Source organism: Coffea arabica, chromosome 2e (genome assembly GCF_036785885.1).
Source record: "Coffea arabica cultivar ET-39 chromosome 2e, Coffea Arabica ET-39 HiFi, whole genome shotgun sequence".
NCBI classification, from domain to species: Eukaryota; Viridiplantae; Streptophyta; class Magnoliopsida; order Gentianales; family Rubiaceae; genus Coffea; species Coffea arabica.
This window is the reverse complement of record NC_092313.1, coordinates 48733611-48794303: the sequence shown is the minus strand read 5'-3', so window position 1 is coordinate 48794303 and position 60693 is coordinate 48733611. Positions and strand designations below refer to the sequence as shown.

At 41.2% G+C, this 60693-nt stretch overlaps 2 long non-coding RNA genes across 2 annotated transcripts; both read right to left on the bottom strand.

The window, feature by feature from the left end:
- Positions 1-4474: 4474 nt before the first annotated feature.
- Positions 4475-7392, bottom strand: LOC140037300 (uncharacterized). The gene is made up of 3 exons (XR_011841224.1): positions 6808-7392; positions 5387-5447; positions 4475-4657 (listed from the first exon to the last, which is right to left on the bottom strand). It is a non-coding gene; the product is annotated as an uncharacterized lncRNA (long non-coding RNA).
- Positions 7393-9688: 2296 nt separating this feature from the next.
- LOC140037299 (uncharacterized) lies at positions 9689-12606 on the bottom strand. Its single transcript, XR_011841223.1, has 3 exons — positions 12022-12606; positions 10601-10661; positions 9689-9871 (listed from the first exon to the last, which is right to left on the bottom strand). It is a non-coding gene; the product is annotated as an uncharacterized lncRNA (long non-coding RNA).
- Positions 12607-60693: the final 48087 nt, after the last annotated feature.

The window sequence follows — 60693 nt, the reverse complement described above, 5'->3', positions numbered from 1 at the left end:
GTGATTTGTCAAAGATTTCAGCACCATTGCCGCACCACTGACCGCCGTGACCAAGAAGAATGACAAGTTCCATTGGGGGGAAGCCCAAGAACAAGCATTTCTTACCCTCAAGGACAAACTCACACATGCACCTGTTCTTGCATTACCTAACTTTAACAAAGCTTTTGAAATTGAATGTGATGCTTCTGGTGTAGGTATTGGCACTATCCTCATGCAAGACAAGAGGCCTTGTGTATTCTTCAGTGAGAAGCTGGGAGGTACTGCCCTGAACTACCCCATGTATGACAAAGAACTTTACGCACTTGTAAGAGCATTGGAGACCTGGCAACACTACCTCCGCCCAAGGGAGTTCGTGATACACACTGATCACGAATCCTTGAAATTTCTCAAGGGCCAACCAAAGTTAAGCAAGCACCATGCCAAATGGGTAAGTTTTATCGACACCTTCTCCTATGTCATTAAGTATAAAACTGGCAAAACGAATGCGGTAGCTGATGCTTTATCTCGTAGACATACTTTACTTGCTATTCTTGATGCCAAGTTGTTAGGGTTTGAGATGCTCAAGGAGATATATGCCCATGACCATGACTTTGGGAAAGTCTATGCATCTTGTATAAAGAATCCACATGGAAAGTATTTCTTGGAGCTTGGATTTTTATTTTATGTGGATAAATTCTGTGTCCCTAACTCTTCCATTCGTGATCTTTTGATTCGAGAGGCACATAGTGGTGGTCTCATGGGATACTTTGGCATTGTTAAGACTCTAGCCATGTTACAAGAGCACTTTTACTGACCTCACATGCGTCGAGATGTTGAACGCATGGTTGGTAGATGTGTCACTTGTCATAAGGCGAAGTCCAAAACAAATCCATACGGCCTATATACCCCATTGCCTATTCCGCACTATCCTTGGGTAGACTTGTCTATGGACTTTGTCTTAGGACTCCCTAGGTCCCCAAGGGGTAATGATTCCATCTTTGTCGTAGTTGATAGATTCTCTAAAATGGCACATTTTATTCCCTGTCACAAAACTGACGATGCATCTCACATTGCTAATTTGTTCTTTAAAGAAATTGTCCGTCTGCATGGCATGCCTAAGACCATTGTTAGTGATAGAGATGTAAAGTTTTTGAGTTACTTTTGAAAGATTGTTATTCTCCACTTTTGTGGTCTAAACTTGGCACTAGATTGTTATTCTCCACCACCAGTCATCCACAAAGCGATGGACAAACGGAAGTTGTCAATCGCACACTTGGTACTCTACTTCGGGCTCTAATTAAGAAGAATCTTAAATCTTGGGAAGAGTGTTTGCCTCACGTTGAATTTGCTTACAATCGAACTGTTCATAGTGCAACACACTACTCACCGTTTGAGATCATCTATGGTTTTAACCCCCTGACCCCCCTGGATTTGGTACCCTTACCATTCTCTGAGCGCACAAGCTTAGATGGGAAAAAGAAAGCTGATTTTGTGCGTAGGTTACATGAAGTCGTTCGAGCAAACATTGAGAGCGTACTCAGTAATACATCCAGCAAGCAAACAAGCACTGTCGTAAGATGATTTTTGAGCCTGGAGACTGGGTTTGGCTATACTTGAGAAAAGAGAGATTCCCCAAGCAGCGTCAAAGCAAGTTATCCCCAAGAGGTGATGGACTCTTTCGAGTGCTCCAACGAGTCAATGACAACGCTTACAAACTGGAACTACCTGGGGAATACAATGTTAGCGCGATCTTCAATGTCGCGGATTTGAGCTCGTTTCTTGACGAGGAGGATTCAGATTTGAAGACAAATCCTTTTCAAGAGGAGGGGACTGATGTGTGCACGGGTCAGGGCCCACGCAATGACCCGGTTCGAGTTCCATTAGGCCCAGTCATACGTGCACGAGCCAAGCTCTTCAAAGAATCCCTCCAAGGCCTTGTCCGAATTGTCCAAGACCAACATGGAGTCCATAGAGATATTGAAGGCTTAGAGGGAGACAATTGAGTTATCTACACCATGATCCAAGCCCATGAAGAGATAAGTGGACCTCCAAGAGAGTTGGCCGAGTAGGGCATTAGGCCTTGGTGTCTAATTGAGTTGGATTAGTTAGTTAGTAGAGCATGGGCAGGCCCGTCTTGACCCCAAGATGGCCGAATTTCCCTTCCTTGTTTTCCTTAGGGTTTTAGTAACCCTTAGCCTATAAATACGTTTGCTTTGTAAGGTTTTAGGTAGATGTTTTACGAATAAGATCACTTAGTTTTTTTGACTTTCTTCCTTGTGAGAATTTCAAGCTTTACTTGCTTCTGGTAAGGGTTCTTGAGCAATCTTGTGAAGGTCCTGGATTGTTCTACCGACTTATCCACTTGAGTAATCACCTCAATTGGAGTCGTCGTTCCATCGTCTTCAACCAATTCGTGTCGTCCGTGTTGGTTCTAGGACCCGCAATACAAGCGATGGACAACCTCGCTAGATCCTTGGGCAAATGTGCTACGTGTCTTGAAACAAGTTGATCGAGGACCGTATCATAGTGTCCCTTTTAGGCCTCTCGACTCTCTCTTCATCCTCACTTGCCGAATAATCCTCATAATTTACCTCTTTTGTACCATGGTGGTTTTGGTTGTGAGATCTAGATCGAGAGCCCCTCGTGAAGCTCTTGGAGAGTTCATCAAATCGGTTGTGCATTTCCTCCATTTGTTGCACACTAATCCGCTTTAGTTCGGATTTCATAGCATTGAACATCAACGTGTAGTTGGCAGTTTGGTTAGTTTGCTCCATGTCTTTTGTTTTGCCCTGCAACGTTAGTGACCAAGAAAATAATACAAATAGAACCTCACTTCACTCCCTAAATGTTTCACTCACACTCGTGTTTTCACTCCAAAGCACTCGAAAGACCTTACCAAACTTCCTTACCTTGCCGGTTCGAGTAGTTTGAGAAATGCCGCACAAGGTCCTCAATTTGTTCACCAAACTTCCCACAAGAGTAACTAAGAGCAAGACACAATTTTGGAAGCAATGTGGATGCGATAGAGGGTAGTTTGGACTGTTTCCTAGGGCAGACAGATTAGGAAAGTGTACGAAAATGGAAAAGGAAACAAGCAACCCCTAGTTTCCTAATTTGAGTGGACTTATCCAAGTGGAATTAGGAGAGTTATATCCACTTAGTTTCCTAATTGAATTTGGAAACAAGTTAGTTGTTGGAAACCTTTTAGAAAACCTTTTCTTCTTGTAACAACTTTTAGGAATTTCCAATTTCTACTCCAAGAAGGATTGCACAAAACAGTTTCGGTTCCAACTCCCAAAAGAACAATTCGGTTGGAAACCCTTTGTACGGTTGGAAGGTAGGCTATTAAAGACCCACCCACATTAGCCTTAACTTGCAAGCACAAGTTCAAGCTCGGATTTTCTGTTCAAACACACCCAAGGCAGTTTCGGATGTTTGTTCAAGACAATAGCAACTAGATGGAATCTCAACAACGTGACGCAACAACCCTCCTCAGGCTCCCCCGTAATGGGTTACCCAAGATATTCCCAAGAAAGAAGCAAAGACTCCAAGAAAGCCTTTCACCAATGCTCGAGAGTACAAGAAATTGTTCGCTAGACAGACGAAACAAATTTCCAAGAATCAAGAGGTTCAAGAACTTCAAGAAGTAGTGGACCGAAACTTTTGAATTTTTTTTTTCCTTTTTGCAGTCTTGGATACAAGATGTAATCCGTGATTGATTTGGCAATAAACTTTGGACTTTCTTTCTTGTTTTTCATTTCTATTTTTTTTTTACTTATACGAACAACACAACACAAGCTTGGCCGATTGGATTATTTTCCAGATTTGGTTCGGCCAATTCACACACACAAGGAATCTTCAAGAACTTCAAGATCCTTCAAGAACTTTCAAGGAAGTTATCAAGAACTTCAAGAATTTCAACATTGTGGTCAAGAAATTCAAGAAATTCAAGATTCTTGTAGGTTCTCTCAAGATTCACAAATACCAACAAGTTTCACCACAGTTTAGATTTGAAAAACCAAGTAAACAAGTTGGATAACTCAAAACAATGATGCCAGAAATTATGGACAGCAATAGACAAGCCAACGATGGAACACAAGAGAGATTTTCAAGGCACTATGGACGGAACTAGAAGACGCACTAGGACAGATTTGTGGACACAATTATGGGGAGATTCAAGACAACGAACCAACACAAAAACAGATAGAATATTGAGGACTCGCGACAGGGTACAAACACGGACAGAAATTCGGCGCAACAAGGGAATAAACTCGAACAGATTTGACACATAAGAAAATCCAACTATGGCCCGATTGCAAGACACAATGATTGAACACAAAACGGACAGAAATTGATGACGCCTGTGACGACCCCACCTCCCCCTAAGGCGTACCAAAGGGTTCGGCGGACCGCCTGCCCAGCTCTCGCCAGGACTCACTCACTATCTCAATCGAGTCATGTACACACATCCATGAACCATAAATAACATTCACAATTCAAGCTTATAATTTACATTGATAGGAATCAAGGTACAAAGTCTTAATACATCAAACTAGTTCAAAACGTATACAATCCCAGTACAACATGTTCCATCCGAGAAATAGCGCGAGTACAAGTCAAAAAAATCAAACAACTAGTCTATGCTAGACTTTACATATCTCACACCTCGCTCGTACCCCTGAAAGGAAAACAAATGGAGTGGAATGAGCTAAAAGCCCAGTGAGGTTCCAAATAGCAAATTGACCATTATTTATAAGTACGAGTTTTCGATATAGCAAAGTAACGAGTATAAAGAGTTCATAAATGTGAACAGTAACATGTCAAGTAGCAATCTTAAAATGAGCGAATGTAGAGATTTTTCAAAAGAAACAATAATCCAAAAAACAATAATCACTCCAAAGTATAAGGATACGGATGACTCTCAGGAGCCAAATTCCCATGGCATTACCAGAAGCTTGATCCCGTAGTAGTTGACACTCCGTCAACTTTCAAGTAAGTAACCAATCCAGTAGAACACCACTTACACGACTCTCCGTCCACCGTTCAAACCCCCAGCTGGGCCCAAAATCCTCAATAAACACGGGTGGTAATACTCGAGTATACCGATTAGTCGAGGAGATATCACTCCACTCGACAAAGCAAGAGACCCAGGGCTCGTTACCCAATCGACCAAGCCCCTGCCGGCCCGACTAGAGTAACTCGCCACAGGGTATCTGGAATTCCAGGAAGTGCGCGCATCATAACAAGTATGTCAAGTCAATTGCAACAATAAACAAGTGTATATCATGTAAGGGCAAGTGCGATAAAGTACACTCTTGCCCTAACAATTCACGCATGTGACATGTAATCATATTGGCACGTATCAAGCACAAGTATCAAGTTCAATTCAGTATTTGAAAGCACTCACCAAAAGATATAGTGCTTTTACTGGTCACTTTCAGGTTATACTCCGAGTTCGGAGTCCAAATCTGCGATAAAACTCAATTTGAGAACTTTGAAACATGACTAGAGTTCGAAACTTAGACGTTTCGTTCAATAAGAATCAAGAAATTGAAATTCACTTGGACAGTAGTCATGAAACACTTGCTCGCTTTTTAAACGATAAAGCTTTGTAACATTTATACTTGAAGTTGTCAGGTGAGTCGAGAGTACAAGGAAAACGTACTTCGAGCAATCATTATTTCATTTCCCAAGGGTACAAGTTCGGCCAAGTCCTTACTTATATACCTCGGAACACGCAGACTCAAGTACCCTAGATGGTTCAAGCAGTAATCACTCTTAACCCATACTCGAGTTGCAAGTAGTTCTCTAGTCTTCGAGCGTAAATTTGGGCAGCATGCCCTTTGTGTTTACCTAATTTTCCAGCCATTTAGGCTTCATTATTTTTCTTCAACACCACCCAACATCATACATATCAGCAATTTATGTCAAGAGCCATTCCATAGGCTCACAATATCATAATAGTAAGATTCACATCAATAGCAAGTGCAGAAATTCCATATAGCCAAAAGACAGATTTGACGTATAAAAGCGGAAATAACTTATCTGAGGTTACGCTTATCGGATTAAGACGAAACCTATGGCGTTTCGAAGCTAAGACTCAGGGCTACAATGTTCATGAATATCACTAAGTCCAGTTTCTAATGTAACTTGGTCAAATTCTCGAATTACTAAACCAGAAACCAATTCGTCGGCTGTTTAAATGCAGAACACTATAATGGTCATAACTCAGTCCACACAAGTCCGAATCAGGTCTTCTTTGAGGCATTTTAAAGCTACTTCAGAACACTACAACTTTCATGTTTCGGCCCAGAGCTAAATCAGAATGGATCCTGGTCAAAAATCGTGATAAACTGGACTGAACTGAAGAAACGGACTGCTGGGAAATACTTAGAACAGTAGGGGTATTTTGGACTTTTCACGTCCTGCGTTGCTCCGATTGAGCTGAAATTTTGTAGGCACCTATAAAATTCCATTCTCTACAACTTTTATTCTTTGATCTAAGGCCAAAACAGCCTCTAACATATAGATAAAAATTCGGACAGAATGTTAGAACCATTTTCCAGATTTTGGAAATTTTGAGTTTCTAGTGAATCTTTCCTTAATTTCTTGGTCCAATCACTACCACAACACCATATGAAACCTCAATTGCATCATATAAACATCATACAACCATTTGGGCAGAATTTCCATAAGCCCTAGTGCATCAAATAAATTGGGGAAAACTACTAAAACATGCTCATCATCCATAATCTCACCATAAAATCAAGTTACTAGGCTTAATTTAACAAGATTAGAAGTAAAACTTGGAGAGATAAACTCTCTTACCTTGAATAGAGATCACAAAGAGTAGCCCAAGCTTCCTCCTTCCAAAGCTTACCACAAATCACCACCTAGTCACTTAGGAACAAGTTTAATCGGTTTACTTTGTTTATTTTCTCACTAAATTGTTGGATTTGAAGATGAAATGAAGAAATTTCCCTTGGTGTTTTCTTCCCTCTCCCTCTCGGCTCTTAGGCAGAAATATGAAGAGAAATGAGGCTAAGTTTATCTTATAATAAAGCCAAAAGATTAGAACTAATGATGTCCACAAATTGCCCAACACTTGGCCTAATCTTGGCCACTCATTTTTCTCTTTCTTTCCCTTGCTTATAAGCCACCAATTTCGGTTCCCTTAGCTGTAATATAAGAAGATATTTTGCTCAATTATCAATGAGCTTGTAGGGTAAGAAAGTGGTGGTCAAGTGGTGCGTTCAACCGGTAATGCGCGGGACCCGCCGGATCGCGCCGTTTTTCTTAAAAACTCACGTACTAGATTTTTCACTTCCCATTCACTAACCTTATATCATTGCCACTAGTCACATATTATTTCTCACTTAAAAGTCACTTTTAATCCCCAAATTAATTCTTACTCTGTACCGAAAATTCATCCGGCGAAAAATCGCGAAAACCCAAATTTTGCTCCAAACTTAAAACCGAAGCGTAAAACCCTATTTTCTAGGTCTATCTACACTTAATGTGAAATATTTGGGTAGTGGCCTTTGCTAAATAATAATTTTTCAAATAAAAGGGTATTTTTGAAGAAAAACACAAGGAATTTGCGAGTCCTCACATTCTCTCCCCCTTAAAAGAATTTCGACCTCGAAATTCATACATGCACTTCGAATAACGTAGGGTACTTTCCTTATATATTCATTTCCGGCTCTCAGGTCTCACTATAGCCAAAACTTAAAGAAACAATAGAAATCACGAATCGTACCTTCTACTATCTCTGTTGGTTCAGGTACTGCCTGTTGGTTCAAGGCATACGCTCTAGCTGGCACTCTTGGCTTAGTCCCTCCTACACTTGCTTGTTCAGGGTTTAGGCGTGATCTACGGGGACAGGTTGCAAGCTGGTGTTCGGTGCTACCACACCATAAACATTTTCCTGCTTTTCGCCAACAATCACTCTCCACATGATTGGCCTTCCCACAGTACCCACAAGATACTTGAGGGGTTGAGGTCTGACCTCCTTGTGAGGCACCTCTTACTTGGCCCCAGCCACGCGAAGCTCCTTTTGGAGTACTTTCCTTAGATATCCCTGAAACTTTCTCACTACCATCTCCTCGGCCTATCTTAGAAGGTGGCATATCTAAATCACCTTGTTCTTGCCTTTGACTCCAACCAGGCGCACCTCTCTTTTTTGCATGAAAAGCTCTCACTTGTGCCCTAGCAGTCTCTATCCTTAGGGCCTTCTCTAGAACCTCCGTGAAGGTATTAATTTGGACTGCCGCTAAGGCTTCTTGTAACTCCACATTCAGTCCTTGTATGAACCTCCGTACTTTTCTTTGCTCCGTGGCTATTAGTTCAGGAGCAAATTTAGATAACTTTGTAAACTGAGTCTCATACTCAGTTACACTCATCAGCCCCTGACGGAGTTTGATGAAATCGTCCTCTCGCTTTTCCTGGACGATGGGTGGAAGGTATTTTTCATTAAAATCTCGCACAAAGTTTAGCCAAGTCTAGGCAGTTCCTTCTCTCTCCCATTTGGCCCTTACTACGTTCCACCAGGCCCTAGCTGGCCCCACGAACTGAAATACAGCAAATTGGACTTGTCTCTCCTCAGTATAGTTTAGGGCAGCAAAGATATTTATCATGGCCTCCAGCCACTTCTCAGCCTCATACGGGTCTGGTCCTCCTAAGAATTTGGGTGGAGAGAACTTCTGGAATCTCTCCAAGGCTCTATCTTGCCCTGAATCAGGGTCTCTAGGTTGATTTACAGAACCTTGACCCTGTTGCTCCACCAACCGAGTCAAAATATTAGTCATCTGTTGGATGGCAGTGGCCACCTGATCTCCCCCGATAGTATGGGGTTCTGGTTGCTGCTCAACCGCTGCCTCTCTCTCCTCTCTCGGTTCAGGCACCGGTTCCTGTACTGGTTCACCTTCACGGCCTCGCCTAGCACCGCGTTCTCGGTTAGTTTTCTTGGTCCGACTTCTTTTATCCTCCATGTTTCGCAGCTAACCAACTATAGCAATATAACCAACTAATTAATGATAGAAGATAACCACTAAGTAACTATATAAATATAAACAACATAAAACAGAATATTGCAAATCATAAACCCCTCTAAATCATAAAACAAGGCAATACAACACATTCGATCAAAACAAGTCACATAACTTATAGAGCATTAACCCTAGGTATCGCTCAGGCACTACACTTAATCAAGGCTCGAAACACGGGAATAAGAAGGATCCCAAATCCCATAAATATCTTCAATGTTTTTCAAGTCCAGACTATTCGTATTCCCTGTGCCTTTGCTTTCACCATCCAAACTTATCCGAATATTACACGAGATCTCAACTGAGCGTAAAGATGTCACTCTTTGGTATTCGGGGACAAGAATCCGAAAATATGATAATTCACCACTCAAGCTGGCCAGGCTCAAGAGCAAATCACCCTATTAGAGATTCCTACCCAACATACATATCTAAGGTCCCCAACAATAGACAATTGTTCCATACTTAACAAGTCAATCCCCACAGTCCGAGAACCCTCTCCCGGCACGAGCTCAATAGGAGCTCTGATACCATCTGTGACGACCCCACCTCCCCCTAAGGCGTACCAAAGGGTTCGGCGGACCGCCTGCCCAGCTCTCGCCAGGACTCACTCACTATCTCAATCGAGTCATGTACACACATCCATGAACCATAAATAACATTCACAATTCAAGCTTATAATTTACATTGATAGGAATCAAGGTACAAAGTCTTAATACATCAAACTAGTTCAAAACGTATACAATCCCAGTACAACATGTTCCATCCGAGAAATAGCGCGAGTACAAGTCAAAAAAATCAAACAACTAGTCTATGCTAGACTTTACATATCTCACACCTCGCTCGTACCCCTGAAAGGAAAACAAATGGAGTGGAATGAGCTAAAAGCCCAGTGAGGTTCCAAATAGCAAATTGACCATTATTTATAAGTACGAGTTTTCGATATAGCAAAGTAACGAGTATAAAGAGTTCATAAATGTGAACAGTAACATGTCAAGTAGCAATCTTAAAATGAGCGAATGTAGAGATTTTTCAAAAGAAACAATAATCCAAAAAACAATAATCACTCCAAAGTATAAGGATACGCATGACTCTCAGGAGCCAAATTCCCATGGCATTACCAGAAGCTTGATCCCGTAGTAGTTGACACTCCGTCAACTTTCAAGTAAGTAACCAATCCAGTAGAACACCACTTACACGACTCTCCGTCCACCGTTCAAACCCCCAGCTGGGCCCAAAATCCTCAATAAACACGGGTGGTAATACTCGAGTATACCGATTAGTCGAGGAGATATCACTCCACTCGACAAAGCAAGAGACCCAGGGCTCGTTACCCAATCGACCAAGCCCCTGCCGGCCCGACTAGAGTAACTCGCCACAGGGTATCTGGAATTCCAGGAAGTGCGCGCATCATAACAAGTATGTCAAGTCAATTGCAACAATAAACAAGTGTATATCATGTAAGGGCAAGTGCGATAAAGTACACTCTTGCCCTAACAATTCACGCATGTGACATGTAATCATATTGGCACGTATCAAGCACAAGTATCAAGTTCAATTCAGTATTTGAAAGCACTCACCAAAAGATATAGTGCTTTTACTGGTCACTTTCAGGTTATACTCCGAGTTCGGAGTCCAAATCTGCGATAAAACTCAATTTGAGAACTTTGAAACATGACTAGAGTTCGAAACTTAGACGTTTCGTTCAATAAGAATCAAGAAATTGAAATTCACTTGGACAGTAGTCATGAAACACTTGCTCGCTTTTTAAACGATAAAGCTTTGTAACATTTATACTTGAAGTTGTCAGGTGAGTCGAGAGTACAAGGAAAACGTACTTCGAGCAATCATTATTTCATTTCCCAAGGGTACAAGTTCGGCCAAGTCCTTACTTATATACCTCGGAACACGCAGACTCAAGTACCCTAGATGGTTCAAGCAGTAATCACTCTTAACCCATACTCGAGTTGCAAGTAGTTCTCTAGTCTTCGAGCGTAAATTTGGGCAGCATGCCCTTTGTGTTTACCTAATTTTCCAGCCATTTAGGCTTCATTATTTTTCTTCAACACCACCCAACATCATACATATCAGCAATTTATGTCAAGAGCCATTCCATAGGCTCACAATATCATAATAGTAAGATTCACATCAATAGCAAGTGCAGAAATTCCATATAGCCAAAAGACAGATTTGACGTATAAAAGCGGAAATAACTTATCTGAGGTTACGCTTATCGGATTAAGACGAAACCTATGGCGTTTCGAAGCTAAGACTCAGGGCTACAATGTTCATGAATATCACTAAGTCCAGTTTCTAATGTAACTTGGTCAAATTCTCGAATTACTAAACCAGAAACCAATTCGTCGGCTGTTTAAATGCAGAACACTATAATGGTCATAACTCAGTCCACACAAGTCCGAATCAGGTCTTCTTTGAGGCATTTTAAAGCTACTTCAGAACACTACAACTTTCATGTTTCGGTCCAGAGCTAAATCAGAATGGATCCTGGTCAAAAATCGTGATAAACTGGACTGAACTGAAGAAACGGACTGCTGGGAAATACTTAGAACAGTAGGGGTATTTTGGACTTTTCACGTCCTGCGTTGCTCCGATTGAGCTGAAATTTTGTAGGCACCTATAAAATTCCATTCTCTACAACTTTTATTCTTTGATCTAAGGCCAAAACAGCCTCTAACATATAGATAAAAATTCGGACAGAATGTTAGAACCATTTTCCAGATTTTGGAAATTTTGAGTTTCTAGTGAATCTTTCCTTAATTTCTTGGTCCAATCACTACCACAACACCATATGAAACCTCAATTGCATCATATAAACATCATACAACCATTTGGGCAGAATTTCCATAAGCCCTAGTGCATCAAATAAATTGGGGAAAACTACTAAAACATGCTCATCATCCATAATCTCACCATAAAATCAAGTTACTAGGCTTAATTTAACAAGATTAGAAGTAAAACTTGGAGAGATAAACTCTCTTACCTTGAATAGAGATCACAAAGAGTAGCCCAAGCTTCCTCCTTCCAAAGCTTACCACAAATCACCACCTAGTCACTTAGGAACAAGTTTAATCGGTTTACTTTGTTTATTTTCTCACTAAATTGTTGGATTTGAAGATGAAATGAAGAAATTTCCCTTGGTGTTTTCTTCCCTCTCCCTCTCGGCTCTTAGGCAGAAATATGAAGAGAAATGAGGCTAAGTTTATCTTATAATAAAGCCAAAAGATTAGAACTAATGATGTCCACAAATTGCCCAACACTTGGCCTAATCTTGGCCACTCATTTTTCTCTTTCTTTCCCTTGCTTATAAGCCACCAATTTCGGTTCCCTTAGCTGTAATATAAGAAGATATTTTGCTCAATTATCAATGAGCTTGTAGGGTAAGAAAGTGGTGGTCAAGTGGTGCGTTCAACCGGTAATGCGCGGGACCCGCCGGATCGCGCCGTTTTTCTTAAAAACTCACGTACTAGATTTTTCACTTCCCATTCACTAACCTTATATCATTGCCACTAGTCACATATTATTTCTCACTTAAAAGTCACTTTTAATCCCCAAATTAATTCTTACTCTGTACCGAAAATTCATCCGGCGAAAAATCGCGAAAACCCAAATTTTGCTCCAAACTTAAAACCGAAGCGTAAAACCCTATTTTCTAGGTCTATCTACACTTAATGTGAAATATTTGGGTAGTGGCCTTTGCTAAATAATAATTTTTCAAATAAAAGGGTATTTTTGAAGAAAAACACAAGGAATTTGCGAGTCCTCACAACGCCAATGGCGAAACAACTTCAGACAGATTTGTGAACAACGAAGAAACAACTAGCAATGCAACAAATAAACAAGACAGCGAAAAACTAGGAACCCTAAAACGAACTAGACAAGAACAAGTAAGAGGATATAACGACTTGATACCTCAACCAGCTCTGAAGCCAACTGATACGTTCCCCGGTCAACTCGTTCCGAGACACGTGGCACGATTGCCCAAGGACCTAGAAGGATACTCAACCATTTGGATTGCGGAACCTAGAGCCAAGAGAGACGACTCAACTCGATTCAAAGCGGTAGAACAGCGACTCCAATTGAGGTGATTACTCAAGTAGATAGGCCGGATGAACAACCAAGGACGTCACGCGTGATTGCTCAAATAACCCTTGCCAAGCAAGTAGGAATGTACTCTTGAAATTGTAAGAGAACAAACTGAAATTTTATTATCAAAAGTGTTTAACCTTTGCTGGTACAAAAAGTGCCTTTTTATAGGCTAGAAACCTTAGGAGCCTAATCCTTTGTGGCCAAGGATTGGCGGCCCATCAACCTAAACTAGAAAAGGAGCTCGATCCACTCTTGAACATAGGTGGGCCGATTGTTTGCAACTTTCGAGCCTTCAATGTTCCAATGGAAGCCTTGAGTCAAGGCCGCCATACATGCACACATCAGTCCCCTCCATTTGAGAAGGATTTGTCCTCAAATCTGGATGGAAATGAATGATACCAGCAAGAGTTGGGAGTATGAAACCTCAAATCTAATGCCACCACATATTGGCCCTCTTATATTGAATGATACTTGCATACGTCATGATTATTATAATGCGGTGCACATGTCTCTTGGTCAGTTTGAAAATGCTCACAGCCAGCCAAGAAAAACTCATGGCTTTACTCCAATGACTCCTCGAAGATAACACATATAGCTTCGGTTCCATGATGCAATGTAGAATGTATGGTTCATTGGCAGCAAGGTTACATCTTTTTGGATCCTCCAAAATGCAACTGATATAATGAAGAACACTTTGAACACGTTCAACTGCATTAGACTGATCATCACTTGGAACACTTGTTGCAAAATGGTAAGAAGGCATAGGACATGATTCAAGTAACTCCATTACTCCTCCCAACAAGCAAAACAGGCTCATAGGTGAAGTTAAATACCATTGGATCGTAAAGGGATACAACACTTAAGAGGCAAACTTCATGAAGATTCTGATAATCACCAATGGAGTTAAGGATGGAACATGCCATGATCAACTCATTCTCTCCTTGCTTAACCTGCGACAAAGCAACTACTCTCGAAGGCAATGCCCTATCGTGTTCATCAACATTCAAAAGTACATGTTTGCAAATCATGAGTAATACAGGCTGATCAGAATTCACACATTTCCTAACTTCCTTAGCCTTGATTATCATGTTTTGCTTCCTAGTGCTTGATTTAATCAGTGCATGACCCTTGGCCGAATGCTCATTTGTGGAAGTGGAGCAATTTCCAGATTCGGCCGTCTTTTGTTTCCTCTTGTGTCGGTCTAAGTCACATTCTCGTTGCAATTTAAGTTGGTCCTCATATACTTGTGCGGGTGTGAGGGGTGTTAGGACCATGCGTTTATGTAAGGATCGAAGACAACCTAAGAGGGGGAGTGAATTAGGTTTTCTAAAACCAGCTAAGATATAGGTCACTCTTTTTCAAGCCTACCCTTCTTTTCTCAAAGACCACTCAATGGATCAGTTTACAAGAAAGCACAGGTGTTCGTGAGATGAAGAGGTGAACAGTTTATATAGTAAAGCTATAAACGAAAGTAGAGAAACAAACCAGGCTTCAAACTCCACTTGAGTTTGAACAACACTTTATATAACAAGCTACTTCAAGTTGAACAATCTTGCAACCAATTTCTTGTGTACAAGGGAAGGATCACTTCCTTCTTGCCCCAAACCTCACTTGGTCAAGCAAGGACGTTTTACAAACACTCGGATAACCCTCACAATGCTACACTATTGAAGAAGCTGTGTCACACTTGAAAAGCTACAAGAAAATTGCACAAGCTAAGAATACAAATGTTCCTTTGGAGTATTCTAACACTTGAATCACTCACGATTTGATGTAGACTTGATATGCAAAGTTGTTCTGAGGTGGTTGACTTTGTTCTTTTTATAGGAGATCAAAAAATTCTTCAATTAATGCTGTCAACGGATAGAGGGCATCTGAAGAGTCAACTAGCCGTTGGTGCTGTCAGACGTCCGATAGTCAGTTTTTATGCGTCCGAGCGAGGTCAGTGAGTTCGAGAAATTTTCTTGAACCACTTAAGACGTCCGATCCCCTCTCACCATGCGTCCGAGGGTAAGATACAGACTTGGAGGTTCCTCTTCAATTTCTTTGGACGGCCGATGCGTCCAATATGTTGCGTCCGAAATGCAGCAACGCTTGTCGGACGTCCGATGCTCAGGTGTTGAGCATCCGATCGTGATCAGTAATCGCAGAAGCCCTGACTTGTCTTCTTCGGACGTCCGAGTCTGAGTTCTTCATACGTCCGAAGTTACTCAATGGATGTCGGACGTCCGATACTCTCCTTTTGTGCGTCCGACATCTTCCTCAGCACTTTTCACCTTTTTGATTTTCTTTTTGCTCTAAGTTCTCAAACCTGTTTAGTGCCATTTCTGAAACGAGTCTCTGCAAAAAGTATTAGTAACATCCGTTTGTTTTGTAATCATCAAAAGATATGAGTTGAGATAAACAATCTCCTCCTTTTTGATTATGACAAAACACTTGGATAGAGCAAAAAAAAAAGTAGAAATACGAGCTGGGATTACAGCTCCCCCTAACGAAGTGCATTAGTATACAAAAAGAAACGCAACTCCCCCTAACTAATTTCTTTACACCATCAGTGCTAATCCATTTCTCCCTCTTTTTGTCATCACAAAAACAGGTATGCCATGTCTGATCAATTTTGATACCAGCAACATCAGATAACATCAGCACGATCCATCAGAAACATTAGCAACAAAAAAAATTTGACAACAAAGATTTTTCAATCAGATAATATCAGCAAAATCCATTCATGCTCAGCACAATCCGAAATCATCAGAAACACATCCATTCACATCAGATAACATCAGAAACACTCAGTCATAGCATCCATAAACAGTAGAAAATATCCAGTTGTACAGACCAGAAGTACAATTCTTAGTACATAGCATACGAAAAGTTTTACAGTGCAAAAGATGAACTATAGTCCTAAAAATAAAGTGCAGTGACCTAGCAGTGCCTAGATAGTGATTTTAGATGATCCAGGCCTCTTCCTGGCCAGACGAAACTGTTCAGGATACACTTCTTCCTCAGTTTCTTCATCGTCTTCTTCATATGCCTCCTCAGTAGCTGGAGCCTTGCCTTTATCCTTGGGTTTAGAGCTGGAAGCTGGTGTGGCCTCAGTACCTGTAGTTGGCCCTGTGGGCTCAGGTCTTGGCTCTTTCTGATGAGTATTTTCATTATTTTCAGGTATTGGAGGCACAAGAATGTTCCTTTTTTCAATGAAAGAAGATTGTTGGGCAGGGGTCATGGTCATCATGAGACCATCTTCAATAAGCATAACATGCTGTTTGAGGTCTTCAAGCAAGGAGACGACCTCAGAATTGGAAGAGAGGGACTTGCTGGCAGACTTTCTAGGATGAATGGTGAAAGGAGAGATATAGTCTGACTGATCACGAGGAGTCCTAGGAGTGACAGGGGTTTCATGAAAGTTTTTCCTTCTAGACTCAGCCACAGTCTCCTTATAGCACCAATGGCCATCAAAAAATCTTAAGTTCTTTCTTTCAAAATAAGCTTTTGAGAAAACTGTTGAAGCACTGTCTTTGGGTGATTTTCCAGAAAAAGGTATTTCAAAATGGGCAAAGATAGGGGTCAGAAATTTGCCATAAGAGAGCTTTCTACAACTGGTTCAAGATCAAGTTTACGAAATTCATAGGGAAGGATGAGCCTTTGGGTGATGAACCCTTTTTGAGAGACCAAGTCAAATCTGTCTCTGGCTTCATCATCAATGAATTTTGGAAGGGGAGTGGGTTCGATTACGGGCTGAGATACTGGATCCTTCCCAGAACGTTTCCTTTTCGAGGTTTGTGTGGCAGATGACCCAACATTTTGAGCCTCAGTCCTTGTCCTTGGAGATTTCCTGGTGGAGGGTTCAAGTGTTTGCTGATTCTCAGCAATGTTTCCTTCATTCTGCTGACCATCAGAGGGATTAGCAGGTTGCCTTTTCTTGGATTGGGGAGTGCTCTTCCTTTTTGCAGTTCTTTTTCTTTTACCAGATGACCTTGTGACAGTTTCATCATTCCTGGGTAGCCCATTCTGGTTCCTCATTTCCACCAACTGTGTTTCCTTCAGAGTTCTGCTCTTCCATCTGCTCATCAGATGGTTCAGCAGTTGGAGAAACCCTTTTTCTTTGGGCAGTTTGCTTCACTTTACCACCACGGGTCACAATTTTCTTTTTAGGTGCCTTGGTAGACGGTTCCCCAATTTCAATGTCCTCATCTCTGAGTCTAAAAGACCATCCGGCACTAGTAGAACTTCCTCTGATTCTAACCATGATGCAATGTGGATGTGTTTTTGATGCAGAACGTGGTGTATAGAGGAAGAATGCAGTATGAGCAAACGAGAATGCACTGAAATGCCGCAAGGAGAGAGTTATGAGAAGTTAAGGTATTCGCATGGGAATTGGGAACTATGGGGTAGTTGGGGTTAGGAGTGATTTTTATGGATGGTTAACGAGCAATAGAGGTGTAATGGTGTTGGTTGAGTCAATTTCTTGGAACTTGATTTGAGGAGAGAGGAATTTGAATTTTAAATATGAGAGGAAACTGAAAGGTTGTGTCCGACACCGTGGAGGAAAATGAACTGAGTAAGATGGGTAACTGCCTTATAAGGCTCAATTTTTGAGTGTCGGACGTCCGAACGAAGTGAAGCGTCCGACACAACTGTCCGAACCAGTGCTTTTCTGAAACAGGACGAAGAACACTGTCGGACGTCCCTTCCAATTCATCGGACGTCCGATAAAGATTGACCAGAAACGAAACTTAGAATATTTTTTCTGAAACGCCCAGTTTTGTTCTCAAGAACACAAATTGATCCAGTGGAAGAGCTTTTGTGAGGATATCAGCGATTTGATCTTTAGAACAAACAAACTGAACACAGATTACCCCCTTGGAGACAAGATCGCGAATGAAATGATGCTTTATATCTATGTGCTTAGTCCTAGAGTGTTGAATGGGATTTTTTGTCAGATTAATTGCACTAGTGTTGTCACAGTACATAGGTACACATTCATATACTAAACCAAGATCATTCAATATGTTTTTCATCCATAACAATTGAGCACAACAAGCACCAGCAGCAACATATTCAGTTTCAGTAGTGGACAATGAGATAGCATTTTGTTTTTTACTAAACCAAGATACTAAGCAATTTCCAAGAAAGTTGCATATATCAGTAGTACTTTTTCTATCTATTTTACAACCACCGAAGTCAGCATCAGAAAATCCACATAAAGGAAGTTCATGACATTTTGGATACCACAAGCCAAAGTTTAAGGTTCCTTTAAGATATCTAAGAATTCTTTTTACCGCATTCAAGTGTGATTCCTTTGGACAGGATTGAAATCGAGCACATAAGCATACAACAAACATGATATCAGGCCTACTGGCAGTTAAATAAAGTAAACTTCCAATCATACCTCTATACTTCTTTTCCTCAACTTTTGTACCTTCTTCATCTTTGTCAAGTTTGGTAGATGTGCACATAGGTGTTCCAACAGGCTTTGAGTTCTCCATTCCGAATCTTTTCAGCAGCTCCTTGGTGTATTTTGTTTGATTTATAAACGTTTCATCTCGGGTTTGAACCACTTGGAGTCCAAGAAAGAAGTTTAATTCTCCCATCATGCTCATTTCAAATTCTCTTTGCATAATGTTGGAAAAGTCCTTGCACAAGCTCTCATTAGTAGCACCAAATATGACATCATCCACATATATTTGCACAATTAAAAGATCTCGTGAGCTTTGTTTTGTGACAAGTGTAGTATCTACAATGCCCCTTTTAAAACCATTTTCAATCAAAAACCCACTCAAACGTTCATACCATGCTCTAAGAGCTTGTTTTAATCCGTATAAAGCTTTTGAGAGTTTAAAAACATGATCTGGATAAGATTCATTTTCAAAATCAGGAGGTTGGTCAACATAGATTTCTTGATCTATAAAACCATTTAAGAAGGCACTTTTAACATCCATTTGAAATAATTTAAAATTCTTGAAACATGCAAATGCTAGAAACATTCTAATGGACTCCAGCCTAGCTACAGGCGCAAAGGACTCATCAAAGTCTATTCCCTCTTCTTGAGTGTATCCCTTAGCCACCAACCTGGCCTTATTTCTAACAACCTCCCCCTTATTATTCATTTTGTTTCTAAAAACTCACTTTGTGCCAATGATGGGATGGTCTTGTGGTCTAGCAACCAGGGTCCAAACCTTGTTTCTTTCAAATTGGTTTAACTCTTCTTCCATAGCTAAAATCCAGTGCTCATCATTCAATGCATCAACAACATTTTTAGGTTCAAAGTGTGATACTAAAGCAAGATTATCTACTAGGTGTCTAGAGGAACGAGTTCTGACCTTTTCAGATGGATCACCAATTATGAGCTCCCTGGGATGGTTCTGGACAAATTTCCAGGTTCTTGGAAGATCATTAGGAGTAGTAGTATCTCTGTCATTTACTTCTCCAGCTGGACTGTCTTGAGTATCAGCATTCTTTAAATCAATTTCTGGTGAAGCAGAGCCATGATCATTAATTGCTAACTTCTTTAATTCTTCTTGTACACCTGTATCATCATCTTCACCACAACTCATGGAAATGTCACCATTAGATTCATCAAAAGTAATGTGTATCGCCTCCTCTATAACCAGTGTTCTACGATTATAGACTCTGAAGCCTCTTTTGTTTTCACAATATCCCAAGAAAATTCCCTCATCAGATTTCTTGTCAAACTTCCCAAGATGTTCCTTGATGTTCAAAATGAATATTTACAACCAAAGACTTTAAAGTAACCAACAACAGGCTTTTTGTCAAACATGAGCTCATAGGAAGTTTTGTTCAAAATTGGTCTTAAGAGAACTCTGTTCATGGTATAACAGGCTGTGTTTATGGCTTCAGCCCAAAAATACTTTGATAAATTGCACTCACTAAGCATGGTTCTAGCAGCCTCTTGGAGAGTTCTATTTTTTCTTTCTACAACTCCATTTTGTTGGGGGACTCTAGCAATAGAGAATTCATGTGTAATGCCATTGTTATCACAAAAATCTGGAAAGTCACAAAAACGAAATTCAGTGCCATTATCACTTCTAATTTTGATAATTTTCAAGCCAATCAAATTCTGAACTTTAGCAAACAGTGATACGAAATTCTTGAAAGCATCATCTTTATGTGCAAGAAACATCACCCATGTATATCTGGAATAATCATCAACAACAACAAAACAAAATCTTTTACCACCAAGGCTTGTAGTTTGTGTAGGACCAAACAGATCAAGGTGTAAAAGTTCTAGTGGCTTTGAAGTGGAAACACATTTCTTAGGTTTAAAAGATACCTTGACTTGTTTTCCAAATTGACAAGCATCACATATCCGGTCCTTTTCAAATCTGATTTTTGGGAGACCTCTAACAAGATCCTTTTTAGAAATTTCTTTTAGCAAATCCATATTGAAGTGACACAGCCTTCTATGCCACAACCATGGGTCCTCATTTGCTACTTTGAGACATTTGAGATAGGAGGAATCAAATTTTTCAAGAACAACTACATAGATATCATTAACTCTTTTTCCTTTGAAAATAATGTTGAACTTTGAGTCAAATATGAGACATTCAAGCTTCTTGAACAATACAAACAGATTCCTATCACACAATTGACAAACACTTAATAAATTGTAGCTCAGATTGTCAACAAGAAGGACATTGTGGATAAAGGTTTGACCATTCTTACCAACATCACCAATACCAATAGTTTTGGCTTTGTTATCATCTCCAAACGTTACCTTTCCACTCGCTTTTGGCTTGAGTTTAATGAATTGTGATGCATCACCAGTCATATGTCTTGAACATCCACTATCAATGAACCATTTTGATTCTTTAGCAATGTTATCCAGGTTCACCTACACACAAACCCACAAGATAATACTTGGTACCCTTTACATGTTGGGTCCTTGAGAGTCAGCATTATGTCTAACCATCCACATGCATCTCATGCCATTTCTCATATTTTTCTTGACATAACAATTGCTATTCATGTGACCAAATTGACAGCAGAAACTGCACATAGTTGATAAATCACTCGAGTGAACAGGTTTTATAAATCTGACTTGCCTTCTCCTATAGACAGTGAACTCATTTGTTCGATAATTTAACCTATTCTGATGAATATCAAAGTGAGATCTTGTGCTACTTCTTTGAAAGAGGCTTTGTTTCTGATGTTGGAGTAACTGATCAAGATCATTCATTCTTCTTTTCAAGCAGTTTTGTTCCTTTTTGAGAATGTCACAGAGGTTTGTCCTTTTGTCAAGTTCAGTATGTAAATCAAATTCAATCTTTTTCAGATTATCATTTTCATTTTTCAAATGTTTGTTTTGTCGAAAAAGGTTTGCATTGTCTTGAATCAAAAAATTAATTTTCTGTTTTAGTTCTTTGTTTCTGATATAAGATTCTTTCAAATTGTTGTGCATCTTTTCCAAAAATGAATTAACATCATCATCAGATTCATTGCCACTATCAGTTTGGGAACTACAAGCAGTTACCTCATCATCACCAATGGCCATGAAAGCCACTTGAGCAGATTCCTCTTCTTCCTCAACTTCACATTCTGAGTTGCAATCATTCCAGGTGATCTGGAAATTGTTGAACTTTGATTTTCGTTCAACCTTGTTCTCCTTCTTTTTCTTCATTGGACACTCATTTACATAGTGTCCTGGTTGGCCACATTCGAAACACTTATCAGTCTGCTTCTTGTTGAACTCCAGTTTCCCTTTGTTTCTGAAGTCATTAGACTGATTTGGGAAGGAATTGCTGGATCCACCTTTTCTGAATCTTCTCTTGTTGAGTATTCTTTTAAAGCCTCGTGTGATGAGTGCAATATCACTGTCATCACCTTCCAAATCATTTCCATCCTGTGAGGCTGTTTCATCTTCGTATTGTGAAGCTTTCAGAGCAATACTCTTTCTTACCTGGGTGTCTTCTTCATCCTGCATCTTAGATTTAAGTTTCAGTTCGTAAGAAGTTAGAGAGTTAATCAGAGATTCAATGGGTAAAGTGTTCAGATCCTTGGCTTCCTCAATGGCAGTCACTTTGCTTTCCCAGTCCTTTTGTGACAGCCCCACCTTCCCCTAAGGCGAACCAAAGGGTTCGGCGGGCCGCCTGCCCAGCTCTCGCCAGGACTAACAGTTCAGTTTAGAGCGATCTAATACGTTCCGGATCTTACAAACGCGCGTAAACAAGTCAAAATGTCAAAGTAAAAAAATAAAACCGGAGTCGGCCGTGAATAGTAACCGACCCGTCGAAACCCCAACCAATCATCAAGCAAATATTTACATGTTGAAATTTAGCAGATACAAGCCAAAGTGGCATACAAAAGTATTCAAAAGTGGATACATGTCTGGTTTGCCAAATCAAAAGAGAAACGGTCCCAAAAATACATTTAGGGTTTCAATAAATGAGCTATACAAAAGATATGTCCAACTAGCTCAATTCGGCAACCAACTATCAATTGCAGTTATTTTCCTGTAAGGAAAACAAAAGGAATAGGGTGAGCTTACGCCCAGTGAGATAATACCACTCAATCAGCAAAGTTCACATAAGCATAAAGCTTTTCATTTCAATTCATCAAAAGTAAGCAAAGGCACACATTAATGGTGGAGATAAAAAGGATACGGGCGGCTCTCAAGAGCCCTTTTCCTCGTTTGCATTCTTGATCGAACCTCATTGACTCTCCGTCAATGTTTAAAGTAACCAACCGTAGACTCCACTTTACTTCCATTCCTTCCACCCAACATACCCCTACCGGGCCCGAACTCCAAACACTTACACTGTGGTATTACTCGAGTATACCGGAATCGAGAGTCTCTCATACTACAAGATTCCATATAACAGTCCCCAAGGTTCATTGATTGGCACGACCAAGCCCTCGCCGTCTCGATTCAATCAACTACCAATGGGGTTGAGCTCAATGGTAACAATCATGGTCGTTGGATACTCGTCCAAACGACACCAAGTCATGTACTTTCATTTCATGTAACATTCCATGTAACATTCCAATAACATGAGAAATAAGTGAGAGTAATAAAGTACACCCTCACTTCAATCAATATCGATGGTGCAATAATATTTAACTCATCAAGTCAAGTATCAAAGCCATATAGTAACACACAAGTGAGTAGTACACTCACCACGCTTGCAAATGATATTTCATGCACCTCCGTCAAAGGAGCGTCGTGAACCACCGTCACGCCCTAAAATATGCAAACAAGTACAATGAGACTCGATAACGAGTCATAAACCAATGCCAAATATTCTCAAAATAGGGTTCCATAAGCACACACAAGCAATAGAGGAAACCAGAAAAATCCGGAAATGGAGTAAGTGTTAATCCGGAAAAAAATAGTTTTTGACATCATTTTGCGGTTTTGGTACCAATGGCACTACGATTATCGGATGAAGGTACAAGACCCACCGTTTCGAAGCTAAGAGATAGGGATACAATATTACAGAAGGTAACTCAGCCCAGTTTTGAGTGTAACGAGGTCAAAAATGCAATCTACTACACCAGAACCGCAAAAACCGATTCATAGAACGTATTCTAGTACAAACATCATAAATCAGCCTACCTAAGTCCAAATCCATAAATTCTAAAGCCATATGAAAGATAATAAACAGGGATACATTTCATCAGAAGACCTCAACAACAAATTCGGAAGCATTCCTAACCAAAATAACCAATTACAGAAGCAATTCCCAAATTCGGGTAAAACCAGGGCAGCAAGGGTAATTCCATCTTTTCTCAAGCTACACTACTACGATTGACCTGAAATTCTGTAGGAACCTTTAAAATTTCATTCCCTACAACTTTCATGTTTTAACCCAAGGCTAATTCATCCTCTAACTATGAGCTACAAAACCGGCCAGAATGTAGAACGTTAAAACCCTAACTTTTCAATTTTCTTTCCAAAATAGAAATTGCTTGCAATTAACCACTTTTTCCACCTTCTAGCTTCCTTAAATACCATTTCCAATCATCATACATGACCACATAATCATATTCATATGAAAACATAAAAATTCCTAATAATTACAAAACTTCACAAATTCAACCAAAAATCAAGATATAATCCATAAAAGTGCATCTCATACTACCACCAATCATGAATTAAACATCCTTAGAGGGAGGAGAGGGGTCCTTCACAACTTACCTTAACAACACAAGAGAGAGAGCAACTAGTCACCTTATCTTGCCAAACAACTCCACAAAACACCTCACTATCACTCACTTAAGGTTTTCTATGGAGCAAAAACAAGATTCAATGGTTGATTGGGTAGATTGGAGCAAGATTGAAGCAAAACTTGGAGAGCTTTTCTTTCTTTCTTCCTTGTAGAGAGGTTCGGCCACAAGCTTGGAAAGAATGGAAGATTTTTGGTCAATTTTTGGGTTTATTTAGTAAATGGTAAAAGGATGAATAGTAAGTCAAATGTAGGAATGAATCTCTAAGTGACACATGTCACTTTCATTAATTACTTGCCTAACTTATTTTCTCTCTCTCACACCAACCACTTGGTAACCTCTAAATATCTCATAACAATCGATAAATTAAACCCAGTATCCAAATCTTAGCCTAGTTGTCCGAATTTTACCGAACTTTTCCGCACTAGTGGGTCCCACGTCCGATATACATTCTTATTTTCTAAAAATCTAACCGATACTAGAAAAATCATCTAAAAACTATATTTACTCATAAAAATTATTTTCATAATTTTTGAATAAATAAAATGTGGAAAAACGTGTAATTAATATTAGCAATTAAGAAAAGTACGGGTTCTCACACCTTTGATAGAGCATTCAGGATTTTTCTGTTCTTCTCACCTAGAGAGTACTCCTTCTCAACCACCTCTAAATCCTTGATCAGATCATTAAATCTACAATACATTTTATCAGTGTTTTCATGAGGCTCCATCTTAAAAGATTCATACTTAGTAACCAGAATGGATTTCTTTTGCTCTCTCACATTCTCGCTTCCCTCATGGATCTCTCTAAGTTAATCCCAAATTTCTTTTGCAGATCTGCAGCCTTTGACTCTAATGGACTCATTTGAATCTAATGCACTGTATAAAACATTCATAGCCTTGGCATTTACAGTGCGATGAGTTCTATCTTCAGCAATCAACTCACTTCTTATTTTTTGTCTCGGCCTATGAGTAGTTTCATCAACAATAGTCGCGTCATGTGGACCTTCACTAATAATAAACCACAACTCAATATCAATGGATTGTAAGAATATAATCATCCTTTCCTTCTAGCTCACATAGTTTGATCCATTCAACATTGGAGGTCTAGTGACAGATTGTCCCTCAAAAAACATGGCATTGTTGGTTGTCATATTTACTCCCAAGCCGATTGAGCTTAATCTCTAGGAAACCAATCTCTGATACCAATTGTAAGGATCGAAGACAACCTAAGAGGGGGAGTGAATTAGGTTTTCTAAAACCAGCTAAGATATAGGTCACTCTTTTTCAAGCCTACCCTTCTTTTCTCAAAGACCACTCAATGGATCAGTTTACAAGAAAGCACAGGTGTTCGTGAGATGAAGAGGTGAACAGTTTATATAGTAAAGCTATAAACGAAAGAAGAGAAACAAACCAGGCTTCAAACTCCACTTGAGTTTGAACAACACTTTATATAACAAGCTACTTCAAGTTGAACAATCTTGCAACCAATTTCTTGTGTACAAGGGAAGGATCACTTCCTTCTTGCCCCAAACCTCACTTGGTCAAGCAAGGAAGTTTTACAAACACTCGGATAACCCTCACAATGCTACACTATTGAAGAAGCTGTGTCACACTTGAAAAGCTACAAGAAAATTGCACAAGCTAAGAATACAAATGTTCGTTTGGAGTATTCTAACACTTGAATCACCCACGATTTGATGTAGACTTGATGTGCAAAGTTGTTCTGAGGTGGTTGACTTTGTTCTTTTTATAGGAGACCAAAAAATTCTTCAATTAATACTGTCAACGGATAGAGGGCATCTGAAGAGTCAACTAGCCGTTGGTGCTGTCGGAAGTCCGATAGTCAGTTTTTATGCGTCCGAGCGAGGTCAGTAAGTTCGAGAAATTTTCTTGCACTACTTAGGACGTCTGATCCCCTCTCACCATGCGTCCGAGGGTAAGATGCAGACTTGGAGGTTCCTCTTCAATTCCTTCGGACGGCCGATGCGTCCAATGTGTTGCGTCCGAAATGCAGCAATGCTTGTCGGACGTCCGATGCTCAGGTGTTGAGCGTCCGATCGTGATCAGTAATCGCACAAGCCCTGACTTGTCTTCTTCGGACGTTCGAGTCTGAGTTCTTCATACGTCCAAAGTTACTCAATGGATGTCGGACGTCCGATACTCTCCTTTTGTGCGTCCGACATCTTCCTCAGCACTTTTCACCTTTTTGATCTTCTTTTTGCTCTAAGTCCTCAGACCTGTTTAGTGCCATTTCTGAAACGAGTTTCTACAAAAAGTATTGGTAACATCCGTTTGTTTTGTAATCATCAAAAGATATGAGTTGAGATAAATAGTTTACCATTGTGCAAGAGAGTGTGACGCCCCCGCTTCTCCCAAGGGCGAACCCTAGGGTATCGGGCGGACGCCTGCCTAGCTCGCGCCAGGACTCGAAATTTCAAAACAATAAAAACTAGATAAACCAAAAGCGTACTATTCACAATATAGCCAACTCCAAAAGAGTTCTATTTACATCCCCAAAAGTAGCTAGTCAAACCACTATATTACATTATGATAACAACCAGCAGAAAGTCGACCCTAAGGAGGGTCCTTAAACAAACCAAAAACAACCATCTTAATTGTCCAACTATTACAAGCAAACCTAACTATACTAGTGAATGTGCCAAGGAGTTCCCCATGTCGTCCCCTGCTAAGAAAAACAAAGGAAACGGGGTAAGCTATGTGTTTAGTAAGTAAACAGGGGTAAAATCATAAATTGCACATTTAGATAAACAACTATTTCACAAAATGTCAGGTCAAGTGCAAAAGTAACAACACAAATGAAGGATAAAGGTTGGCTCCAAAGCCAAGTCGTTTGCCATGCGTGACCTCTTGCCGACACTCCGTCGACTACATATAAGGGTCCGTAGAACTCCACTTGTACTCCCACAGTACACCTTATCACCCTCACTGGCCAGTCACCTCACAAACTTGCTCGAGCGAACGAAACGAAATTGAACTTGCCTCGCAAGCTCGGTTCACAAACTTGGTTCACAGAACCACAAACTTGGTTCACAACTTGAACCTACAAACTTGGTGACCTCAGACTAGGTTGGACTGGCTTCGACCAAGCCCCGGCTGGCTCGAATAGTCCATCTAGGTCGGAAGATCGACCCCAACTCACAAACGTCACCCCAAGCTACAAGCTCAAGGGGTTCAACCCCAAAATAATTCATTTAAACATGTCATGTATAAATATGCATGTAAATTAGGGTTTAGGTCGAGTGCGATGAAATACACCCTCGCCTAGGTACTCTTTCATTCACCTTAGACACATAAGCAAGTCATATATACAAAACGGCCCGAATACTTACTCAAAGAACCAAGATAGCAAAAGTATGAAAATTGCGTCGCGAATGATAGCTAGTAGTAGGCCCCACCGGCTCCGCCAAACTCACTGTGACGGCCCCACCTCCCCCTAAGGCGAACCAGAGGGTTCGGCGGGCCGCCTGCCCAGCTTTCGCGGGGACTCAGTCGTTCACTACAATCCTCAATTGAATTTCAAGATAAAACTTCAAATATTACATCAAATTCTCAAAAAATTACATGTCACAAATGCAGCGGAAACAATTCCTAACTATACATAAAATGATTCCAAATCAAAACTGTACAAAACATAGGCCATCCAATCACGTGCACAAGTACTATAAGTCCTTCCTTCGCCTTGAGCCCTGTGGAGGGGAATAAAATATTTTTGGGGTGAGCTAGAAGCTCAGCGAGTAACCAGCAAAATCATTAAGCAAATATATTTCACAATGTTGCATTTCGATGATTTCGATGATGTCATGATTCAGAGATCAAATGTCCGTTTAGTGCTCTCGTGAGCCAGTGAAATCATTGCACTAGAACACCCAACGCTCAAATAGATCATAACACACGAACAGAGAGAGGAAGCCCCTTTTTGAGCTCCAGATAACCATGAACATGAACCACAAACAGAATGGAGACGTTGGTGTCCAGCACAAGACTTTTCCAGAACTCATCGAAGCCAAAATCATATCATGAATTCACATGCAAGCACGCATGAGATGCAATCGAATAAATAATGCAAGAAACATTTCACAAATAACTTTGGAAATAGTTTAGGGTCACTCACCTCCATGGCTCAGAAACCATCCATCATATTGCATTACTTCACTCAAGTCCAAGCCCTAAAGCACAAACGCAAAGCAATCAATCCCATTCAAAATTCGGACAGCATTTCCCCTGAATTTGCTAACTTTTCCAGCCATCATGGCTTCATTATTTCCTCATTCCAACCCAAGGGTACACACACAACAAAAGTTCATCCAATAGCCATTCAGCAAGCTCCAAGTAGTACAAAGACAAGTCAAGCTAGGGAAAAGTCCGGAAATGAAAGTTAAACTCAAAACCAGAAAAACAGTTTTGACGTCATTTTGCGGCAATGGTGCCAAAAGCACTACGAAGGTCGGATGAAGGTGCAAGACCCACCGTTTCGAAGCTAAGAACCAGGGATACAACAATGTAGAAGGTCACTCAGTCCAAATCCCAGCACAACTAAGTCATATATGCCAAATACCAAACCAGAACCGTGATTGCAGGTTTACAAATTACACTATGCTGTAATCAGTACAACTCAGTCTAAACAGGTCCAAATGCAGAAATTCCAAAGGCATATGGTAGCTAGGACATCAAGTTACATTTCATCAGAAGACCTAAACACCCAAATCCAAAACAATTCCAGTCAAAACAACCCATTTCAGACGCAGTTCTTACATCCTGATGAACCCAGAATAGCAACAGTAAATTCGGCTTATCTCATTTGACACTACTCCAATTGACCTGAAATTTTACAGGCACCCTTAAAACATCAATACCTACAACTTTCATGTTTTGAGCCAAGGCCAATTCGGCTTCTATCTAGGACCAAAAATTCGGACAGAATGTTCATCACAAAACCCTCACTTTTTCAATTTTTGGTCCAAAACAGAAATTGGTTGCAATTAATCACTTTTTCCACCTCCTAGAGTCATTAAACATCATTTCCAATCATCATACATGACCCCATAATCATATTCATATGAAAACAGAAAAATCCCCAATAATTATAAAACTTCACCAATTCAACCAAAATCAAGATTTAATCCATAAAAGTGCATCTTATACCACCACCAATCATGAATTGAACATCATTAGAGGAAGGAGAGTGGTTCTTCACAACTCACCTTGAACACAAGAGAGAGAGAGCTATTGGTCACCTTAACTTTCCAAACAACTCCACCAAACAACTCACAAACACTAAGTGAAGAGGTTTTATGGAGTAAAACTAAAATTAAACGGTTAAAAGTGAAGATTAAGCAAGCTTGGAGCAAAGAAATTGGAGAGCTTTTCTTCCCTTATTGCTTGAAGGTGGTCGGCCATATGAAGCTTAGAAATGAAGATATTTTGGGTCATTTTTGGTTATTTAAGTCAATGGTAAGAAAGGTCTTAAGGTAAGCCCAATCAAATGGTGACACTTGTCACCTTTAGGTTTAAAACTTATCTTTTTGTCTCTCCAATACAAATATCTTAACACTTTGTAAAATAAAATCACTTAATACAAAAATCCAACAAGTTGTCAAAAATATAATGCATTTACCGCACTTGCGGGTCCCACGTCCAAAATACGCTTTTAATTTCTCAAAAACTAACCGATACTAGAAAAATCATTTAAAAACTATTTTTGCTCATAAACTTTATCTGGGGAATTTTTCTAATCAAGAAAATGTAGAAAAGGCGGGCGTTTAAAAAATAAACCCTAGAAAAGTAGAAAATTTCCGGGTTCTCACACTTATACTTTTCGGGGCGTCACACTCACCACCGTCTGAAATAGATGATTGCATCACATTATATCACAAATGGCTATTAACATGCCTAAAACAAGCAAAACGGCAAAATTGGCACATGCAAGTGCGGAAACGGCAAACGAAAACGTAAATGGCCGGCAACGGAAACGGCAGATTTGGCACCTAGAACTGTTTTGATCAAATTTCAGGCTATGGTTATCGGATCGAAGTACATGAGGTACCGTTGCGAAGCTAAGAAGAAGGGATATAACTTTCATAAAGGCACCTCAAGCCAGATCTCAATGGAACTAGGACAAAAATGTGCAAAACTGTTCCAGCCATTTCATTTCGGGTTACCAAATAGGCCCTATTTGAAAGACCATAACTCACGACTCAGAAATCAGAATCAAGAAATTCCAGAGGCGTTAGAAAGCTTATTTATAAGGCTATAACTTTTGTGTTTTGACCAAAAGCTGAATCAGTATGGAGCATAGGGAAAAAGAGGTTCAAAGTTCCTGTCAGAACTGTCCAAATCCGAAGGCAGTTCTGACAATCGATCTTGTTTTGGTCGTAACTGAAGTTATGGAACTCGGATTCGGATACACTTTATACCGTTTCGAATCTAAGACCAAGATCTACATTTCTTATGAAGGGATCAACACCCAGTTCGCACGTTATCAAGACGGACAAAGCATGGTCAGAAGCAAAATTCAAAAACGTAACACAATCCAGTGTTCAAAACAGGAGTGAGTGTTTCGGATATAACTCGGGCTACACAGATCCGTTTGATCTGAAATTTTGCAGGCACCTTAAGGACTTAAGAAGCTACAACTTTTATGTTTTGAGAAACTTCTGAATCAGCACACAGAATAAAGAAAAACAGAACCCAAGTTCGGATTTGTGGACTACCCTGTTTCCAAGTTTGCCGGTTTCGAACGTCACAAACGCATGGTTCGTTTCTATGGTTCTCGTACAAACTTCCTAGCCAAACTCATACCAAATAAACACACATAAACCACCTCCTATTTTCCCTACAAGAAAACCAAAATTCCTTTCCCAATATCATCCCAAGACTTACCCAATACTAACCATAATCTAGGTGCTAATCCTACTAACTTTACTGGTTTCTCCACCTAATCAATTAAACTCTAATCACTTAAGCCTTAACCCAACCAAACTAACTTTCCTTTGACTTAGGGTTTCATGACCAATCTGGAATTTGCTACTTACCAACCATACAAATGAAATCAAGACATCAAAGATGCCATTAACAAGCCAAAATCCAACCAAGCCAACTCTATGAATCATGAATCATGAAACCCTACCTTTTCCTCCTTGCCTTTACCAAAATCAGCAATATAACAATCAAAATAAACAATAAAACTACTCCATAATCATCATACAACCCATAAAAATGCATAATCACAACAAAAGCATCACTTCCATAGCTTCAAGATTAAAGCCCCAAAATTTAACTTTCAAAAGAGATAACTTACCTTCAAGTTGCAAGTTTCTTAGGTTGATCTTCCAAAATCCAAGCTCCAAGTTGTTCCTCCAAGGTCCAAACTCAAGATTAATGGAAAACAAGATGCAAGAAACAAAAGTTTTTCTCTCCCTTAGCTTCTCTCCCTCTCGGCTCTTTCTCTCTTTCTTTCTCTTTGGCTTTGTTTTGTTTTTTGCCTTATGATTATCTTACAAATCCTATGGTATAATATAGTCAAAGCTTATGGAAGATATTTATCACTTCCACCAATCAAATAAAATCTTGGTTATTGCCTCCTAGCCCTTACAACCTTTACTTTCTCTTTCTTACTCCTTTGCCCTCAAACATTGAAAATCTTTCAATTTACTCCATAAATGATAACTTAATCTAGTCTAAAACACTTGATCACACTTAATCACTTCACCAATCACACTCCTATCTTAACCACCTATACTTAATCATACTTTATCCATAATAAAAACAATTAAACAACAACCTTTATAACATTGGCAAAATTAGGGTTTTAACCCAACTTGCTAATCTATTGGAACCCAACTTAAGCTTTCTAATCTATTGGAACACTAGAGGGTTTACTAGTCTGAGGTTGTCTACCTTTTGAACTTACTTAACCAATATAAAATGGATCAAATCCTATACTTACCCGCACGAAAATGTGAGAACCCGTAATTTTTCCCATTTTCTAGGTTTTATTATCTTTCATGGCTTGTTTTCTGCATTTTCGTGATTAGGAAAATTTCTAGATACTTTTAAGGAGCAGATATAGCTTTTAGATGATTTTTCTAGTATCGAATAGGTTTTGAGAAATTAAGAGCGTATACCGGATGTGGGACCCACTAGTGCAAAAAGTTCAGAAAAATTCGGCCAACTAGGTTAAGTTTTGGATACTGCAATTAATTTACCGGGTGTTAAGAGATAAGTAGAGGTTGCAATTTGGATTGGTGTGAGAGGAAACAAAGTGATAGACTTGCATTAAATAAGTGACAAGTGTCACCATTTGGTTGGATGGACTTGTAAGACCACTATTCATTTTCTTACCAATTGACCAAATAAATCAAAAAACTACCAAAAATTCACCATTTTCTCCTTCATCTTGGCCGACCTCCTTAAGCAACAAAAGAAAGAAAACTCTTCAAGTTTTTGGCTTCAATCTTGCTCCAATCTGCCACATCAACCATTGAATCTAGTTTTTGCTCCATAAAAACACTTAAGGGAGTGATAGTGAGTTGTTTTGTGGAGTTGCTTGGAAAGCTAAGAGGACTAGTTGCTCTCTTTCTTGTCTTGTTAAGGTAAGTTGAGAAGGACCCCTCTCCTTCCTTTAATGATGTTTAATCCATGATTAGTGGTAGTATAAGATGCAATTTTATGGTTTATATCTTGATTTTTGGTTGAATTGGTGAACTTTTGTAATTATTGGGGATTTTTCTGTTTTCATATGAATATGATTATGTGGTTATGTATGATGATTGGAAATGGTATTTGAGGAAGCTAGAAGGTGGAAAAAGTGGTAAATTGCAAGCAATTTCTGTTTTGGAAGAAAACTGGAAAATTAGGGTTCTTGGAAATTACATTCTGCCCGGTTTTGTAGCTCATAGTTAGAGGCCTAATTGTACTTGGGTTAAAACATAAAAGTTGTAGGGAATGATATTTTAGAGGTGCCTGAAAAATTTCAGGTCAATCGGAGTAGCGTAACTTGACAAAAGACGGAATTACCCTTGCTGCCCTGGTTTTACCCGAATTTGGGAATTGCTTCTGTAATTGGTTATTTTGGATAGGAATGCTTCCGAATTGGTTGTTGAGGTCTTCTGATGAAATGTATCCCTGTTTCTTATCTTTCATATGGCTTTGGAATTTCTGGATTTGGACTTAGGTAGGCTGATTTATGATGTTTGTACTAGAATGCGTTCTGTGAATCTGTTTTTACGGTTCTGGTGTAGTAGATTGCATTTTTGACCTGGTTACGCTCGAAACTGGGTTGAGTGACCTTCTGTAATATTGTAGCCCTATCTCTTAGCTTCGAAATGGTACATCTTGGACCTTCATCCGATAATCGCAGTGCCTTTGGTGCCATTGCCGTAAAATAACGTCAAAAACTATTTTTTTCAGGGTTAAAGCTAGCTCCATTTCCGGATTTTTCTGGTTTCCTCTATTGCTTGTGTATGCTTAGGGAACCCTATTTTGGTGATATTTGGCTTTGGTTTATGACTCGTTATCGAGTCTCATTGTACTTGTTTGCGTGTTTTAGGGCGTGACGGTGGTTCACGACGTTCCTTTGACGGAAGTGCATGAAATATCACTTTCGAGCTTGGTGAGTGTACTACTCACTTGTGTGTTACTATATGGCTTTGATACTTGAACTTGATGAGTTAAATGTTTATTGTACCATTGATATTGATTGAAGTGAGGGTGTACTTTATCACTCTCACTTATTTCTCATGATATTGGAATGTTACATGAAATGAAAAGTACTTGACTTGGTGTCGATTGGACGAGTATCCAACGACCATGATTGTTATCATTGAGCTCAACCCCATTGGTAGTTGATTGAATCGAGCCGGCGAGGACTTGGTCGTGACAATTAATGAGCCTTGGAGAAATGTTATATGGAATCTTGTAGTATGAGAGACTCTCGATTCCGGTATACTCGAGTAATACCACAGTGCAAGTGTTTGGAGTTCGGAACCGGTAGGGGAATGTTAGGTGGAAGGAATGGAAGTAAAGTGAAGTCTACGGTTGGTTACTTTTAAACATTGACGGAGAGTCAATGAGATCCGATCAAGAATGCAAACGAGGAAAAGGGCTCTTGAGTGCCACCCGTATCCTTTTATCATCATTATTGATGTGTGTCTTAATTTACTTTTGATGAATTGGACTGAAAAGCTTGATGCATCTATGAACTTGGTTGCTTGAGTAGTATTACCTCACTGGGCAATTAGCTCACTCTATTCCTTTTGTTTTCCTTACAGGAAAATAAATACTTTTGGACTGCAATTGATAATTGGTTGCCGAAATGAGCTAGTTGGACATATCTTTTGTATAGCTCATTTATTGAAACCCTAAATGTACTTTTGGGACCGTTTCTCTTTTGATTTGGCAAACCAGACATGTATCCACTTTTGAATACTTTTGTATGCCACTTTGGTTTGTAAATGCTAAGTTTCAAGATGTGAATGTTTGCTTGATATTTGGTTGGGTTCTGACGGGTCGGTTACTATTCATGGCCGACTCCGGATTTCATTTTTTCTATTTTTTTTATTTTTTTATTTTGACTTGTTTACGCGCGTTTGTAAGTTCCGGAACGCAATAGATCGCTCTAAACTGTACCGTTAGTCCTGGCGAGAGCTGGGTAGGCAGTACGCTAACCCCTTTGGTTCGCCTTAGGGGAAGGTGGGGCTGTCACAGGTGGTATCAGAGCCTAGGTTTGAATTAGCCTGGGTGTAATAGAAATGCTCGATTTGAGGGTTCTTTGTTTATGGCCTTTAAGCTTATTTATAGTTAATTGCTCTTTTGGTGTAGGATGGCCGGACAGGGTGAGCCTAGTGATAGTCCTCCGGGCGAGAGACCTCGTGGAGCGCTCTCCGTGATACCATACCAGATACGGCCAGGAAGGGCTGTCGGGCGCTGGAATCCGTCTAACCGCCTCAGACGGTGTGAGTGCCGCCATAAGTATGCTTACCCTAACGCTCTGGTGTTCGCCGTGGCCGAGGAGCGTAAGGAGTTAGCCGCAGATAATGCTAGGCTTGAGGCTGAGGTGACCCAGCTTAGGGCGGCCAATGAGAAGCAGGTCGAGCGCATTAAGGGCTTGGAGTACGACGTGCTAGAGGTAGAGGATAGGGTGGATGACCTCTGCACTCAACTTAGGGAAGTCCGTGAGCGCGAGTCTAAGAGAGCCCGAAAGGTGAAGGTTCGAGCTGCCTCGATCCTGAACCTCTGTACTGACGTGGTCGAGGGCGTGAGCGACGAGGACTCATGTGCGGGGCCCGAGGCTGGGGTTGGATCTACCCCGTCGGGTGGGTCTTCCAGCTCGTCGTCGAACTAGGTTACGATTCCTAGGGTCTTTGAGATAGTTTTGTTTTCTGTATATAGGGCGGATAGGAAAAGAGCCTTAGCTAATCGTTTTGTACGTTTGGGTTAGCTACGTGTATATTTCTTTTGGATGGGGCTTTTTCCTCGTGGATTGTCCATGTTTGTACTTGACTTGACTGTACTTGACTTGACTGGTTGTTTATATGTGTGTTGTTGCCTTGTTTGGAATGTATACATATGGTTGTAAAAGTTTTTGGGATTTTATTTACATGCATTGTCATTTTATTGTTCTAGTACGTTTGTCTAGATCAAATAGAACTTACGGAGGGCACACGTAGTGGACGGGGGCGTGGGTGCAGGAATAGGCAACCTACGCCAGACCAGGGTGCTGGGGAAACCTCCTCTGGACCCAATCCTGAACCGAGAATTGATCCCAATGTACAGATAGCTGCTGCTATGCAGCAAATGACCAACCTGCTGGCACAAGTGGTGCAGCAACAAGGCCAGAATCCAAACCCTAATCCTGGAAACCCTGGGAACCCTGGCAATCATGTCGAGAGCGAAGACAAAGCTCTCGAACGATTTCAAAAGTTTGCTCCACCCAAGTTCATTGGGGGACTCGATCCGGATGTCGCCGAAAGGTGGTTCGAAAAGATGGTCGATATTTTCGCTGCCCTGCACTATACCGAAGAACGGCAGGTGACTTTTGCCGTTTTCCAGCTGGAAGGGGCGGCCCGTTCCTGGTGGAATGTCATACGGCAAAAATGGGAAAGGGAACAAACGCCCAGGACTTGGGTAAATTTTATGAGAGAGTTTAACGCGAAATTCTTCCCTCCTCTGGTTCAGCAGAGGAAGGAAGATGAGTTCATCCGACTCCGCCAAGGAGCTCAATCGGTGGCGGAATACGACAGCCAGTTCACCCGCCTGTCCAAATTTGCGCCTGAGTTGATTGTGACAGAGCAACGGCAAATTAGGCGTTTTATCCAGGGCCTAAATGTCGAAATCCAGAAGGACCTCGCAGTGGCTCAAATCAACGCTTTTAGCGAGGCCGTTGAGAAGGCCTAACGGGTAGAGAGCGCCGGGGTACAAGTACGGAACTTCCAGGCGAAGAAGCGGGGTTTTCCTGGAAGCAGCTCTGGGCAAGGGGATAAAGGTACCCCCTCCAAGTTCGGACGGGGAGCTGGGGGTGGACGACAGTCGGGTACAAGCAGAGGGGCTCAGTCCAGGAGTGGTTCAACCGAAAGAGGCCAAGGCGGAAACTTCCAGAAAGGTTCAGGTTCGGCATCCCGTGGGCCTTGTGGGTACTGCGGAAAGCCGAATCACTCTGAAGATAATTGCTGGAAGAAGGGAGGTAAATGTCTGCGTTGCGGAAGCGCAGACCACCAGCTTGCTACCTGCCCACTCTTAAAGCAAGACGGAAAGGGAACTCAGACCGCGCCAAAGACCAATACAGGACCGGATAAGGGGAATGGGACGAAACCTAAGGTGCCAGCTCGCGTATATTCATTAGAACCTCAACAGGTCCCAGATTCCTCAGAGGTCGTAGAAGGTACGATCCCTATTTTCCACCGTTTTGCCAAAGTTTTAATTGATCCTGGTGCCACTCATTCCTTCGTTAACCCTGATTTCATGTGTGGCATCGATATAAAACCTGCTAGTTTACCATACGACTTAGAAGTTAGTACACCTACGGGGAATCAACGTTTGGTTACTAGTACGGTTTATAGGGATTGTGAAGTGTGGGTAGGAGAGAAGAGATTGTTAGGGGACTTGATAAGTTTGGTCATTAAGGGGTATGACGTAATTCTGGGTATGGATTGGCTAGCCAAGTATAATGCCCAACTGGATTGTAAAACGAAAGTGGTGGAATTCCGCATCCCTGGTGAGACGACCTTAAGGTTGGACATAAGGGGTAGGTTAGCCTCATCTGCTTTGATTTCGTGTATTCGGGCTAGGAAACTGCTAAGTAGAGGGGCGCAAGGATTTTTGGCCTTTCTGATCAATACCCCTACGGATAAGTTGAAAGTGGAGGACGTGCCCATAGTGAAGGAATTTCCGGACGTGTTTCCTGATGAGCTAGTAGCTCTACCTCCGGAAAGAGAAATCGAATTCAAAATAGACCTGCTACCGGGATCCTCACCTATCTCAAAAATCCCATACCGAATGGCTCCTGAAGAGCTCAAGGAGCTAAAGTTGCAATTACAGGACCTTCTGGAGCGGGGATTCATTCAAGAGAGTGGGTCTCCTTGGGGAGCTCATGTACTGTTTGTGAAGAAAAAGGACGGTGGTTTGAGAATGTGTATCGATTATCGGGGCCTGAATAATATCACGGTGAAAAATAAGTATCCACTGCCCCACATAGATGAGTTGTTTGACCAGTTGCAAGGAGCGGTGCTTTTCTCAAAACTAGATCTCCGCCAAGGATATTACCAGTTATTAATAAGGAAGGAAGATATACCGAAAACCGCTTTCAACTCGAGATATGGGCATTACGAGTTTGCAGTTATGCCCTTTGGATTAACGAATGCTCCTGCCACTTTCATGGATTTAATGCATAGGGTTTTTAAGCCCTATCTGGATCGCTTTGTGTGACAGCCCCACCTTCCCTTAAGGCGAACCAAAGGGGTTAGCGGACTGCCTGCCCAGCTCTCGCCAGGACTAACAAGCAGTAACACGCGATCTAACACGTTTCGGAAAAGTAAAAGCGCGCTCGAACAAGCCACAAGAACCAAAATAACAAAATAATAAAAAAAAATGAAAACGATGAATAGTGCCTGGAATAGTAGAATCCGAAATCCCACCAAACATTAATACATTGCAATGCAACATTTACAACCAAATTGGCATGTCAAAAACTATTCATCATGGATATACATGTTCGGATTGCCAAACAAAAGTCATTGAACCCAATACACATTAGGGTTTCATTCAAAGAGCTAAACAAAAGACATTTACACTAGCTCAACTTGGCAATCGACTATCCAATCCAATCCCAAAAGTAATTATATCCCTGTAAGGAAAACAAATGGAACGGAATGAGCTTCAGCCCAGTGAGTTACTACCACATAAGCAACAAAGAGCATATAATATAACCTTTCATTTCAAGTACACAAATAAGGAATATAATAAGTTGGTAAAAGGATACGAACGGCTCTCAAGAGCCCATTTCCACGCTTACATTCTTGATCCAACCTCATTGACCCTCCGTCAATGTTAAAAGTACCAAATCGTAGACCTCACTTCACTTCCATTCCTTCCACCCAACATACCCCAACCGGGCCCGTACTCCAAGCAGTAGCTTTAGGTGATACTCGAGTACACCGGAACCAAGGGTCTCATTACCACAAGATTCCCATTTCAGTCCCCGTGGCTAGTCAATTTTCACGACCAAGCCCTCGCTGTCTCGATTCAATTGACTACCAACGGGGTCGAGCTCAGTAGTACAGTAGGGCCGTTGGATACTCGTCCAACCGACACCCAAACAATTTCCCATGAATGGAATCCAATAACTCATATAGCAAGTACAGTAATACAGTGAAACGGTAAACAGTCATTCACAGGAATAAAAGGAATGAGGGCGGTCAAGTACACCCTCACCCTAATCATTTCCAATAGCCAAACAAGCCTTCAAGGCATCACAATCACATATAGCAAAGCCACATTATAAACATTCAAGTGAGTAGTATACTCACCACTCAAGTAAGTGATGTTTCATGCACCGTCGTTAAAAGGACGTCGTGAACCCTCGTCACGTCCTAAAACACGTAAACAAATACAATGAGACTCGATAACGAGTCATAAAGCCATGCCAATCACAACCCCAATAAGGTTGCATAGGCATATATAAGCATTATAGCAAACCAGAAAATCAGGAAATGTAACTCATTTGGCCCAACAACAAAAATAGTTTTGTCCTCAATATGCGGTAATGGCACAAATTGCGCTACGCTTATCGGATGAGGGTGCAAGACCCACCATCTCGAAGCTAAAATACAGGGCTACAACAATGTAGAAGGCCACTCAGTCCAAATCCTAGCACAACTAGGTAAAATATGCAAAATACCAAACCAGAACCTTAATTGCAGGTTTACAAATGACACTATGCTGTAATTAGTCCAACTCAGTCTATACAGGTCCGAATGCAGAAATTCCAAAGGCATATGATAGCTAGGACATCAAGTTACATTTCATCAGAAGACCTCAACAACCAAATCCAAAGCAATTCCAGTCAAAACAGCCGATTACAGGCGCAGTTCGGCCATCCTGATGAACCCAGAACAGAAATAGTAAATTTGACATTTCTCACTCTACACTACTCCAAATGACCTGAAATTTTACAGGCACGTCAAACACATCAATACCTACAACTTTAATGTTTTAAGAAAAGGCCAATTCCGCCTCTAACCATATGATACAAAACCGGACAGAAAGGGGGTTATGAAACCCTAACTTTTCACATTTCCTTCCAAATCCAAAATTGGTTGCAATTTCCAATCATTTACACCTACTAGAGTCATTAACCATCAATTCCCATCATCAAATATATCCACAACATCACATTCATATTAAACCAGAAAATTCCTCAATAAATTGAAAACTTCACCAATTCATCTCAAACCAAGAAATAAGCCACAAATTTCAGCACTTTAGCCACCACTAGGCACAAATTAAACATCATTAAGTGTAGGAGGAAGGTCAATCACTACTTACCTAGTAAACAAGAGAAGAGGAGTTAATGGACACCTTAGCTTCCTTTAACACTTCCACAAAATCACTTACTAGCACCAAATGGAAGGATTTTATGGAGTAGAAACAAATTTCAGCAATTGGTTTGGATGATTTGCACTAGATGCTAGCTAAAAGTTTGAAGAGGTTTCTTCCTTCTTGAGCTCAAGGTGGCCGGCCAACATAGAGAAAGAAATGGTGATTTTTTTGTGGTAATTTTGTGATATTTAATCAAATGGTAAAGAAAGGTCAAAAGGTGAATAGTTGTCTTAGGCTTCAACCAATGGAAGAGTGACACTTGTCACTCCATTCAATGCATTCCTATCCCTTTCTTTTCCTCTCACATCAATCACTTCACCTCCTCTACTTATCTCTTAACACCCGATAAATTTCACTCAGTATCCGGAACTTAACCTTATTGGCCGAATTTTTCCGAACTTTTCGTACTAGTAGGTCCCACGTCCGTTATATATCCTTAATTTTTCAAAAACTACCCAATGCTAGAAAAATCATCTAAAAACTATAATAACGCATAAAATCCACCAAGAAAATTTTCCTAAGCCAGAAAATGCAGAAAACATGCAATTAAAGGGGAAAAACCCTAGGAAAATTATTAGGGAAAATACGGGTTCTCACACTCTCTCCCCCTTAAAAGAATTTCGTCCTCGAAATTTCTCACCTTAACTCCCCAAAAGGTTTGGATACTTCTTTCGCATTTCTTCTTCCACTTCCCAAGTAGCTTCCTCTATCCCATGGTTTCTCCATAGCACTTTTACTAACGGAATCTGCTTGGTTCTGAGCTCTTTGACTTTTCGGTCAAGCACTTGAACAGGTTTCTCTTCGTAAGCAAGCGATTCGTCTACTTCAATCTCCTCCGGTTGTAATACATGGGATGGGTCGGGATGATACTTCTTTAGCATCGAAACGTGAAATACATCGTGAATTCGAGAGAGACTGGATGGCAGTTCTAATCGATACGCGACCGCTCCTACCCTCTGGAGGATCTTGTAGGGTCCGACGTACCGCGGTTGGAGCTTCTTTCCTTTGCCCGCTGTAATACTTCGTAAGGGTGTGATCTTGAGAAACACATGGTCTCCAACTTCAAACTCCAAGTCCTTTCTTCGATTATCCGCGTAGCTCTTTTGTCGGCTTTGAGCTGTTTGAAGTCGTTGCCGTATCAACTTGACCTTCTCTTGAGCCTCTTCCATCCATGGAATAGTTGCCGGGTCTAGTGCTTTCTTTTCACCAACTTCGTCCCAGTAAATCGGTGACCGGCACTTTCGTCCATATAGAGCTTCGTACGGAGCCATTTGGATCGACGAATGGAAACTGTTGTTGTACGCAAACTCTACTAAGGTCATGTGTTGACCCCAGTTGCCTCCAAAATCCAGAATGCAAGTTCGTAGCATGTCCTCGAGAGTTTGAATTGTCCGCTCTGACTGTCCATTCGTCTGAGGATGATAGGTCGTGCTCAAATTGAGTTTAGTCCCCAGTGTTTCTTGAAACTTCTGCCAAAATTGAGATACGAACCGTGGATCCCGATCGGAGACGATGCTCACAGGCACGCCGTGTAGCCTTACGATTTCGTCCATATACAGTCGTGCCAACTTGTCCATGGAATACTTCATGTTCACCGGCAAGAAATGGGCCGACTTGGTTAAGCGATCAACGATCACCCAAACGGCATCGTGTCCTCTTTGCGTCCTCGGTAAACCGGAAACGAAGTCCATTGTGATATTTTCCCACTTCCACTCGGGTATCTCCAAGGGTTGTAACAAACCCGATGGTTTTTGATGCTCTGCTTTCACCTGTTGCCAAACGAGACATTTTTGCACGTACTGAGCGATTTTCCTTTTCATATTGTCCCACCAATAGGTTCCTTTCAGGTCCTGATACATCTTGCTGCTGCCCGGATGGATTGTATACTTGGACCGCTGAGCTTCCTCCAAAATTTCCGCTTTCAACGATTCATTATTCGGTACCACTAGTCGGTTTCGATATTTCAAAATGCCCTCAGGACTCCAATTGAAGTCCGTTGTTTCTCCCTTCTCCACTTTCTCTCTCCACTTCCTTACCATCAAATCTTTGTTTTGCACCTCTTTAATGCGTTCCAGTAGAGTGGAGGTCACCCTAACATTGCTAAATAGCACCTTATGGCTCCCAAGACAGGGTCTCCACTCACATACGGATTCTAATAAATCCCACTCTTTAATCATCAACATTTGCCTTTCCCGGATGGTAGTTGATTGTGCAGTCGTAATCTTCCAAAAATTCCATCCACCGTCGTTGCCTCATGTTCAGTTCCTTCTGGGAGAAGAGGTACCTAAGACTTTTGTGATCCGAGTACACTTCGAAGGTCACCCCGTATAGGTAATGCCTCCACTTTTTCAGAGCAAACACAACTGCGGCTAGTTCCAGATCGTGGGTCGGGTAATTCTGCTCGTGAAGCTTCAACTTCCTAGAGGCAAAAGAGATCACATTACGGTTCTGCATCAAAACGCACCCCAGACCTTCTCGCGACGCATCTGCATACACCGCGAACCCGTCCACTCCATTTGGTAAGACCAGTACCAGAGCCGTGGTCAATCTTCGCTTTAGTTCCTGAAAACTTGTCTCGCATCGGCCGTTCCAAACAAACCGACCATGCTTCTTCGTCAGGTCAGTTAAAGGTCCTGCTAATTTGGAGAAATCTTTAATAAAACATCGGTAGTACCCAGCTAGCCCTAGAAAGCTGCGAATTTCTGTGGGATTTTCTGGCCTCTTCCAATTTGTCACGGCCTCTACCTTTGTCGGGTCCACCGAAATACCTTCGTGGGAGATTACGTGCCCTAGGAATGCTACTTTCTCCAGCCAGAACTCGCATTTACTAAACTTGGCGTACAACTGATGTTCCCTTAACGTCTGTAACACCACTCTCAAATGCTCCTCATGCTCCTCGCGTGTCTTAGAGTAGACCAAAATGTCATCAATGAACACAACGACAAATCGGTCTAGATAGGGTTTGAAAACCCTATGCATTAGGTCCATAAAGGCGGCGGGAGCATTGGTCAGTCCAAAGGGCATAACGGCGAACTCGTAATGCCCATATCTCGAGTTGAAAGCAGTTTTCGGTATATCCTCCTTCCTAATTAACAACTGATAATATCCTTGTCGGAGGTCCAACTTTGAGAAGACCACTGCTCCTTGCAGCTGGTCGAACAACTCGTCGATGTGGGGCAGTGGATACTTATTCTTGATTGTAACATTGTTCAGACCCCGGTAGTCAATACACATCCTCAAGGTTCCGTCCTTTTTCTTCACAAATAGGACATGAGCTCCCCAAGGAGACCCACTCTCATGAATGAATCCCCGCTCCAAAAGGTCTTGTAATTGCAACTTAAGCTCCTTAAGTTCTGCAGGCGCCATTCGGTAAGGGGTTTTTGAGATAGGTGAGGTTCCAGGTAACAGATCTATTTGGAATTTTATCTCCCGTTCTGGAGGTAAAGCTACTAACTCATCAGGAAATACATCCGAAAATTCCCTCACTACGGCCACGTCTTCCACTTTTAACTTATCCATAGGGGTGTTAATCAAAAAGGCCAAAAATCCTTGCGCCCCTCTACTTATCAGTTTCCTAGCTCGAATGCTCGAAATTAAAGCAGATGAGGCTAACCTACCCCTTATATCCAACCTTAAGGTTGCCTCGCCAGGAATGCGAAATTCTACCACCTTCGTTTTACAATCCAGTTGGGCGTTATATTTGGCTAGCCAGTCCATACCCAAAATCACGTCATACCCCTTAATGGACAAGCTTATCAGGTCTCCTAAAAATCTCTTTTCACCTACCCATACATCACAATCCCTATAAACCATACTAGTCACCAAACGTTGATTTCCCGTAGGTATACTAACTTCAAGGTCATATGGTAAACTAGCAGGTTTTATATCGATGCCACACATGAAATCAGGGTTAACAAACGAATGAGTGGCACCAGGATCAATTAAAACTTTGGCAAAGCGGTGGAAAATAGGGATCGTACCTTCTACGACCTCTGAAGACTCTGGGACCTAATGGGGCTCTAAGGAATACACCCTAGCTGGCACTTTAGGTTTGGACCCATCTCCCTTTGCTGGTCCAGCATTGGTCCTCGGCAGTGGTTGGCTTCCCTTTCCATCTTGTTTCAGGACCGGGCAAGTAGCCAATTGGTGGTCTGCGCTTCCACAACGCAGACATTTGCCTTGTTTCCTCCAGCAGTTATCTTCGGTGTGGTTTGGCTTCCCGCAATGCCCGCAGGGACCGCGAGGTGCTGAAGCCGAGCCACTCTGAGCATTTCCCCTTGGTCCTCGCCCAGCTTGGCCACCCCTGAATGGAGTCCCTCTACCTGAACCAGATTGTCGACCACCTCCCGTTCCTCGTCCAAATTTAGAGGGAGTGCTCTTCTCACCCTGTCCAGAACTACTCCCAGGAAAGCCACGCTTCTTCGCCTGGAAGTTCCGGACCTGCAACCGTGCACTTTCAACTCGTTGGGCCTTTTCTACAACCTCGCTAAATGCAGTGATTTGAGCCACCGCGAGGTCTTTCTGAATCTCAACATTCAAACCCTGAATAAAGCGCCTAATCCGTCGTTGTTCAGTCATGATTAATTCAGGCGCAAACTTGGACAGGCGGGTAAATTGACTCTCGTATTCCGCCATAGTTTGAGTCCCTTGGCGGAGCCTAATAAACTCGTCCTCCTTCCTCTCCTGGACTAGAGGAGGGAAAAACTTTGCATTAAACTCTCGAATGAAATTCACCCAAGTCCTGGGCGTCTGCTCCCTATCCCATTTCTGTCGGATTACGTTCCACCAGGAACGGGCTGCCCCCTCAAGCTGGAACACGGCAAAAGTTACCTGCCGTTCGTCAGGGTAGTGTAGGGCTGCAAATATATCAACCATCTTTTCAAGCCATCTTTCGGCAACGTCCGGGTCGGGTCCCCCAACAAACTTCGGCTGAGCGAACTTTTGAAAGCGTTCGAGAGCTCTATCTTCGCTCTCGACATGATGGCCAGGGTTTCCGGGGTTTCCAGGATTAGGGTTTGGGTTCTGGCCTTGTTGCTGCACTACTTGTGCGAGCAAGTTTGTCATTTGCTGCATAGCAACAGCTATTTGCGCATTAGGATCTGCTTGGGGTTCAGGATTGGGTCCAGTCGAGGTTTCTCCCGTACCCCTAACCGGTGTGGGTTGTCTAGTTCCGCGCCCACGTCCCCGACCACTCCGTGTACCTTCCATAAGTTTACTTGGTCTAGGCAAGAATACTAAACCAAAGTAGTAACAAGGCATGTAAGTAACACTCAAAACTTTCACAATAACACATATTTGATACATTCCAAACAGGATCACAAACATATATATACAAGCCAAGCAAGCTCAGCTACACAAATATATACAATCAGTCGAGTCAAGTACAGGCAAGTCCGAAACAAACATAGACGATCCCCCGAGGATTGGCCTTATCAAAAGAGATTTACACGTAGCTAATCTAACAACCAAAACGATTAGCTAAGGCTCTATCCCTATCCCTATGTACATACAAAAACCACCAACTATCCCAAAAGAAGCCTAGAAGTCAAGGCCTAGTCAGTTGCCGGGGTCTGGGACCCAGGCGACGGGGTAGACTCCTCCCCAGCCTCGGCCCCCGCACACGAAGCCTCATCGCTATCCTCCTCAAGGCCGTCGTCACACAGATTAAGGATCGACTCAGCGCGACCCCTAACTTGACGAGCTCGCTTAATCTCGCGCTCTCGAGCCTCCCTCAGCTGAGCGAAGAGGTCGTCAACCCTATTCTCGACCTCAAGCACGTCGTATTCTAGCTCTTTAATACGCGCCGTTTGCTTCTCGTTGGTCGCCCTATCCTGGGTCGCCTCGACCTCAAGTCGAGCATTCTCTCTGGCCAACACCTTACGTTCCTTGTTCAAAGCAAACACGAGAGCGTTCGGATAGGCATACTGCTGTTTACAAGCACACCGTCGGAGACGGTTAGACGGGCTCCAACGAATAACGGCCCCTCCTGGCCGTATCTGGTACGGGATCACTGGGAGTGCTTTGCGAGGTCTCACGCCCGAAGGACTAGCACTAGGATCACCCTGTCCGGCCATCCTACACCACAAGAACAATTAACCATAAATATAAGCTTAAAGGCCATAAACAACAAATCCTCAAATCAAGCATTCCTATAACACCCAGGCTAATTCAAACCTAGACTCTGATACCACCTGTGACAGCCCCACCTTCCCCTAAGGCGAACCAAAGGGGTTAGCGGACTGCCTGCCCAGCTCTCGCCAGGACTAACGAGCAGTAACACGCGATCTAACACGTTTCGGGAAAGTAAAAGCGCGCTCGAACAAGCCACAAGAACCAAAATAACAAAATAATAAAAAAAAATGAAAACGATGAATAGTGCCTGGAATAGTAGAATCCGAAATCCCACCAAACATTAATACATTGCAATGCAACATTTACAACCAAATTGGCATGTCAAAAACTATTCATCATGGATATACATGTTCGGATTGCCAAACAAAAGTCATTGAACCCAATACACATTAGGGTTTCATTCAAAGAGCTAAACAAAAGACATTTACACTAGCTCAACTTGGCAATCGACTATCCAATCCAATCCCAAAAGTAATTATATCCCTGTAAGGAAAACAAATGGAACGGAATGAGCTTCAGCCCAGTGAGTTACTACCATATAAGCAACAAAGAGCATATAATATAACCTTTCATTTCAAGTACACAAATAAGGAATATAATAAGTTGGTAAAAGGATACGAACGGCTCTCAAGAGCCCATTTCCACGCTTACATTCTTGATCCAACCTCATTGACCCTCCGTCAATGTTAAAAGTACCAAACCGTAGACCTCACTTCACTTCCATTCCTTCCACCCAACATACCCCAACCGGGCCCGCACTCCAAGCAGTAGCTTTAGGTGGTACTCGAGTACACCGGAACCAAGGGTCTCATTACCACAAGATTCCCATTTCAGTCCCCGTGGCTAGTCAATTTTCACGACCAAGCCCTCGCTGGCTCGATTCAATTGACTACCAACGGGGTCGAGCTCAGTAGTACAGTAGGGCCGTTGGATACTCGTCCAACCGACACCCAAAAAATTTCCCATGAATGGAATCCAATAACTCATATAGCAAGTACAGTAATACAGTGAAACGGTAAACAGTCATTCACAGGAATAAAAGGAATGAGGGCGGTCAAGTACACCCTCACCCTAATCATTTCCAATATCCAAACAAGCCTTCAAGGCATCACAATCACATATAGCAAAGCCACATTATAAACATTCAAGTGAGTAGTATACTCACCACTCAAGTAAGTGATGTTTCATGCACCGTCGTTAAAAGGACGTCGTGAACCCTCGTCACGTCCTAAAACACGTAAACAAATACAATGAGACTCGATAACGAGTCATAAAGCCATGCCAATCACAACCCCAATAAGGTTGCATAGGCATATATAAGCATTATAGCAAACCAGAAAATCAGGAAATGTAACTCATTTGGCCCAACAACAAAAATAGTTTTGTCCTCAATATGCGGTAATGGCACAAATTACGCTACGCTTATCGGATGAGGGTGCAAGACCCACCATCTCGAAGCTAAAATACAGGGCTACAACAATGTAGAAGGCCACTCAGTCCAAATCCTAGCACAACTAGGTCAAACATGCAAAATACCAAACCAGAACCTTAATTGCAGGTTTACAAATGACACTATGCTGTAATTAGTCCAACTCAGTCTATACAGGTCCGAATGCAGAAATTCCAAAGGCATATGATAGCTAGGACATCAAGATACATGTCATCAGAAGACCTCAACAACCAAATCCAAAGCAATTCCAGTCAAAACAGCCGATTACAGGCGCAGTTCGGGCATCCTGATGAACCCAGAACAGCAATAGTAAATTCGACATTTCTCACTCTACACTACTCCAACTGACCTGAAATTTTACAGGCACCTGAAACACATCAATACCTACAACTTTCATGTTTTAAGAAAAGGCCAATTCCGCCTCTAACCATATGATACAAAACCGGACAGAAAAGGGGTTATGAAACCCTAACTTTTCACATTGCCTTCCAAATCCAAAATTGGTTGCAATTTCCAATCATTTACACCTACTAGAGTCATTAACCATCAATTCCCATCATCAAAGATATCCACAACATCACATTCATATTAAACCAGAAAATTCCTCAATAAATTGAAAACTTCACCAATTCATCTCAAACCAAGAAATAAGCCACAAATTTCAGCACTTTAGCCACCACTAGGCACAAATTAAACATCATTAAGTGTAGGAGGAAGGTCAATCACTACTTACCTAGTAAACAAGAGAAGAGGAGTTAATGGACACCTTAGCTTCCTTGAACACTTCCACAAAATCACTTTCTAGCACCAAATGGAAGGATTTTATGGAGTAGAAACAAATTTCAGCAATTGGTTTGGATGATTTGCACTAGATGCTAGCTAAAAGTTTGAAGAGGTTTCTTCCTTCTTGAGCTCAAGGTGGCCGGCCAACATAGAGAAAGAAATGGTGATTTTTTTGTGGTAATTTTGTGATATTTAATCAAATGGTAAAGAAAGGTCAAAAGGTGAATAGTTGTCTTAGGCTTCAACCAATGGAAGAGTGACACTTGTCACTCCATTCAATGCATTCCTATCCCTTTCTTTTCCTCTCACATCAATCACTTCACCTCCTCTACTTATCTCTTAACACCCGATAAATTTCACTCAGTATCCGGAACTTAACCTTATTGGCCGAATTTTTCCGAACTTTTCGCACTAGTGGGTCCCACGTCTGTTATATATCCTTAATTTCAAAAAATACCCAATGCTAGAAAAATCATCTAAAAACTATAATAATGCATAAAATCCACCAAGAAAATTTTCCTAAGCCAGAAAATGCAGAAAACATGCAATTAAAGGGGAAAAACCCTAGGAAAATTATTAGGAAAAATACGGGTTCTCACACTTTGTCGTGGTCTTCATCGATGACATTCTAGTCTATTCCAAGACGCGTGAAGAGCATGAGTAGCACTTGAGGATTGTTTTACAAAGCCTAAGAGACCATCAACTGTACGCCAAGTTCAACAAGTGCGAATTTTGGCTGGAGAAAATTGCTTTTCTGGGACACGTAATTTCTCAAGAGGGTATTTCAGTTGACCCTGCAAAAGTAGAGACTGTGACTAATTGGAAGAGGCCAGAAACTCCCACCGAGGTCCGCAGCTTTTTAGGACTGGCTGGCTATTACCGGCGTTTCATCAAGGACTTTTCCAAACTAGCCGGTCCTGTAACTGACTTGACGAAGAAACATGGGTGATTCATTTGGAATGCCCGAAGCGAGACAAGTTTTCAAGAGTTAAAGAAAAGATTGACCATGGCTCCAGTTCTAGTTTTACCTAACGGAGGTGACGGTTTTGTTGTGTATACCGATGTGTCACGAGAAGGTCTAGGATGTGTGCTAATGCAGAACCGCAATGTGATATCTTTTGCCTCGAGAAAGTTAAAACCCCACGAGCAGAACTATCCAACCCATGATCTGGAGTTAGCCGCAGTTGTTTTCGCTCTTAAAAAGTGGAGGCACTACATGGACGAAAATGTCGATCACCGATCTACTGGGACGAAGTTGGCGAGAAAAAGGCGCTAGATCCAGCAACTATTCCATGGATGGAGGAGGCGCGAGAAAAGGTCAAGTTGATACGGCAACGACTCCAAACTGCTCAAAGCCGACAAAAGAGTTACGCCGACAACCGAAGAAAAGACTTGGAGTTCGAAGTTGGAGACCGTGTTTTCCTCAAGGTTACACCGTTACGGAGTGTCACGGCGGGTAGAGGAAAGAAATTGCAACCGAGGTTCGTCGGACCTTACAAGATCCTGCAGAGGATAGTTGCGGTGGCATATAGACTAGAGCTGCCGTCAAGTCTCTCGAGAATTCACGACGTCTTCCACGTCTCGATGCTCAAGAAATACTATCCCGACCCCTCCCATATCTTACAACCAGAGGAGATCGACGTAGACGAATCGCTTGCTTACGAAGAGAAACCTGTCCAAGTGCTTGACCGGAAAGTAAAAGAGCTAAGAAACAAGCAGATTCCGTTGGTTAAGATACTGTGGAGAAATCATGGGATAGAGGAAGCTACCTGGGAAGTGGAAGAAGAAATACGAAAGAAATACCCTAACCTTTTCGTGAGTTGAGGTGAGAAATTTCGAGGGCGAAATTCTTTTAAGGGGGAGAGAGTGTGAGAACCCGTAATTTTTCCCATTTTCTAGGTTTTATTATCTTTCATGGCTTGTTTTCTGCATTTTCATGATTAGGAAAATTTCTAGATACTTTTAAGGAGCAGATATAGTTTTTAGATGATTTTTCTAGTATCGAATAGGTTTTGAGAAATTAAGAGCGTATACCGGACGTGGGACCCACTAGTACGAAAAGTTCGGAAAAATTCGGCCAACTAGGTTAAGTTTTGGATACTGCAATTAATTTACCGGGTGTTAAGAGATAAGTAGAGGTTGCAATTTGGATTGGTGTGAGAGGAAACAAAGTGATAGACTTGCATTAAATAAGTGACAAGTGTCACCATTTGGTTGGATGGACTTGTAAGACCACTATTCATTTTCTTACCAATTGACCAAATAAATAAAAAAACTACCAAAAATTCACCATTTTCTCCTTCATCTTGGCCGACCTCCTTAAGCAACAAAAGAAAGAAAACTCTTCAAGTTTTTGGCTTCAATCTTGCTCCAATCTACCACATCAACCATTGAATCTAGTTTTTGCTCCATAAAAACACTTAAGGGAGTGATAGTGAGTTGTTTTGTGGAGTTGCTTGGAAAGCTAAGAGGACTAGTTGCTCTCTTTCTTGTCTTGTTAAGGTAAGTTGAGAAGGACCCCTCTCCTTCCTTTAATGATGTTTAATCCATGATTAGTGGTAGTATAAGACGCAATTTTATGGTTTATATCTTGATTTTTGGTTGAATTGGTGAACTTTTGTAATTATTGGGGATTTTTCTGTTTTCATATGAATATGATTATGCGGTTATGTATGATGATTGGAAATGGTATTTGAGGAAGCTGGAAGGTGGAAAAAGTGGTAAATTGCAAGCAATTTCTGTTTTGGAAGAAAACTGGAAAATTAGGGTTCTTGGAAATTACATTCTGCCTGGTTTTGTATCTCATAGTTATAGGCCTAATTGGACTTGGGTTAAAACATGAAAGTTGTAGGGAATGATATTTCAGAGGTTCCTCCAAAATTTCAGGTCAATCGGAGTAGCGTAACTTGAGAAAAGACGGAATTACCCTTGCTGCCCAGGTTTTACCCGAATTTGGGAATTGCTTCTGTAATTGGTTATTTTGGATAGGAATGCTTCCGAATTGGTTGTTTAGGTCTTCTGATGAAATGTATCCCTGTTTCTTAGCTTTCATATGGCTTTGGAATTTCTGGATTTGGACTTAGGTAGGCTGATTTATGATGTTTGTACTAGAATACGTTCTGTGAATCTATTTTTGCGGTTCTGGTGTAGTAGATTGCATTTTTGACCTGGTTACACTCGAAACTGGGTTGAGTGACCTTCTTCAATATTGTAGCCCTATCTCTTAGCTTCGGAACGGTGGGTCTTGGACCTTCATCCGATAATCGTAGTGCCTTTGGTACCATTACCGCAAAATGACGTCAAAAATTTTTTTTTCAGGGTTAAAGCTAGTTCCATTTCCGGATTTTTCTGGTTTCCTCTATTGCTTGTGTATGCTTAGGGAACCCTATTTTGGTGATATTTGGCTTTGGTTTATGACTCGTTATCGAGTCTCATTGTACTTGTTTGCGTGTTTTAGGGCGTGACGGTGGTTCACGACGTTCCTTTGACGGAAGTGCATGAAATATCACTTTCGAGCTTGGTGAGTATACTACTCACTTGTGTGTTACTATATGGCTTTGATACTTGAACTTGATGAGTTAAATGTTTATTGTACCATTGATATTGATTGAAGTGAGGGTGTACTTTATCACTCTCACTTATTTCTCATGATATTGGAATGTTACATGAAATGAAAAGTACTTGACTTGGTGTCGATTGGACGAGTATCCAACGACCATGATTGTTATCATTGAGGTCAACCCCATTGGTAGTTGATTGAATCGAGCCGGCGAGGGCTTGGTCATGACAATTAATGAGCCTTGGGGAAATGTTATATGGAATCTTGTAGTATGAGAGACTCTCGATTCCAGTATACTCGAGTAATACCACAGTGCAAGTGTTTGGAGTTCGGAACCGGTAGGGGAATGTTAGGTGGAAGGAATGGAAGTAAAGTGAAGTCTACGGTTGGTTACTTTTAAACATTGACGGAGAGTCAATGAGATCCGATCAAGAATGCAAACGAGGAAAAGGGCTCTTGAGAGCCGCCCGTATCCTTTTATCATCATTATTGATGTGTGTCTTAATTTACTTTTGATGAATTGGACTGAAAAGCTTGATGCATCTATGAACTTGGTTGCTTGAGTAGTATTATCTCACTGGGCAATTAGCTCACTCTATTCCTTTTGTTTTCCTTACAGGAAAATAAATACTTTTGGACTGCAATTGATAATTGGTTGCCGAAATGAGCTAGTTGGACATATCTTTTGTATAGCTCATTTATTGAAACCCTAAATGTACTTTTGGGGCCGTTTCTCTTTTGATTTGGCAAACCAGACATGTATCCACTTTTGAATACTTTTGTATGCCACTTTGGCTCGTAAATGCTAAGTTTCAAGATGTGAATGTTTGCTTGATATTTGGTTGGGTTCTGACGGGTCGGTTACTATTCATGGCCGACTCCGGATTTCATTTTTTTTATTTTTTTTTATTTTGACATTTTGACTTGTTTACGCGCGTTTGTAAGTTCTGGAACGCAATAGATCGCTCTAAACTGCACTGTTAGTCCTGGCGAGAGTCTCTCAAGCCTAGGCTTAGGAGTCTCTCAAGCCGACTTTGAAGTTGACTTAGTTGTATCAACAAACTTGTTAGGGGTAGAATTGGAATTTTAGTTAGGAAAGTTACCTTGTGTTCGGCTAGAAGTGGTTGGTATAGCCGATTGTCCAACTTCATGTGATGTTCTTCTCGGCTGGTTTCCCTTCCATACATTCGGATTTGAAGTTTGGTAGGGTCGGCCACCTCTCCTCAGTTTCCTCCCCCTTTCGGCCTTGATGGCTAACTCAAGAAGGTCACTCATATCCAAATAATGTTGAAGCTCCAAGGTCTCTTGAAGTTCAGGGTTTAAACCCCGAAGAAATCTTGTAATTATGGCCTCACTATCTTCTTGGATATTAGCCCTCATCATGGCCATCTCGATCTCCTTGTAATAGTCCTCCATACTCATGTTGCCTTGAGTGAGGGTTTGCAGTTTTGAATAGAGATCGCGGTTGTAGTAGCTTGAAACAAACCTCTTACGCATCATGGCCATGAGTTCACGCCAAGTTCGGACTTGTGGTTCACCGTTTCTCCTCCTTCCAGTCCGTACTTGATCCCATCAAACGAGTGCGTAGTCGGTGAACTCAACAGTGGCAACCTTCACCTTTTGCTCCTCGCTATAGTCATAGCAATCGAAGACCATCTCGATTCAGCCTTCCCATTCCAAGTACGCCTCAGGGTCACTTCTACCTTGGAAGGTGGGAATTTTGATTTTAAGTCCCTTAAGTGCATCCTTGGTAGTGTCCCTTTTAGGCCTCTCGGCTCTCTCTTCATCCTCACTAGCCAAATAATCCTCAATATTTGCCTCTTTTGTACCATGGTGGTTTCGGTTGTGAGATCTAGATCGAGAGCCCCCTGTGAAGCTCTTGGAGAGTTCATCAAATCGGTTGTGCATTTCCTCCATTTCTTGCTCACTAATCCGCTTTAGTTCGGATTTCATAGCATTGAACATCAACGTGTAGTTGGCGGTTTGGTTAGCTTTTTCCATGTCTTTCATTTTGCCCTACAACGTTAGTGACCAAGAAAATAATACAAATAGAACCTCTCTTCACTCCCTAAATGTTTCACTCACACTCGTGTTTTCACTCCAAAGCACTTGAATGACCTTACCAAACTTCCTTACCTTGCCGGTTTGAATAGTTTGAGAAATGCCGCACAAGGTCCTCAATTTGTTCACCAAACTTCCCACAAGAGCAACCAAGAGCAAGACACAATTTTGGAAGCAATGTGGATGCGATAGAGGCGAAAATGGAAAAGAAAAGAAGCAAACCCTAGTTTCCTAATTTGAGTTGACTTATCCAAGTGGAATTAGGAGAATTATGTCCACTTAGTTTCCTAATTGAATTTGGAAACAAGTTAGTTGTTGGAAACCTTTTACAAAACCTTTTCTTCTTGTAACAACTTTTAGGAACTTCCAATTTCTACTCCAAGAAGGATTTCACAAAACAGTTTCGGTTCCAACTCCCAAAAGAACAATTCGTTGGAAACCCTTTGTACGGTTGGAAGGTAGGCTATTAAAGACCCACCCACGTTAGCCTTAACTTGCAAGCACAAGTTCAAGCTCGGATTTTCTGTTCAAACACACCCAAGGCAGTTTCGAATGTTTGTTCAAGACAATAGCAACTAAATGGAATCTCAACAACGTGACGCAACAACCCTTCTCAGGCTCCCCCCTAATGGGTTACCCAAGATATTCCCAAGAAAGAAGCAAAGACTCCAAGAAGGCCTTTCACCAATGCTCGAGAGTACAAGAAATTGTTCGCTAGACGGACGAAACAAATTTCCAAGAATCAAGAGGTTCAAGAACTTCAAGAAGTAGTGGACCGAAACTTTTGAATTTTTTTTTCCTTTTTGTAGTCTTTGATACAAGATGTAATCCGTGATTGATTTGGCAATAAACTTTGGACTTTCTTTCTTGTTTTTCATTTCTATTTTTTTTTACTTATACGAACAACACAACACAAGCTTGGCCGATTGGATTATTTTCCAGATTTGGTTCGGCCAATTCACACGCACAAGGAATCTAATTATGAACAGCAATAGACAAGCCAACGATGGAACACAAGACAGAATTTCAAGGCACTATGGACGGAACTAGAATACGCACTTGGACAGATTTGTGGACACAATTATGGGGAGATTAAGACAACGAACCAACACAAGAACAGATAGAATATTGAGGACTCGCGATTGGGTACAAACACGGACAGAAATTCGGCGCAACAAGGGAATAATCTCGGACAGATTTGACACATAAGTAAAATCCAACTACGGCCCGATTGCAAGACACAATGATTGAACACAAAACGGACAGAAATTGATGACGCCAATGGCGAAACAACTTCAGACAGATTTGTGAACAACGAAGAAACAACTAGCGATGCAGCAAACAAACAAGATAGCAAAAAACTAGGAACCCTAAAATGAACTAGACAAGAACAAGTAAGAGGATATAATGACTTGATACCTCAACCAGCTCTGAAGCCAACTGATACGTTCCTCGGTCAACTCGTTCCGAGACACGTAGCACGATTGCCCAAGGACCTAGAAGGATACTCAACCGTTTGGATTGTGGAACCTAGAGCCAAGAGAGACGACTCAACTCGATTCAAAGCGGTAGAACGGTGACTCCAATTGAGGTGTTACTCAAGTAGATAGGCCAGATGAACAACCAAGGACGTCACGCGTGATTGCTCAAATAACCCTTGCCAAGCAAATAGGAATGTACTCTTGAAATTGTAAAAGAACAAACTGAAATTTTATTATCAAAAGTGTCAAACCTTTGCTGGTACAAAAAGCGCCTTTTATAGGCTAGAAACCTTAGGAGCCTAATCCTTTGTGGTCAAGGATTGGCGGCCCATTAACCTAAACTAGAAAAGGAGCTCGATCCACTCTTGAACATGAGTGGGCTGATTTTTTGACTCCAATAACTAATAAACTATTAATTAAAACATGACTAACAATCCAACTAACAACTAATGACTCGATAATGATCAAAACTAACTAACAACTCATACGACTAACAATGCTAACATTCCTAGTGCTCGGCCCAAGTAGCCAAGGCCGCGCTTGATGCTTCCTTGACTTGGATCAATGTGTAGATGTCTTGATTAGCAACTTCCAAGCCTTCAATGTTCCTATGGCTGGCTTGAGTCAAGGCCGCTATCCGTGAACACATCAGTCCCCTCCACTTGAGAAGGATTTGTCCTCAAATCTGGATGGAAATGAATGATACTAGCAAGAGTTGGGAGTATGAAACCTCAAATCTAATGCCACCACATATTGGCCCTCTTAGATTGAATGATACTTGCATACATCATGATTATTATAATGCGGTGCACATGTCTCTTGGTCAGTTTGAAAATGCTCACAGCCAGCCAAGAAAAACTCATGGCTTTACTCCAATTATTCCTCGAAGATAACACATATAGCTTCGGTTCCATAATGCAATGTAGAATGTATGGTTCATTGGCAGCAAGGTTACATCTTTTTGGATCCTCCAAAATTCAACTGATATAATGAAGAATACTTTGAACACGTTCAACTGCATTAGACTGATCATCACTTGGAACACTTGTTGCAAAAGGGTAAGAAGGCATAGGACAAGATTCAAGTAACTCCATTACTCCTCCCAACAAGCAAAACATGCTCATGGGTGAAGTTAAATACCAATGGATCGTAAAGGGATACAACACTTAAGAGGCAAACTTCATGAAGATTCTGATATTCGCCAATGGAGTTAGGGATGGAACATGCCATGATCAACTCATTCTCTCCTTGCTTAACCTTCGACAAAGCAACTACTCTCGAAGGCAATGCCCTATCGAGTTCATCAACATTCAAGAGTACATGTTTGCAAATCATGAGTAATACAGGCTGATCAAAATTCATACATTTCCTAACTTCCTTAGCCTTGATTATCATGTTTTGCTTCCTAGTGCTTGATTTAATCAGTGCATGACCCTTGGCCGAATGCTCATTTGTGGAAGTGGAGCAATTTCCAGATTCGACCGTCTTTTGTTTCCTCTTTTGTCGGTTTAAGTCACATTCTAGTTGCAATTTAAGTTGGTCTTCATATACTTGTGCGGGTGTGAGGGGTTTTAGGACCATGCGCTTACCATTGTGCAAGAGAGTGTACTTATTAGATCTACCATCAAAAGTGACATGCTTATCAAATTGCCAGGGTCTTCCTAAAATTACATGGATAGCATGCATGGGGACAACATCACAAACAACTTCGTCAATGTAGTTGCCAATGGAGAAAGGAAGACGTACCTGTTTGTAGACACGTATTTCACCATCTTCGCTTAGCCATTGTAGTCGGTACGGTTGTGGATGTCTAGTCGTTGGAAGTCCCAAGCTCTCTACCATGAGCAAACTTGCTACATTGATGCAACTCCCACCATCAATGATGAGACTGCACACTTTGTCACTTATTTTACATCGAGTGTAAAACAAGTTCTCTCGTTGCAATTGCTCATCTTCTTTGACTCGGGTGGTTAGCACTCGTCGTGCCACCAAGCAACCAATTTCTCTTTGAGTAGGAGTGTGACGGCCCCACCTCCCCCTAGGGCGTACCCCAGGGTTCGGCGGGTCGCCTGCCCAGCTCTCGCCAGGACTCAGTCACTCGTATCACGTGCGTACATCCATAGACAATAAGTAACCCATCCACTTCAACTTAATATATACATAGATGCTCAAGTAAAAGATAAGAAACTTCTACTCACCAGAAGTCTTCAAAGTTTTTACCATTCAAATACAACCATCGAATATACAAGGGTTCTCATTCCTCATACAACCAGCCCGTGCCAAGCACTAGGGCGAGAACCATTACAAGGCCAAAGAACTAGATCAACTAGACTATACAGAACTCTCGTCCTTGCTCGCCTTCCCCTGCTAAGGAAAACAATTGACGTGGTATGAGCTAAAAAGCCCAGTGAGGTTCTATATACATAAACAAGTAATTAAACAAGGAACATTAGTCATGTAATAACAATTAATCCAGAAAACCTTATGTATAGTTCATGAGTGGTTGGGACTTATTACAGGTATGGAGCATATCACAAGTATAACACATGATTTCATGTTGGCATTTTAGCATGGAACAATTATCGTGATACACGGTAACCATATACTGAAGGATACGGTGTTCCGGTGGAACTTTGTCGGTCCTCTGCACCTTATAACTTCCGAATCCCCACGGTTGACTGGCCATCACCTTATCCCTCCAGTGGTAATACTCGAGTATACCGACGGTTGTCCAGGGTTCCAACCTACCCGACCGAGCCCAGTCCTGGCTCGAGTAGGTCGGTAACCGAGGCGGGGCCCAAGTTCAGCTTAGAGCTTACAACATGCACAACTAACCAAGTAAATCGGTAAACGGTAAATGGTAAAATTCATCAATTGAATAGGTCGAATGAGGTAAAGTACACACTCGCCTAACAATGATGGACAACTTCATATAGCATGTGATTCATGATAATTAAGTAATCAAGTGGACACTTAGCACGTAAGCAATACAAATTGATTTCATGGGAGCATGTAATTCACGGATATCACGTAATCACATAAATTGGAAATCGAGTAAACAGATAGTCAAGTAATCAGGTAGTCACAGAAAACAATGGGTATATAGAACACTCACCTATTTACGCACAACAACGTGCAAAATATCCTTCCGGATATTATCTTTAGTCACCGAGAAAACCTAAGATTAAATGAAAAGAATATTACCACTCATTTGTCACAACCAATTAGGTGCAATCAAAGAGACTCGTCGCATGATGAGTAGAACGTATAAAAAGACTTTAAAGTAGAACGTGGACATTTGGACTCGTGGATAAAAATAACTAGGGTTTCATAGACCACACATAAAACCAACTCAAAAGGGTTATAAAATTTTCTAATGGAAACACTTGAACTAAAGACAAATCAAAATCCAACTAGATAGACTAGGAAATACCGTTTTCGGAATCGTTTATGTGGTTGAAACTTATCTTATATTCAAGTAGATATTATAGACTAATTGTCTTAATGAAATTCATGAAAAAGAGAGGACAAAATACTCAAGAAAATCCTAAACTACTCCTCTTTATTTGGTAAGAGTAAGTAAACATTTGGAGTTTCCAATTGAAGAAGGATCATGTTTTTAAGATGGAAAAACGGTCATAGTATTTTACAAGTTCAAATAAACCTTAGCTTTCGGGCGAAAATTTGGGCAGCATGCCCTTTGTTTTTACCTAATTTTCCAGCCATTTTGGCTTCATTATTTTTCCTCAACCACAACCCAACATCACACATAAGCAATTCAAGTCAAGAGCCGTTCCATAGGCTCACAATATCATAAGAATAAGAAATACAGAAATAACAAGTGCAGAAATTCAATTTAGCAAAAGACAGATTTGACGTATGAAAGCGGAAATAACTTATCCGAGGCTACGCTTATCGGATTAAGACGCAACTTATGCCGTTTCGAAGCTAAGACACAGGGCTAAAATGTTCATGAAGGTCACTTAGTCCAGTTTCTAATGTAACTTGGTCAAATTCTTAAATTACTAAACCAGAAATCAATTCATCGGCTGTTTAAATACATTACACTGTAATGGACATATCTCAGAGTACATAAGCCCGAATCAAGTTTTCTTAGAGGCATTTGAAAGATAATTCAGAATACTACAACTTTCATGTTTTGGTAAAAAGCTAAATCAAAATGAATACTAGTCAAAAAACGTGATAAACTGGACTTAACTGATGAAACGGACTGCTGGGAAATTTTTAAAACAGTGAGGGTATTTTGGACTTTTCACAACCTACGTTGCTCCGATTGAGCTGAAATTTTGTGGGCAACTATAAAATATCATTCTCTACAACTTTAATGTTTTATGCCAAGCCAAAATCGGCCTCTAACTAGGTGATATAGAAACGGGCAGAACTGAATTTTCAAGTCCCTGAAATCTGGAAATTCTTGAAATCAAATGCTAATTTCTTTATTTTTGGCTTGCTTCACCATCTTAACTTCCCATATTAAACTTTAAACATCAAAGCCCCAAATTTTAAGCACTAGAAAAATCATAGGAAAGCTGAAAAATATTCCAATAAAATGGAAAATCATGACCCAAGCCTCTATTTCACCACATACCTCAATAATACAACCATATGTGACATATTTAGCGACTAATCGTGAATTTAATCGGAGAGTCAAGGTTCCAGCATGTATACCTTTCCAAGGAGACTAGAAACAAGTGTTCAAGGCCTTTGTTCCTCAAGAAAATTACACCGGTAGGTAGCCTTTGTGCTAGATAACAACTTAATCGGAGTAGATTTGCGC